At 28.8% G+C, this 72,089-nt stretch overlaps 2 protein-coding genes across 2 annotated transcripts; one reads left to right on the forward strand and one right to left on the reverse strand.

Annotated features, from left to right (window-relative positions):
- The first annotated feature begins 510 nt into the window (after positions 1–510).
- LOC149958924 (methylosome protein WDR77-like) lies at positions 511–2,150 on the forward strand. The gene is made up of 7 exons (XM_090165091.1): positions 511–664; positions 806–1,133; positions 1,202–1,254; positions 1,326–1,463; positions 1,531–1,744; positions 1,821–1,901; positions 1,968–2,150. The coding sequence occupies exons 1-7, from the start codon at positions 607–609 to the stop codon at positions 2,113–2,115; spliced, it is 1,020 nt and encodes a 339-aa protein (XP_090021217.1). The 5' UTR covers positions 511–606; the 3' UTR covers positions 2,116–2,150.
- Positions 2,151–6,500: 4,350 nt separating this feature from the next.
- Positions 6,501–30,129, reverse strand: LOC149958925 (uncharacterized). Its single transcript, XM_090165092.1, has 4 exons — positions 29,748–30,129; positions 27,567–28,430; positions 15,502–15,650; positions 6,501–7,288 (listed from the first exon to the last, which is right to left on the reverse strand). The coding sequence occupies exons 2-4, from the start codon at positions 28,307–28,309 to the stop codon at positions 7,116–7,118; spliced, it is 1,065 nt and encodes a 354-aa protein (XP_090021218.1). The 5' UTR covers positions 28,310–28,430; positions 29,748–30,129; the 3' UTR covers positions 6,501–7,115.
- Positions 30,130–72,089: the final 41,960 nt, after the last annotated feature.

Raw genomic sequence — 72,089 nt, forward strand, 5'->3', positions numbered from 1 at the left:
GTCAAAATTTTGAGAAGTGACAATTATCACTATCAACGGAAGAATTCTTAGAGTTTTGACGCAGACATGGCCTAAAGCTTGTTTTCCACTGGCGCGCGCAACGACGCGTTTCTCAGCTTTGAAACGTTTAAACGTTTTTACGCGCGTAAAGAAAATAACATTATGACGCGCGCTAGTGGAAAACAAGCTTTAGACGAAAATAAATAAAATCGTCGTTTCTACTGTGGTTTAAGCTGTTCCTTTTTAAATTGTTGTAATGCTCAAGGGAAATTAAATGAATTTACATCTTTTTTTCAACTACCTGAAAGATCAGCAACAGTCAGTAAATATATAAATATAAATAAAATATGAAATTTTAAATTTCCCGGGTTGAATGATTGTACCTTATGAAGGCAGGTGGCTCAGAAAAATCTTGGCCCGGCGGAGAATCACATAATCGCGTTCAGATGGCGCCATCGCATCGTTTGGTGAAAAATGAAAATTAATAGTCGTCCGCTCTACCCTCTACAGTAAGCTTTCACGTGTTTATCTAAATATCAAAGAAATATAGAAGTCATTTTAATAAATATAGTAACTAGTAGAACTAATTTTAAAGACAAATTTAAAATGGCTGGAATTCCCAAGTGCGACGAAAAATTTTTCGATTCCATGACAATGTGGAAAGGTAACTGTTTTTCTAATTCCTATTTTCTGAAAACTACACGCCAAGGCTAATTGTAATACTGGAGAAATGCATGCAAAATTAGGCCGAAGTAATTCAAAATTGTTTTATTCACTAACTAATTAAGCTTTGAATATGATACAGATGGAACGTTAATCCTATGCGCCTCAAATTTGTGTGGACGTTATTGGAGTGGTTCAGTTTGGTGCTTTAAAAGTGTCGCCGATGTTCCTTTGATTGAAAAATGTATTACGGGAGTTGAAACTGATTCTGGTCCGTGTGATGTGGTGTCTCTAGGACAGGGTAAAATTCTTATCGGGCTGGACACTGGTGCTGTTGAAATCTTAATGCTAGAAGGTGACCCACTGATATTGAATTCAAAATTTTACGCTGCTGAACACGATGACTTTGTATCAAGTGTTGATATTTTAGGAGATAATACCAAAGCTATTAGTGGAAGCTACGATTTTGGGTAGATATTCTATCTTGTCGACCTATTTGAGTACCACAAATGTTTTAACCAATTAATTTTTTGGATAGTATTAAAATTTGGGATTTAGAAGCAAATTGTTCCATTGCCACTTATAAACCTGGTAATTATACATTTTTAAATTGAATATTGAGTATTACTTACATTTAACTAAACTTACTTTTACTATTGTAGCTCATGCTAACGTTGTCCATCAAATTGCTTCCTGCAAAACACATCCAAATTTATTTTTATCTTGTGGTCAAGACTTTAAAGTTAAACTGTGGGACTCCAGAGCAGGCTACAAAGGTTGTATTGGAAATTGTCTAATAAGTAGGTATTTTTTTGTGTTTCATTTAAGATTGCCACTGGTTTTCACTGACTTTTTGCCCTTTTACAGCCCATAATTCTCGTCCGATGGCTCCCACCGCTGTCGCATGGCAGCCTGACACTTTAGTCTACGCGGCTGGCACTGAAGACGGCCAAATATTATTCGGTGACCTTAGGTACATTCCACTTGAAGGCGAGACAAACGGAATAAAACTTAACCCTGATCTTAAGAGACTAGACACCCATTCACACAAGGTCAAACGCATATCATTCAACCCAAACAAGTCTGTAATTTTCTAACCACAAAATAGTTGACTTATAAACTTTTGAATACGTTGACAAATGGTTTTTATTAATTAGATCAAAATGGGTCGCCTCGTGTGCCGATAGCTGTGATATTGCTGTTACTGATATCAGTGACATAGAATCGCCCATTCAATTGTGAGTATTCAGCTGGTTTCATAATTTTAATTAACACTATTTTTAACCAATCTATTATCTTTCAAGTTTCAACGATTCTTCCCACAATCATTGTGTTCGCGATCTTCTATGGGACATATCCAAAGAGGATCATTTGATTTCATGCAGCTGGGATACTACTGTTCGTTCCCACGAAATAAAAAGAGATCCAGCCATGGACACCAACGGATTTTAATTGTAAATTTTGGTGTCAATTATAATTTTTATATAGTTGTGTCTATTTATTTGACTGATCTAAATGTGATTATAATATTGAATGGTTGCAAGAACCTATTTACGTAAGTAAATTTGTTCTTGACGTTTGCCCGAGCTCAGGGAATGTAAAAATCAGCATAAAAATGGCAGGGAATTTTAAAAACTACCATTTAATAAAAAATCAGACAATTTAATTTTAGAGGGAAAATTAATTTGAATTCACTAAATATTGTAAAAAATGCCTTTTTTTTTAGAACAATTTTATGGTGTGGGCACCAAAAAAAATTGCCTTATTTTGGCCAAGGGAAATCTGGAAAATTAAAAAGAAAAATTGAATCTGAAAACATTTTTGCAATAAGCAAGTTTCAATCATTGAGTTGGGAATACCAATCAAATCTGCTCCCCGCGAAACAAGTTTTTGAAAAATACGAATGTGCTGTCTGCTCTAAAATGACGAGCAAACGTTATCATATGACCCGTGGCGCCATCCATTATTTGGAAGAAAAAAAATCTTTTTGCTTGAAAACGCGTCTTATTTGAACGAATCATTGAGAGATAGACGGCACCACGGGTAGAATGATAACGTTTTCTCGTCATTTGGGACGCCGATGGGAGCAGACGACAGTATTCTTATTTTTAAAAACTTGTTTCGCGAAATACTGAAATCCGACGTTTCGATTGGACCTCTAGATTAATATTCCCAACTCTATGGTTTCAATAACCGCCCGCTATCTATTGGCTTTAAAAATAACTATTACTTCTCACAACAAAGGGAAGCCTAAGCTGACGTCATAGGTCACCAAAGTATGACATCTAAGTACCACCCTTGTCTGCATGTTCGTCCAACTGCGCATGTGCCAGATATCATTGAGACTAGCTGCATATTCGACTAAAGGAATAATTTTATGTTCGCCATAGCGCAAGCTATAGTCAGTTGCAGGCTAAGAAAGACAAAATATATAGTACAGTCAGCGCAAGGATACCTCAGACCATTTCCGGCCAGTCGACCGCGCGTAATTTAAATTTGACCACTTTACGGTCAATTTCAAATTTCGTGAGTTTCATCGTTTTTTCGCGCCATCTAGGAACCGAAATAGGAATCTATTTTTTAATTTCATGTTGTCATGAGTTTCATTACTGAATGCAGCTAAAGAAGGTTCGATAATTGAAGCTCCAAATATTTTAAATAGCCCAAGAGGTTTCTATAAAAAGCATGATAAAGGTTTATTGTTAACAGGTAAAGATAAAAATATAATTTTAAACGTCTATAGCTCATTAAGACAACGTTACCCCTAAGAAAGCGTGGTAACTATTTTAAAAGAAACTGCCGATTTAACTGGTAAGACGTAGAAATAAATTTACAAAATTAAATAATTATACATACTATTTTAAATTTAAGAATGATAGGAATGCCTTATCTTTTAAATTTGCTCGCCACCACAATTATGAAATTAAAAAATAAAGATTCCAATTTCGGTCTCTAGATGGCGCTAAAAGACGACCAAAAGAGCGAAATTCGAATTTGACCGTAAAATGGCCAAATTCAAATTTCGCGCGGTGGAATGACCGGAAACGATCTGAGGCATCCTTGCGCCGATTGTACTATATATTTTGTCTTTCTTAGCCTGCAACTCACTATAGAATAGTTTCTTTAAATCACGTTAGATGGCGATGCCATCTCGAGGGGTACACTGCCGTACCTTTGACAGTGCTAAATGGAACTCGCGAACTCTTGAAAATATGTACCTTTAACAGTGCTAAATTCACGAACTCGGTGTACAGATTATCTGAGACTGTCTTACCCCTCGTGTCATCTCTAAAGCATTAGCAACAACAACTTTAGCATTTTTTAATAATTATCAGTTAGGCTAATATCCAAGGCAATAGCTTAGGCACAAATTATCTAGCGACCTTTAATGCCATTAATTCGGATGGCCGGGTTACAATGCGTAGGAGCTTGGATAAATTATAATAATTTATCCAAGGTAGGAGGGTGGTGGCAAGCTCTTCATGGTACGCGAGCCAACCGTCCTTATACATATATTTATATCTATCCACTTTTTCTAACCTGTACAAGTTTTTATGGAATGGGGAAACTCGGGCAGCGTTGCCAAAATCAAATTATCGTTCCAAAGACCAGAAATTATAGATTTTTAGTTCAAATTATAGTAACCAAAAACATTAGACGGGAAATTCAAATTTTAATCCCAAAACGGAAACTATACGTCAAGTCGACTCGTGTGACGAGAAATTATATCGTAGAAGTGTCTGCATGTTTGCCGGAACCATGGATAGTAGATTTTAGAGGATCGGTAAAAAGCCTGGTTTTTAGCCCCCGTAAACCAATCACACTAAGGGAGTCGTCCAAGGTTATTTGTAAAAAACAAGTATCGCTAAGAGTGGACGATACTGTTCGAAAAAAGAAAAAAGATAAACACGAAGTACATTTTTACGCCAAAAGGTATTTTTTCACGTTTTTATAGATTAAATATGATATACTAAATATCAGTTGATAGTTTTTATTGAATTAAAAAACCAAAATTAAAAATTACTAAAATATAAAGCGCAAAAAATTACGTAACAATATCAACCGCATAAGATTGCCATTTTGAAATTTTAAGATCACGTGAAACAAACGACCTTGCAAGACTCCCTCGGAGTGTCTCGAGCTGATTGATACCAGGGGCGTAGGAACCGTGAGGGGCAGGGGGGGCAATGCCCCTCCCTAGAATTTTGCTGGGAGGGGCAACTAATGTTATTGCCCCCTCCAACCTTTGGTCAGTTGCAATCTTCAAAAGGCTCAAATTATCATTTTAAAAGCATATACAGTTTATACAAAGAATATAAAGCCCCAGGAATGGAAGGTGTAGCTCTGTCTAGTGGAACTTTTGCGCCTCTCGTTATTAAAGAGAGACCGGGTTGCGTTAACCGTTTCCGGTTACTCTGATTTGCTTTTCCGGAAGTTTCTACCGCAACCAAAACACGCGGCCAATAATATCAATCCTTCCATTCCTGGGGTTTATATTCTTTGGTTTATAGAACCTCAACTGTGTTTAAATTTCAGTCTTTTCCCGCCAATTTACATAGTAGTAACAAATACACATGCATTTGGAGAAGCTACACTCCATTAAAAATTAAAAACCATTCTCCAGACCCCTTTTCGTTTATCTTTGCCCCCTCCAACTTCTAGGACGTTCCTACGCCCCTGATTAATACGCGGGGAGAAATCAAATGCACTGTGGAAGGGTATCGAAAACCTGTCCTCTTAATTTACTATCCATGCCGGAACGAAGGAATTCTGCATTTGGTTCCTTGCCGCATTTTTTTTAAAGAAATAAGCGTTAAAAACTTTCAATTTATAGTACGCGCCAATAATGAATTATAGAATTTATAGTATGCCAATAATGAGTTATCGAATTTATAGTCCGCCAATAATAAATTATCGAAAAAAGGTAATATATAGTACGCGCTTAAAATTACAGTAGGACCCAAAAAATTCCCTCGAAATTATCGTAGTGTCTTATAATTATAGGAAGTCTGGCAACGGTTAATTTTGGCGATAACCCCTTCAAGTTCAAGCAGTGGGGAGATCTTAGAAATCGATTCGCAGAGAAACGTTAGCACTGCAACTTCTAATACAGAATACGCTCCTAAGGCGCGTAATTTCAGATTCTCAAATAATTGATATAGTGAAAATAAACATAACAGAAGTGTGAAATACGCCCTTGGCGCCCACCAGTGGTAAACTAAGAGACATTTACATTAAAGGGAGTATAACCTTTTCAGGAATTTGAGGCAATATATAATTCCCTCCCCTCATTTTTCTAAACACTTGTTATACGTAGTGTTAAATACAAAGGTTTTTGAAGAATTATCCCACTAAAAGTATCCCCGCTTTGGTAGTGCTTTAATTTGTCATATCTACTAGAACGCCTTTCGTGAATCTAAAACCACGTACCTCATTATTAAGAAATTACATTTGAATAAATATCCAAACTATAATTAAAATAATTAAGTTATGGCTCGGATATTGTTGTTTAAATGTTAATTAAGGGTGCATTTAAAATATAAACACTAAATATGAAACAAGAAAGGTTTCAAGTGAGAAAACCTCTTCAGGTCGGGCACGCTTCCTCTAATAGAAGAATTGGGTGTTTCTAGTATCGTTCTAGACTAGCGCCATGAGCGAGAAAAGAGAGAAGCTGTGGCGCACCCTACCAGACAAGGGGGGTTCTTCTCCCTTTAAAACAAGACGGCCTTGATAAAAAGGCCTATTATAAATATAAATTTCAGGAAAATGAAAACCAAATTATTCCAATAATTTAATATTTTTAATCATTGTCACATAAGATAAGATTGTGGAGAAGGAAATGAGGGTTGGGGAATATTCGAAATAATTTCATATAATAATTCAATTAATATACATAATAAAACTCAAATATATAAAGAGATTCAGAAACACTATACAAACAATGGTGCTAATAATATATATATATATATATATAAGTAAACAGTTTTCACTTAATATCGTAAATCTATATCTATAATAAAATACTGTTGCATTTTTCATTGGCACTAAAACGTAATCACCCAATCAGAATCCATTGTAGTAATTTGGCGCGCAATTCTCGACCAATCACGTCGTATTTTTTATAATTTAAAACGGAAGAAATTTCTGCATTTCATTTACACCCGATTGGACTTAAAATGTTCTGTTTTTTTATATTTTTCATTTAAATTATCAAGGTCGTGTTCATTTTAAGTAACTGGCCGAATTTAAATGTAAACATTTTTTTCAGTCTTTAAAATTGTCCTTTTCCGGCGTGGTCACTTTACATTTCTTGAAACCTCTTTCAGTTCCTTCAACTTAATACTTTGTAAATAGTTTGTAATAACCAAAGAAAAAGAAACACAAAACGAAACGTAGTTCGTATATTTTGCTTTTCTTGGAAATAAAATCGTAGTGACCACTGGTCATTTTTAGTGGTTAATTTGCCCGTCTATCTCGGCCAAAACCTCAGACGTTAGTGCCACGTTGTCGGTCAAGTGAACTCCTCTTAATTTGTCAGGAACTTCGCAAGTCCCTTCCAAATTCGACGGTTTCTGAATTACTAACATCCAGGTTAAGTTTTTATCGCATCGCAAAGGGTTATCTACAAAATAGAAATAAGATTAATTAGCCAAAATTTGCAAAATATTCGCGACCGAAAACAATCGCTACGCCCCATATGATTTGCCATTAAACCTAAATAGTCCTAGTCGATAGCTACGCCGCAAAATTTTTGTTTTGAAAACGAAAACATTTGAGAAAGTTGGCCGTTTTCGGTCTATCGAAATCTGGCAGCCTTGCCTGCCTTCCGGCCTGTATATCCATACCGAAAATGGTCGACGATTACGCCGGCGAAAATATTTTACTAAACTGATCGGCGGCGATTTTGACCGTTATTTTGAATTATCGACTAAGACTATAGGTAGCGGCTAAAGCAGACGCTATTAGTTTTTCCTCCTAGTTATTGGTAAATTTGACTATAAATAATGAAACGTGCATTATAATATAACTTTTACATCTTTTGATAAGTTTTTTTAAAAAACGTTTTTATATGACTTTTTAATTTGTCTGTAGCAGACACTAGATCATAGTCGCTACCTCGGAGAAGCTAGCGACGTTACGATATCCAGACTCTTTTCGGTCGTGATAAGTGTTTTGTAATTTGGGGTCAGTTATTTAATATCGAATCCCCATTTCGCACTCTGCCAAATTTGCATTGTATGATAGGAGTTCTTGCTTAGTATGTTAGGAGTTTTCCAAAGTTTACGCAGTGGGTTTTCCAGTAGTATTATGAATCTACTAACTCGATGATCTCGATCACGGCCAACTTTGATCTCTCGCGCTCTCTCGCGCTACAGCGGCCATCTCATTCGTTGACGTTTCTGTGTTAACCTATGAGCAAAAGATGTGTATGACGTCAGCGCCCCTAGCGGATTATTATTTTTAGAATAGTTTTTACATTGTAGCCAATATAAAAACCGAGCTTGGCGCTGAACTCCTACACGTTATAGTACAGTTATAGGGGGAAAATCCTTGCTCGCGGAATTTCGACGAATGTGTTGGCCGCTGTAGCGCGAACAGCGCGTGATCAAAGTTGGCCGGGACTCGATCCACGAAACGTTTCCGGGGTGGCGCGTTTTAACCCGCCAAGAAAATTATTGATAATTCTTTGAAAAATAATAATAATAATAATAATAATCAGCTAGGCTAATACCCAAGGCACTACCTTAGGCCTAAGTCATCAAGCGACTTTTTGAAGCCATTAATTCAAGTGGCCGGGTTACAATGCGTAGGAGGGTGGTGACAAGCCCTGCATGCCACGCGTTCGAGCCAACAGCTCCCTATACTAACTATTACCGTTATACTACTACAAAAACTGTTGAAAATCGTAAATAAAGTTATTTGCTGTTAATATTGGCACCTATTTTCGTCCAATACTAAAGATGCGTATTAAAATTAACGATATAAATTTCGCCCCTAAGCCTTGGTCATAAAACTAGCCAAGTTTCAAAACGTTGCCCAGCAAAACAAGTTTTTGACCGACTTCATAATAAAGAAGCTCCTCCATCATGGATATATTTGATATAAAAAAAACTATTTGAGAAAACAAGTTTTAGATTTTCCACTAAAATTAAATCAATAATAATCAAATAATACAAATATATTAAAAAATAGCTAAACAGTATTAAAGCGATAAAAATTACATAACAGATTAGTTCTGAAGCTAAAATGTATGTAAAGGGTGTATCTCTATGGTGGATCACCTAATTTCATATTTTGGGCACTACGTTTAACAAAGGCTAAGGGTAAAGTCAATTCGGGATTACCTCTGCAAAAAACCACTAAACGGCGCCGAAAATGTAAAAAGCTATATGAGGGAGTGGTCAATAGTGTGTATTCACGAGGCGGGGCTTAGTCCCAATGTCGAATTTCCCACGTAAAGACCAAACCACCATCTCGGATCGGAACGGTTTTAAAAAACGTCGGGCGGCCATATTGTCTGTGATATCTCCTAGTCGCTAATCGTGATGCTATTAATGTTAAAATTAATTTAAATAACGAGAAGGATAAATTTTGTGCTGGATATGCCGAAAGCATTTCTGGGAGTGATAAAATTAGGTATATGCGAAAAATATTTCTATTACCACAGCCTTGTATTGCACATTTAGACATTTTCACCAGTTATCTGCCAAGGCTAAACTTCCAAAATTGTGTTAGACAAAATGGCCACCGGCCCAACTCGCGATAAAAAAATTCGGTCGTTCATCGTCATCAAACGTCATGCGTATAAGGCGAGGCTTAGACTAATACGTCACAAGAATACACACTATATTGGAAGCATTTGGCGGGAAGTGACAGAAGTACAAGAGGTTATGTTCCCTTTAAGAAGTTACCCTTACAAATGTTTTATTTTTCTCGCGGGTACCTTAGCACTCAAAATGCTATCTCAAATAAGCTTATTGAAAGAGATTATTAAGCTATCAAATTTTTGGAGGCCCGCCTGGATGACTCGTTTGCTATTAATAGCCCCAAATTTTATATCCTTAATTTACTCTACATTTTATCGATAAAAGCATTTGATTTGGCGCCACCCTTAATTACGTATGTTTAAAACTCCTGATTAGACTGATTTCACCATATCAATATTAAAACTTAAGGGGCGTACAGACTACCCAACTTTTAAAGACCAATTAGTTTGGCCACCAAACTTGTCGAATTAATTGGAACTTTGGCAGTTAATTAATCATTGTAAACATCAAACGTTGGTACACAGTACGGCTAAATACACATTAAGCCTAAAAAAGGCGATATTCTAAATCGTGCGACAAATAGGTATTTCTATAAAATAAAACAATAAAAATTATAAGCATAAAATGTTTTTATACGCGTCACGAGCGCCAGTTATTTAAGTGCTTCACTTGCACGCGGATTTCAGATTCAAAAGGGTCTCGCGACTGCAGCGCGTGCTCTCTAGCTTCAACTTCAACAGCTACAGCTAAGTGACGTAGACAAAACATTGTCACATGACCTCCCGTATTTTATAGAAGCACCTATTCCCGGAATATCACGTGAACGGTAGTTGGGTTCGATAAATATAGTAAAAATTTTCCTAGTGTTATACTTAGATGTATTATGTTACTTATGGTATTATTAATAATAATAATAATAATCAGCTAGGCTCATACCCAAGTCATCTAGCGACTTTTATACGCTTTAATTTGAGAGTCTCAAGAAAGTTAGTTGTAACTATTAGATTGGTAATGCTAGGATCGTACGTTACAGGCTTTCCATTGACATGTTTAAGGATTATTAAGATTTATTTCCGGTCGTTTAAGGGAATGTTAGCCGGGTTACCAATAATCCACTTTGTTTGTTCAGGTACACGACCCAAAGGATTGATCCGTATTAGTTGGGTAACCGATTGTCCTTAGATAATCAAACAAACTAGTAAGGATCAGGGACGTGGTTGGCAAAAAAAACGACTTTTCCTAGTGTAAATGTATTTAACAGACAACACAGCAAAATTACCATATATTTAAACCTAAAGGTTAAGCTATATTACTGGTTATATATTTAACTGGTGATGTTTTTCATATTTAATTAATACTTTTAAGCATTAATTTTTTTAGTGGTTAAAACCGTTCTGATCGACTGGTTCTTAACAACCAAATGGACGTAACTTAAAAAAGTTTTATACTGGAACCATAGAAATCTCATAGGTAACTAGAATGCTGCCGTGTAACTGGCAAATGGGCCAAACGCCGTGGCAGACGATAGCCAGATCTCAGCCAATCAGAGCTCAAAGAGTGGTTCTGCCAAGAATTTAATGTCACCAGAGAGAATGACGTCACCTATCTCCCGCTATAGTAGCGGATCCAAGGAGGATTATTATCCTCCTTGGCGGAACCACTCTACGGCCTCTCATTGGCTGAAGGTTCAAGGCGAACTGGCGTCAAGCTCGGCCGTAGGCGGCAGCATTCTAGTTACCTATGAGATTTCTATGACTGGAACCTAAATTATCAATATCTGTTTCCATAAAGTTAAGTAAAATAAAAGTTTAAAAGGTTTTTTCTGCGTCACGAGCTTAAGCTTTTAAGTACTTTATGGGCACGCGCGTTTCGCACGTGGTCCTCAAATTCCAAAATCTTGGTCGACTCGAGCCCGTGCTCTCTATCTTGAATACCTATAGCTAGTGACATAAAAAAAAATTACACGTGACCTCCCGTATTTTATAGAAACACCTATTAAAGGCATTAGAAGTCGTTTGATTAGTGATTACTTGGGCCTAGGGTGGTGCCTTGGGTATTAGCCTAGCTTATTATATTATTATTATTAAAATAAAACTCGCTCTATGCTTTTCCATATGACACCAAAAGGTCCCAGTCAAATATCGCCCCCTATCGTTACAACTACGCGAAATATTTTAATTTTGTCACTCGAATTATAACTCTTTAAAGCAAGTGGCGGCTCGACGTGAAGTAGCTCTTTTGTCAACAGATGTCGCTAGCGTCGAAATCCAAACAAGATGCTTAAACTACATTTTGACCCAAAAGGCGGGGTATAAAAGTACCCGTCGCGTTGATTGGCTCGTTTGTAAATATGTCAATAACCTAAATTATAGTAATTTTTAACAATATATTTTATATGGGATATATAATTTAGGTTAAAGTCTACTAAGTAGAATAAAATTTGTCTAATTATAATAATTATAAATGGTTATTTGACGACGTTATTGTTTCGCTATTTTGAGTCTTAGCTTCTTTTGCCATTAATAGATGGCACCACGTTCTCCAGTAAAGTCGTTCTTTTCGAAGAATCGGCTATATTCATTGCCATATCTAACAACAAGGGCCTTATCATAATACAGTGTGTCAGAATTTATAGCCCGGTGTACGTAGTAACAGAGACCATGCCACCGGAGGCCTATCATCATAGTGCCCTACGCCAGCGTCCACAGCCCGGACAGGTGACAAATCCAGCATGGGTAGCAGAACCCTACTACTGATGGTCGCACCTTTGACGCAAGCCACTCAACCCAGCAGAAGGTGCAGCAATGGGTGGACCAATCCCCACTTCACACACAGCAGTGGGATCAAGAATGGATGCTGTAGCAACTCCAGCCGACACCCCACCTATGGAGGCAGTGAGTCAAGCCCTTTGGAGAGAGCTCCTAATACAGGTGGCAATGATAGAGCCAACAGTTGCTTTAAAAAATACTTAAAGCAAGGGTCAGCTCTATCATTGCCACCTGTATTTTGATAAGGCCCTTGTTATTAGAGATGGCGATGAATCTACGAAAAAACGATTTTACTGGAGAACATGGTGCCATCTATTAAGGGCGAAGGAAGCTAAAATTAAAATTAGTGAAACATTAACGTCGTCAGAGAAACTTTGTAGAGTATTATAATTAGACCTAAATTATACATCCTATAAAAAATATATTGTTAAAAATTACAATAATTTAAGTTATTGTAACATTTACAAACGAGCCAATCAACGCGAAGGGTATTTTTATGTCCCGCCTTTTGGGTCAAAATGTAGCTTAACCACCTTTTTTTTTATTTCGACGCTAGCGAGATCTGTTGAAAAAAGAGCTATATCACGTCGAGCCGAAACTTGCTTTAATCTATAACCTCGGTTTGATGAACTTAATATTTTAGTTTTTTCTTTGTTCAGTTTAAAAGACGTTTATTATAATTGCGATTAAAATTTAATGCTAAGTCCCGGTTATGACTCATGAGATGTGGTACGTGTTCAATTCTAGAGACTAGGTCACTTGGGCCCCGTTGCAAATATTTATTTAGTCGCCGTTCGTAAGCCTTGGTCATGTCTAGATCCGTCGAGAAAAATACACTATTGAACCAATCGGACCTAGACTACCATAGAGATACTACACTAAAGCCACCCATTGTTTAGGACGCCGTTATTGCAAAGAAGCGATAATGCCCCCTAGTATTGTGTAGCACCGTCTTCAGTACGGTAAGAGTAAAAACCCTTGAAATGTATGCTGTGAAGACCCCGTTTGCCACAGGCATTTTGAAAAAATAAAATCGAAATCAAAAAAGGAAATTGTGAACAGTACCATTTTAATAATAATTTTAAATAATTTAGATAACTCTAAGCAGCCGAAAACCGTGCTGTAAGCAGACGAATAACGTGCTGAAGAGGAACGACCGCTGGGGGTCGCTATCGAGTACAGAAATGTTATTAGATGACAATGTAGAAATGAATTCGGTGATAAAATCCCGCTTAGTAACAACTAATCCCTCTTGAAATCTCAGTTATGATTTTTTATAACTATTGATAATGTATTTTAATCGTCAGATTTATCTAATCGGAATAATCGTTAATTGTTTAATACCTTGAATTGGTCTGTTATCGTAGCTTGTTTTTAGAAAAAAGGTTCCTCGAATTTAAACATTTATTAATTTTGAGGTCAAAACAATGGTCGTATCAGTCGATGGTGGCCAACCTTGTTTACGAACCATTTTTTTTTAGTATAACTACAATTATATCGTTCGGAATTTATTATTGAACAGATTCCGAGAGTTTGGTGTTATTTTTTTGGAGACAAGAGATTAACTCACATTGAATTATTTTTAAATCATCAATGATTTGTCCTATTTTGGTCTTATATTGGATTAAGCCTGGTTCTATTTTGGTCTTATACTGGAAAAAACGTGGTCCTATTTCGGTCGTTTACTGAGGTAAACGTGGTCCTATTTCGGTCTTGTACTAGACTAAACCCGGTCCTATTTTGGTCTTGTACTGGACTAAACCTGGTCCTATTTTGTTCTTGTACTGGACTAAACCTTGTCCTATTTTGGTCTTGTACTGGACTAAACCTGGTCCTATTTTGGTCTTGTACTGGACTAAACGTGGTCCTATTTTTGTCTTATTCTGGAATAAAACCGACCCGGGACTGTCCTTACACTATCCTTATACTGGACTAAACGTGGTCCTATTTTGGTCTTATTCTCGAATAAAACCGACCCTGGACTGTCCTTACACTATCCTTATACTGGACTACGGCCAACCCTGAATTGGCTCCAATCTGGTCTTAAACTAACTTAATCTAATCTGACCTTAAAGTAAACTGAACTAAAGCCGATCTTAATCTGGTCCTAAACTGAGCTAAAGCCGATCTTAATTGGTCCTAAACTGATTCTAGACTGATTGAAATAAAACCTATCTTGAACTGGTTCTAGACTAAGCGCGATCCTGAACTGTGTATAAACTGCTCTCATATACTGACTTTGACCTGTCCTTAATTGCCCTTTAACCCGCTCCTAGACTAGTTTTACATTGAATTAAGTCCAGTTCGGAACTAATCTTAGACTGGTCTTAGTCTAACGATAATAGTGAGTGTAGGGAATTGTTGGCTAGCGTGGAATGAAGGGCTTGCCACCACCTTCCTACGCATTGTAACCCGGCCACCTCTTTAAAGGCATTAGAAGTCGCTAGATGACATGGGCCTTATTTGATGCCATAGGTATTATTATTTTTTTTATTATAGTCCAATTTTTTAATTAATAACTCAACTGCTATTGAACGTTTTATTTATTAGATATGCATTTTTAAACTTGGGATAATGGCCTCAATGGCGTCAAAAGACGTCAGCTTTAGCTAACCATAGAGATACCAGGCTGATTTTATCTTATTTAGGAGCTTATTTATTGAGCTTACTCTTCGAGCATGAGAGTGATTGAGAGCAGTCGCTCAAAATCGTCTAGACATAGTCATATTTAGGCCGCTAGGAACGTTGTTAATTAGCTTTTAGGATGAAAAATCTATAGTAGCCTCTAGCTGAGGATCCCGTAGTGCAAATTTGTCGAAGTGTTAAATGTGGATTTCAATTGACGACTTTCATAGAAACCAGATGCACGCAAGGCATTATGGGTAGTTGCTTTTGATGAGTGGCTGGTAGCCCAGTTAGAGCAAGGTTTTATAATCGGGCTGTTGGCTGCATCGCAAAGAAGTGAAAATTATGGATCCTCTGTTTGAAATAAGGTATTTATTTTTCACATCTTATATATTTTTAAATTTATCTTGCTTGATTGTTGTGATTAAAAATTTAAGTATCTGTAAAAATGTATATATTTTATTTATCTAATATATTTTATTAAAATTTATATTGCTTGTAATTGAAACCTAAGCCTAATATTTTCATAGGACACAGTTTGACACGCGAGTTGGCCGTCAAAAGTGAATAACCATAATGCCTTGCCTGGCAGTACTGCAAAACACTTATTGAAATACCTCTCCCCCAAATTACTATTTGAAATGATTTCTTTATTTCGTTATATTGTGACTCACCGTAAATCCAGAGGGTGTCTAATTGTCCGAATATCCGTCCCCAGACTGGCTCTCTTAAAGTGTGGATATTGTTATTGTAAAGGAGAACTTTTTTCAAAACGGGCATGTCCGTGAAGAAGTTGTCTGGCAGTCCTGTTAGTGCGTTGTTACTATAAAAATAATAATAATCATCAAATTAGAATTTGAAGAAACCATATCTTGTAATAATAATTATGAAGTCAGATATTGAACAAACTATAACTTTCAATAACAATTACAAACTAACTTCCAATACGTTAGATTTTGAACAAACCATAACTTCCAATAAGTTAGATTTTGAACCAATCATAACTTCCAATAAGTTAGATTTTGAACAAACCATAACTTCCAATAAGTTAGATTTTGAACAAACCATATCTTCCAATAAGTTAGATTTTGAACAAACCATAACTTCCAATATCAATTACGCCGAAACATGTAACGTTAAATTTTAATTTTTAATATTAAAGTTTTTATTGTGTACGGTATAGCGTTTTGTTACTCAATTTTATTATTATATACACTAGTTGAAGTATCTTTTCTAATATAAAACAATTATGAAGTTAGAATTTCAACAAACCATATCTTTCAATAATAGTAATAAAGTTTTATTTTATTTTCAATTGAGTGCTCCTCCCCCCAGAACTAAATCCTGGCTATCGAATATCTTAGCTTTGGATATAGCCGCCATTTTATGGTTAAATGTTTTATATATAGAGACATGCATGGAACCTAGGAGTAACAAACACAAGAAGAACGCAGCTAGTCTTTCAACACGCAAACGCAGTGTTGTGTACAAATTTAATTGGACGAGCCTTTACGCTGTACGTTTTACGGGCGGGGGTAAAGACAATTTCCGTATTTTCCCCTTCCGACGGCAGCAGGCGCTAAGTGGTCTAAACAATGAAAAGTTAAAAGGAACCACCTATGGACTGCATTGTAAAGGATGATAAAATTCGCGAAAAAGTAGATTAGTCCATTATGAAAAGGGATAAAAACGCTAAACCCTAAACAAATTTGAAGATATTTAAAAACTTACAAATAACTCGTACCAATAGGTCTTCGAGCAAACAAAAAGACGCGAAACTCGGACCAAATAGGTCTTCGAGTGAAAAATTAAATGAAATAAAATAGCCATAAATTCCAACGGTAGACCGGTTTCGTCCTATTTGGGACTCGTCAGTGCCGTGCGGGAAATCTTTCTCGAGACTATAACACCGAATAGAGAAACTAAGCCTAAATATTAAAAATTTTAAAACGCGTCGCGTAGCAACGGAAAGCTAAAACTAAATCCTTGTGAGACGAAACGACCGATTGGTCCCAATGAGGACTAATTTCCGCTTTCGGGTTTCAAGAGCTTTTAAACAACGTTGTCTACGTTCTTTACCTTGATCTAATTTTAATGCTGGCACGTACTCTTAAAAGTTTAAATAAAATGTTGCTATTTTATCAAATGTTGATAGAGAGATTAAGACACCCCTCGGGAACGTGAACGGGGGTACTCGTAAGAGAGAGTGTAGACCATTGGACCGAATTCCAATCGACCGAAAACCCGTTTTGCGCGGTTTTCATTCAATATACCGTTAGTGATACATATTTATATATCGTAGGTTACGTGACGATAGTATATCTAATTTGGACTAAACTATGTCTTAAATATTTATTATTTCGTACCGACGTGTATTTGCCTACCATTTCTAACCTAACCCAACCTAACCTAACCTAACCCAACCTAACCCAACCCAACCCAACCTGAACTAACCTAACCTAACCCAACCCAACCTAACTTAACCTAAGTTAAGTTAGAAGAAACCACCTATGGCTTTCCGTTGCTATATGCAACGCGTTTTGAAATTTTTAATGTTTAGGCTTAGTTTCTCCTTTAGATTTGACAGTCGCCAGCCAGATTTCCCGCACGGTACTGATGAGTTCCAAATAGAACGAAACCGGTCTACCGTTGGAATTTCTGGCTATTTAGTTTATTTAATTTTAATTTAGTTTATTACTCGAACATCTATTTGATCCGAGTTTCGCGTTTTTTTAATTTCTTCAAATTTGTTTAGGATTTAGCTATATTATCCCTTTTAATTATGGACTAATCTACTTTTTCGCGTATTTTATCTAACTTAACCTAACCTAACCTAACTAAACCTGAACTAACCTAACCTAACCCAACCTGAACTAACCTACCCGAAGTGAAAACGAAGCAGATTTAAATTTCCCATTCAACTGAATCCCGCCATGTCGGGCTATAAACGAAAATACCTTTCGGTTCAATGGGATTCGGTCAAACGGGATTCGATCCAATAGTATACAACCGTAAGAGATAGTGTAGTTTTCAAGAGGGTGGCTTAACCTCCTTAATATAGATCGTTTTATTGGCCTAGCAAATGTGACTTCGTCCTGACGCCATAACTAACACTAGATGTTTCGAAAAAGGTGCCAGACCTCAGATGTTATTTCTTTCTTTGCTGTACATTCTTTCGTGTGATTTTGTAAAATACTTTTTGAAAACGTAATTAAAATATTTATGTAGAAAAGCAGGTCTTAAAAATATTTGGTTTTTGTACAATATAGAAATTAATAAGTTGAAATATGATAAAATCTTCGTTGTTTCGCTATGATCAAAGTGTCGTTTCTTTCGCAATCAGTTGTTAAACATGGTATCGATTTATGCGAATCGCGGAATAATTTAAGATAAATATGTTGTAATAAATTTTATAAATATTGTAATCAATCTCAAATATATTTAAAAAAACATTGTAATCAATTTCAAATGAATTTTGAAAAATATTGTAATCAATTTCAAATGAATTTTGAAAAATATTCTAATGAATTTTGAAATATATTGTAATGAATTTGGAAAAATATTGTAATGAATTTTGAAAATATTGTAATGAATTTTTAAAAATATTGTAATGAATTTTGAAACATATTGTAATGAATTTTGAAAAATATCGTAATGAATTTTAAAAAATATTGTAATGAATTTTGAAAAATATTGTAATGAATTTTGAAAAATATTGTAATGAATTTTGAAAAATATTTTAATGAATTTTGAAAAATATTGTAATGAATTTTGAAAAATATTGTAATGAATTTTGAAAAATATTGTAATGAATGTTGAAAAATATTGTAATGAATTTTGAAACATATTGTAATGAATTTTGAAAAACATTGTAATGAATTTTGAAAAATATTGTAATGAATTTTGAAACATATTGTAATGAATTTTGAAAAATATTATAATGAATATTGAAAAATATTGTAATGAATTTTGAAAAATATTCTAATGAATTTTGAAAAATATTGTAATGAATTTTGAAAAATATTTTAATGAATTTTGAAAAATATTGTAATGAATTTTGAAAAATATTGTAATGAATTTTGAAAAATATTGTAATGAATTTTGAAAAATATTGTAATGAATGTTGAAAAATATTGTAATGAATTTTGAAACATATTGTAATGAATTTTGAAACATATTGTAATGAATTTTGAAAAATATTGTAATGAATTTTGAAAAATATTGTAATGAATTTTAAAAAATATTCTAATGAATTTTGAAAAATATTGTAATGAATTTTGAAAAATATTTTAATGAATTTTGAAAAATATTGTAATGAATTTTGAAAAATATTGTAATGAATTTTGAAAAATATTGTAATGAATGTTGAAAAATATTGTAATGAATGTTGAAAAATATTGTAATGAATTTTGAAAAATATTGCAATGAATTTTGAAAAATATTGTAATGAATATGAATTAATCTTAAAAATAATAGATTTTAAAAACATTGTAATGACTTGTATTAAATCTGAAAAATATTGTAATGGTTCTTGAAAATATTTTAATGAAATTACAAATATTGTAATTCATTTTTAATATATTGCATAACGGATTTGAAAAACATCGCTATGAATATTGAAAATATTTGTGGATGTTTCGTAGTACAATAACAAATAATTCTAATATAACTCGGATGATATTTCGTTATCTCGGGGAAAATAGATATAATTTTCCTAAAGATAAAATCTGAGACATTTTTGTTTATGCAATTGGGAAGGTTAAAAAAAGCGGCGCCGATTCAGGGTCCATTATTTTTCTGTTTTCGTGAACTCTCGTAATCCGGAGATCCGAGAGATATTTCACCAAGAACGTATTCAATTCATCCATGAATATCGAACTGCATTAGGTAGTCTAGCCTCAGTCGCTAGGATGGGAGGGGCTTAGTTATTATGGCGTTTGGTCACGCGTCGCCGCACAAAAATTGTATCGAAAGGCAACGTTTCGAAACTTGATTAGCTTTCAGTGCCAAGGCTTAGCGCAAAATTTAGTTTCTAAAATTTAATTACTCTTCTTTTTGATTGAACGAAAATAGGTAAGAATATTAATTATAAATTACTTTATTTATAATTTCTCAAGTAATTTTGGTTAAGTACAAGAAATTTTCTGCGCAAATCGCGGAACCGTCCACCAGGGGCGCCCGCAAAACGTTTTCAAAGGGGGGGCAATCTTCATACCTAGTCAAAAGGGGGATGGAAGTTCATACCTTTATTAGTGCATTTATAGCTCATAAAAGGGCGGCATTTGCCCCGTTTACCCCCCCCCCCCTACAATGCGGGCACCCATTGAGTCAACGACAAAGTACAGCTGTCTCCTGATTGGCTCAAGTGATGACGTAAAGCGCAAAAAAGGCACCGGCGATCTTAGCCCCAGATGGTAGAAAAGGTATAGTTCGAGATTCATGGTTGAAATGAATACATTCATGGTTAGACGATCAGTAGCGGCGCTAAGGTACTGGACCCCCTACTGACATTGTATCTGACCTGGAGGGGACAAGTGCATGCCTGGGATATTTCCCTAAATTCCCATAAGCCCCTTTCTTTTCAACTTTCTCTCAATTTCCGCTACGTTCCTCCCGAATCTGTATGGTCTACTACCCTTTTGAGTAAACGAATTGATTTTGAAAGATTTTTTACCAGAGAAACGTTTCTTGGCAATAAAACAAATTTCTAGAGATAAAGAAAATTCATAAATTAAAATATGTGGCCTCTTAATTATAAATATGTGGCCCTTTTAATATATATGTGGCCCCTCTCAGAAATGTAGGGGGGCTAAAGCCCACTTCAGCCCACCCTTAGCGCCGCTACTGTAGACGATCCTTGGATGTCCTGGTCAAGTTTACCTCCCGACACGTACTGATTGTGATTGACACTTAAAGGGGGTAGAACCTTCCTAGTTTGGTTGGGTGCGCCATAGCTTCTCTCTTTTCTCGCTCATGGCGCTAGTCTAGAACGAGAGTAGAAACACCCAATTCTTCTATTAGAGGAAATGCGCCCGCCCTGAAGAGGTTTTCTCACTTGAAACCTTTCTTGTTTCATATTTAGTGTTTATATTTTAAATGCACCCTTAATTAACATATAAACAACCATATCCGAGCTATAAATTAATTATTTTCATTATAGTTTGGATATTTATTCAAATAAAATTTCTTAATGATGAGGTACGTGGTTTTAGATTGACGAAAGACGTTCTAGTAGATATGAGAATTTACAATTTCACATAAACAACTATAATGCACGTTACATCACTTGGTTAGAAAAATGATGGGAGGGAATTATGTATTATCCCAAATTTCTGAAAGGGTTATATTCCCTTTAAGGGGAGTAGCTTACTGTGAGAGTGGATGGCGGGATAAAGTGAGAAAACGTCTCAATTAAGTCGTTATCCCGATGTATAAAATAAATAAAGAGTTTTTGATATGACGCAGTCTAAAATTTCTCCTATTAAAAATTTGGCAAGCGCATCTTTTTCTGTCATTATTTTTTTGCAACGTCGGGAACACACCCCCCCCCCCGTTGACCCTTCCAATGACGTCACGAAAATGATAGACGCCATCTCGGATGACATAAATATTTCAAAGTCAATTTGTTGAACTATTTTTTCCCCTTGGGCTTGGTTCATATTAGGAATGAGAATATATATTCATTGAAAGGGTTTCGTAAGCGGAAATGGTACGGCTATCCAACACCGTAACCTTGATAGTAAAACGTTTATAGTTTAGGCGTCTCATAAGTCTATAATTACGTTCCATAAGTGTGTCAGTTATATACAAAAATATGTAAAAACATCAAAATATCTAAAAAGAACTATTTATATATGTAAAATAAAATATAAAAAAAACAATTATTTAAATATGAAAAATATCAAAAAAATTATTTAAATATGTAAAAAAATAACAAAAACAATTATTTAAATATGTAAAATATAAAAATATAATTATATATTGCTAATTATTTATAATTACATAAATAAAAATTTAGATTTTAGCATAAATTTATTAAATTTTTTCCATAATTTAATAAAATTTGAGATTTTAGCATAAATTTATTAAATTGTTTCCATAATTTAATAAAATTTGAGATTTTAGCATAATTTCATTAAAAATTTAGATTTTCGGAATATTTTTATTCAAAATTTATACTTCTAAAATCAGTTAAAATTTTAAATTTAAATTTGCTTTATCCGCAATTTTTTGTCTTTATTGAAAAATTTATCTGAATTCCTTCGAAAGGGAAAAAGATCAAATAACGAAATCGTTTTTAAGGAGATTGTTTCACATAAAACCGTTAACATTACACTAACGGTGATTTCACATATAGAATAATACTTGAAAATTTATTTAAAAGTTTTAGTCGAAGTTAAGTAAAAATCGATTACAAATTGTACGTCTAGCAAACGAATAGTTGACAACGTGATCTAGCCGCGTTGCAGTTCTTCTTTTGACGTTATAAAAGAAAACTCCTCATTGGCTGATAGAAAGTTTCGCCTACTGTAGCCATTAAGCGCTCACCGCTCCAATATTTCAAATAATATCTGGGGTATATTTTGGCCAAAATCCAGTGGTTCTCAACCTTTTCAAATTAATCGTAGAAGTTTGGTATTTAATTTTTTTTCTGCCGAAACTAATTCTATCATAGCGCAGCTCAAAATCTTGTGGAGCCCCTAGAATTTTAAATGGAGCCCCATTTGAGAATCACAGCCATCTAGGAGCAACAAACACAAGAAGAACGCAGCTAGCCTTTAAACACGCTAACGAAGGGTTGTGTACGAATTTCATTGGACGAGCATCACGAGCCTTTAAGCTGAACGTTTTACGAGCGGGGGGGGGGGGAAGACAATTTCAAAATTTTCCGCTTCTGACGACAGCGGGCGCTAAAGCGTCTAACCAATGAAAATGGTACGCAAGCAAATACACGACTTTTGACGGGTTGCGTTCTCCTTGTGTTTGTTGCTCCTAGCTGTCATAATCGCTTCCAAGAATCGGTCAATATCGGCTGATACCATTATTTAGAACAGTATTTTCAGAAAAACATTTAAAAATGAGAAAATTCTCAATTAACTAACTATTGATAATATTTTATTTGATTGGCCGCGCCACGGACGACAGATTTCAGAAGCTAGATCATTCCTTTTTTAGATATTCGATTTGTGATAAAAAATATGAATCACGTAAAATGAAAAGAAACATATTCGGATATGCTCCTGGAAATTTGTTTCATGAAAAATTAGAATAAAATGCTATAGCAGTATACTGAACCGTCTTTTACAATGATTTTATCATATACGCCACTGTTAAGGTAGATAACTTTGTTAATATCGGCCGATATTAGCGCCGATATATCGGCTGTACCATAAGTAACATAATAACAATAAGTATGACAAATAACGAGATTTACAACCAAACTGATTTTCATAGTTATTGCGTAATCAAGATGTTTTCTCAGCACAGAGCCCTCTAGCGTCTAAAATACGCGAGACTTCCGCTAAGCCGAAATATCTGGTTTCCGATAGAAAGGCGGAATATTGGGCTAAAATGATAAAAATTTAAAAAGTTTTTCCCGGCGCCACGAGCTCATGTTTTTTTTTTATCACGCGTGATTCGCACGCGGGCTTCAAAAAAAAAGCCAAAGCCCGTCGCGACTCCAGAACGTGCTCTCCGATATTAGGCTTAAATTTTTATCAAAACGTAGTCATCCAAAACGGTAATTCGCGAGTCCAAGTCACAGCTTGAAGAGAGTATCAGTGCCGAAAAAAGGTTCGGTTAGAAAGTTAGCATTAAAGCAGTAGGAAGTGTCATACTTTTTTGTTGTTATATTACTTATGGCTGTACCCATATCGGTGCATCCCTATTTCAAAGTTGCTTGATGAATTAGGCCTAAGGTGGTGCCTGGGTATTAGCCCAGCTGATGATTATTATTATTATTATATTTCTACGAACTTCTAGTTATCACAAAATTTTTTGTTAATTTAGTAATTTTCGAAATAAAGTAAATTTTGTGGATTTTACGCCTTAAATAGATGGCGCCACGTCTCCATAAATTGGTGTTTGGGGAAATGTCGAATGGGAATTGAGAAGAGAGTTTGTACCAATGAGAAACCGAGATGATTTTATTTTGCTCTAGTATTTTAATAAACTGTAATATTAATATTAATGTATTAATAATATTACAAACTGGAATAATTATATTATTATATACTTAAATATTCATAATATTAATATACTAATAATATTACAAACTGGAATATTAATATACTAATAATATTACAAACTGGAATATTAACATACTAATAATATTACAAACTGGAATATTAATATACTAATAATATTACAAACTGGAATATTAACATACTAATAATATTACAAACTGGAATATTAACATACTAATAATATTACAAACTGGAATATTAACATACTAATAATATTACAAACTGGAATATTAATATACTAATAATATTACAAACTGGAATATTAATATACTAATAATATTACAAACTGGAATATTAATATACTAATAATATTACAAACTGGAATATTAATATACTAATAATATTACAAACTGGAATATTAATATACTAATAATATTACAAACTGGAATATTAATATACTAATAATATTACAAACTGGAATATTAATAATATTACAAACTGGAATATTAATAATATTACAAACTGGAATATTAATAATATTACAAACTGGAATATTAATAATATTACAAACTGGAATATTAATAATATTACAAACTGGAATATTAATAATATTACAAACTGGAATATTAATAATATTACAAACTGGAATATATATTTGAGCCCGGATAAGCGTATTGGTTTAGCTTAATGATCGAATAGAAAGTGGATCCCGGGCTAAATCCTTGGCAGCAATGAAGTAAGAAAATAATTTGGAAAGGCTCCCGGAATGTGGTCCAATACGCCGAACATCTTTTCTATCTCTTAAAAAGATCTCGAATTCCGGCAGCGCTGTTTGATAAATGAAGAAGTATGCAAATTTGGCATGTCTTTTGTTGTCAGAGTATCACAGACGCGCAGACTGTACCGCGTGTCCTCGGAAAAAGAAATCATTAAGGGGATTGGCTACACACGTAAGGCGATCGGAGTTACGCGATAAAGCCACGTGGATCACCTCGCGCCTGTTTTTTTACTCCGGCGCCTCATAGATAGCGCCTGATTTATACCCTGATAAAGGAAGAAACTTTATGAATTTCGTTTAGTTGGACACTCTTGCCAAAGGTAGAGCGATTCTTGGATAATTGCAAAATGACTTCCAGGGGTCATTGTCTGCTCTAGGAATTTGGAGCCCTCCATCTTGTGAGGCTGGAGGTTCTTTTAAAATTACATTAAGATTAAGAATAAAATGAAAATTAATTTAAAATGAAGAATAAAATTAAAATTTACTTAAAGTTAAGAGTAAAATTAAAATTAGGAATAAAATTAAGAGTAAAATTAAAATTAATTTAAAATTAGGAATAAAATTAAGAGTAAAATTAAAATTAATTTAAAATTAGGAATAAAATTAAGAGTAAAATTAAAATTAATTTAAAATTAGGAATAAAATTAAAATTAATTTAAAATAAAGAGTTTAATTAATATTAATTTAAAATAAAGAATTAAATTAACATTTAATCAAAATTAAGAATTAAATTAATATATATTTAATAATTAAATTAAGCCCAAAATTTATGTATATTTAATAATTAAATTAAGCCCAAAATTTATGTATATTTAATAATTAAATTAAGCCAAAAATTTATACATATTTAATAATTAAATTAAACATAAAATTTATAAATTTAATAATGAAATTAATCATAAATGTTTATATTTAATAATGAAATTAATCATAAATTTTTATATTTAATAATGAAATTAATCATAAAATTTTATATTTAATAATGAAATTAATCATAAATTTTTATATTTAATAATGAAATTAATCATAAATGTTTATATTTAATAATGAAATTAATCATAAATTTTTATATTTAATAATGAAATTAATCATAAATTTTTATATTTAATAATGAAATTAATCATAAATTTTTATATTTAATAATGAAATTAATCATAAATTTTTATATTTAATAATGAAATTAATCATAAATTTTTATATTTAATAATGAAATAATCATAAATTTTATATTTAATAATGAAATTAATCATAAATTTTTATATTTAATAATGAAATTAATCATAAATTTTTATATTTAATAATGAAATTAATCAAAAAAATTACATTTAATAATGAAATTAATCATAAATTTTTATATTTAATAATTAAATTAAGCCCAAAATTTATGTATATTTAATAATTAAATTAAGCCCAAAATTTATATATATTTAATAATGAAATTAATCATAAATTTTTATATTTAATAATTAAATTAAGCCCAAAATTTATGTATATTTAATAATTAAATTAAGCCCAAAATTTATATATATTTAATAATTAAATTAAGCCCAAAATTTATACATATTTAATAATTAAATTAAACATAAAATTTATAAATTTAATAATGAAATTAATCATAAATGTTTATATTTAATAATGAAATTAATCATAAATTTTTATATTTAATAATGAAATTAATCATAAAATTTTATATTTAATAATGAAATTAATCATAAATTTTTATATTTAATAATGAAATTAATCATAAATGTTTATATTTAATAATGAAATTAATCATAAATTTTTATATTTAATAATGAAATTAATCATAAATTTTTATATTTAATAATGAAATTAATCATAAATTTTTATATTTAATAATGAAATTAATCATAAATTTTTATATTTAATAATGAAATTAATCATAAATTTTTATATTTAATAATGAAATAATCATAAATTTTATATTTAATAATGAAATTAATCATAAAATTTTATATTTAATAATGAAATTAATCATAAATTTTTATATTTAATAATGAAATTAATCAAAAAAATTACATTTAATAATGAAATTAATCATAAATTTTTATATTTAATAATGAAATTAATCATAAATTTATATATTTTATATTTAAATTAGGTATATATTAAAATATCATAACTGAGCTTTTCTCGCCCATGTAGATGACTACTTAAGTGCCGGACTGTATTCCGCCTTTTGGCAACTTGTTGTAACCCGTTCCAGAGAAATATCCCGCTCTGTATCCCGCGATCATCAGGCGCGCGCGAATATTTATAACTATGACGTGGTTGACCCTTAAAGGCTTTAAAACCGGTCAAATATTTTAATCAATTTTGAAATTACTGATAGCTTTGTGGGACGTAACGTGAAATTGGTCATTCCAGAACAATTTGATCATGGGTTTCAATGAGTTTATGGAGAAAAAGTGTAACAGAAAAATTTTGATAGAAAATCTATAAAAAATGTTTGTGAAGGATTTCAAAAATTGTGGTTCATTTACTTCAGGCCGAGAACAGAGAGAGAAAAGTGGTAATGGAAAATCAATAGTAAACTGTTTGATAGAAAATCAATAGAAAAATGTTTGATAGATAATGCATAGAAAAATGTTTGATAGATAATCAATAGAAAAATGTTTGATAGATAATCAATAGAAAGTTTTTGATAGAAAATCAATAGAAAAATGTTTGATAAAAAATCAATAGAAATTTTTTTATAGAAAATTAAAATTAACTTAAAGATTGAATAGCTGGTCAAAAAAGTGGTCATATTCACCTTAAATCGATGGTAGTCAGTTGGTTGGCTTCCTTGGGCAGGGCGTCTCTCCTGATGTTGTTGATGGAGTTCTTGGCCAGCGACAAGACTGCCAGGTTGCTGAGGGAAGCGAAGGCTTCGTGTTCCAGTTCGCGGATGCAACTATCCTCCAGACGAACAACCCGAATGTTGATGTGGTCAGCCGAATAGCCGTTCCCGACAAACCAACTCTTCTTGACCATTCCTAAGAGTTCTTGATGGACGTTGACGTCAGTCAGTTGCGGCAAACGACCCAAGCCCAAGTAATTGAAGCCTTCCGTCCCGACTTGGCAGTTGGTGATGTCGATACGCTTCAATGTGGAGTTCAACCCGTCCAAGATGTAACTGCTGACGTCCTGAGGGTTAACGACGTCCGGTATCTTGCAAGACACGAGACGCAAGATGACCACCTTCAGACCCTGAAACATCAGGCCACACCTGTCCCTGGGTGGCAAATCGATTTCTTGCAGAAGCAAGGTCCCTACTTGGTAACCTTGCAGAGTCTTGAAGATGCGTTCCAAGGGCGCGAGGTCGACTCGCAGGCAAACGACGTGCATTCCGTAGATGGTCATCCTGCAGGAACAGGGGTAGATGAACTCGGGACTCGGACACGAGCCCCGGCTGTTGTAGCCCATCATGACGCGGCTCTCGGACACCGACGTCCAGCTGACCACCAGTAAAGCGGCCAATGTCCATTTCAATATCGCGTTGGTTGGAACGGCCATTACTTAAACGTGCTGGCCTTTCTTAAGTTCAGTTCAAATCTTCTTTTATTTTATATCACCCTTTTTTCGGGGTGTTGAATGATTTGTTTGCTGGTTGAAGTTATAATCCTTCGGTGAAAATCTACAAAATTAAATTAGTTTTAGAAAAAAATTTAAATTCAGATGTATTATAATAATAATTATTATTAAAACGTTAATTTTTAACATGATTAAACGCGTAAAAAAAATAATTTCAGATGTAGCTTGTCATTAAACGTTAGTTTTTAACCCCAAATTGAAGTACACAATTTTAAATTCAGATGTAGCTAGTCATTCAACGTTAGTTTTTAACCCCAAATTGAAGTACACAATTTTAAATTCAGATGTAGCTAGTCATTCAACGTTGGTTTTTAACACGTTAAATTGAGGTAAAACTTTTAAATTCAGATTTTAATTGTAATTCCACGTTAGTTTTTAACCCAAAATTGAGGTACGTAATTTTAAATTCAGATGTAGCTAGTCATTCAACGTTAGTTTTTAACACGTTATATTGGGGTACAAGATTTTAAATTCAGATTTAGATTGTCATTCAACGTTGGATTTTCTTTAACACGTTAAATTGAGGCAAAAAGTTTAAATTCAGATGTAGCTTGTCATGCAATGTTAGTTTTTAACACGTTAAATTGGGGTAAAACATTTTATTTCTTTTTTATTGAAAATTTAGCTTATTCACTCTGATAGCTTAATTGATTGAAAATATTATTTAAGAGAAGTTTTAGCTCATGTTTAAATAAATTTCGCTTTAATTTATCTAAGTGATAATTTTATCTCATCATCATATTATTAAAAATATTTAAAATCATTTAAAAAAACATTTATGCCTATGATATTAGAAATAATTTGATATAATAAAATAACGGTATAAAATTACCGAGTTCTAAATTAAACTTGAATTCAAATAAACATTAATTTAATAGAACTGTAACTAATTTCAAATGATCAAAATATTTAATTCAGTATCAGTTTTGAACTTGAACGTTTAAAAAAGGGTCTAATTCAATTATCATTAAAATTATTAAAATAATTAATATAGTTACAATTTTGATGTTAAATTTTCAAAAAAATTAAATCAAGTCTATAAATAGCTAAAACTTTATTTTGGTTAAATGCCAGAAAATATTAAATAGCTTACCATGGTACTATAATTTAAAGACATATTATTATGAAAAACCAATTAAATCGAGTTCGTAAATTGCTAAAACTTACATTTTAAATTGCCAGAAATTAATTAATAACTAGGCAATGTTTTATAACTTAAACAAATATAATTATCAAACACATTTAAAACAAGTCGGTAAAAATTTAAAACTTCAATTCTCAATAAAATAAAGAAGTTAATAAATAACTTGTCATGGTATTATGACTTAAACAAATGAAAAAAAAAAACCCAAGTACTTACAAGTATTCCTGATATCACCAAAACAGCGAACAATTTTACAACCTTAAGAAAATGTGGCACCTCAATAAATCAAAACCAGGCTCTTCGAAACCGAAACGAAAAAAACCAAAACAAAATTCCGTTTTCTATTTATCTTTTTTTTAACGATGCGAACCAAAAAAAAAAACCACGCAGAAATGAAACTTTGTTCAAGAAACAGAAATTTTTTTTAATCGCTCTAGCACGCTCTCCCGCTGGTTGCAGATCTTCCCAACAGCGCCTCTTTATAAATCCCGAACCAGTGCCTCCGCCGCGAGCATATAGCTCGGTTTCACCCCCATTCTGCCCCCCCTTTCCGCTGAACTAATCAAAAGGACACGCCCCCTGCTGAGCGCCCTTTTCACAACAAAAAAAGATTCTCTTTGCGTGTTTCCGGAGGAGAAATTCAACTCACGGTTGGCTTCGTAATGATACTCGGTAATGTTGTCGTCCGTTATATTATAGTCTATAGCTCTTATTCAAATCCTTTCTTTGTATTCTTTTAATTTAAATCGCGGGCTTTCTGATGGGGCTTCGTGTTAATTGTTATCATACCGTTAGTTAAATGGTGTCAACGGGTTGCGACAGACATTAATGAGGAAATTAATAAAATTATATTATCTATTGTAATGCTTTTTTCAATAATCCTAAATAAAATAAATTTAATAAAATTATATTATCTATTGTAATGCTTTTTTCAATAATCCTAAATAAAATAAATTTAATAAAATTATATTATCTATTGTAATGCTTTATTCAATAATCCGAAATAAAGTAAATTTCATAAAATTATATTATCTAATGTAATGCTTTTTTCAATAATCCGAAATAAAATAAATTTAATAAAATTATATTATCTATTGTAATGCTTTATTCAATAATATAAAAGTAAAATAAATTTTATAAAATTATATTATCTAATGTAATGCTTTTTTCAATAATCCGAAATAAAATAAATTTCATAAAATTATATTATCTATTGCAATGCTTTTTTCAATAATCCAAAATAAAATAAATTTCATTAAATTATATTATCTATTGTAATGCTTTTTTCAATAATCCAAAGTAAAATAAATTTTATAAAATTATATTATCTAATGTAATGCTTTTTTCAATAATCCAAAATAAAATAAATTTCACATAATAAATTATCTATTGTAATGCTTTTTTCAATAATCCAAAATTAAATAAATTTCATAAAATTATATTAACTATTGTAATGCTTTTTTCAATAATCCGAAATAAAATAAATTTCATAAAATTATATTATCTATTGTAATGCTTTTTTCAATAATCCAAAATAAAATAAATTTCATAAAATTATATTATCTATTGTAACGCTTTTTTTCAATAATCCAAAATTAAATAAATTTCATAAAATTATATTATCTATTGTAATCCTTTTTTCAATAATCCAAAATAAAATAAATTTCATAAAATTATATTATCTATTGTAACGCTTTTTTTCAATAATCCAAAATTAAATAAATTTCATAAAATTATATTATCTATTGTAATGCTTTTTTCAATAATCCAAAATAAAATAAATTTCACATAATATATAATCAGTTGTAATGCTTTTTTCAATAATCCAAAATAAAATAAATTTCACATAATATATTATCATTTGTAATGCTTTTTTCAATAGTCCAAAATAAATTAAATTTCATAAAATTATATTATCTAATGTATTGCTTTTTTCAATAATCCAAAATAAAATAAATTTCATAAAATTATATTATCTAATGTATTGCTTTTTTCAATAATCCAAAATAAAATAAATTTCATAAAATTATATTATCTATTGTAATGCTTTTTTCAATAATCCAAAATAAAATAAATTTCACATAATATATTATCAATTGTAATGCTTTTTTCAATAATCCAAAAATAAAATAAATTTCACATAATATATTATCATTTGTAATGCTTTTTTCAATAATTCAAAATAAATTAAATTTCATAAAATTATATTATCTAATGTAATGCTTTTTTCAATAATCCAAAATAAAATAAATTTCATAAAATTATATTATCTATTGTAATGCTTTTTTCAATAATTCAAAATAAAATAAATTTAATAAATTAGCTCTGATATTTATAAATTAAAAAAAGTCACTAGATCTATGGCCTTATGCAAAATTATCAAAAATTCAAAAATACAACTTTTTTCGAATATTGTGCATACCGCTGGTAAATAATGGTAAATAGTGGTATATATTGTTTTATATTGTAAAATAATATGTGCAATTAAGAAAATCCTTCAAAAAAGGAATAAATCAACTTTAGAAAATCTGAAAATTTATTTTCATTACTGTACAAGTCTGTTCTAAAACTTAAAGGTTTTATCTCCATAAATGTAGGTTTCAGTTTTAAATACTGTAAATAATTCATATAAATATATTATTTACAATTATTTACCATTTTTCCCATTTTATACTATGACGTTATTTACCATTATTTAACACCTGTTAAATAGCACTTCGGAACCCTAGAAATGATTGCGTAAGTATAAATTTATTTATTTAAAAACAATTTGTCCAGTAGTTTCGGCATTGTTATTGTGGTCATCAAGACTAATTAACTAATTAACAAGGCCAAAACTAGTGGACAAATTTTCATATGGTTTTTAAATATATAAATTTTTAATTGTTTTTAATAAATAAATATATTCTTACGCAACAATTTAAATCTTATGTAAACCGCGACCCAGTTCTCTAATTTTAATGCTTATTTCAATATGTAAATTATGAGTTTCTTTATTTTACAGTTTTTACGCACAATCCTAAAGGATTTGTGTGTGCTGGGCCCACGTATAGTGTAGCCGATACCGCTGATGGCGCCGTGTTACATAACTATCCAAGATTTAGGTTTAGAAGGGCCAGGAATATCATAATCGGAAGGAAATATCAGGCTCTCAGTATCCCGTTATAAATTTTTGTTAATTAGTTAATCATTTTCCATTTAAGTGGTTTTTCGCGATTTTCGACTTTAAGTCTACATACTTTTTGATAATTATATTTTTAGATACTACTGATCATTTATGAACTACGTTTTCAGTTTCATTAAGAAATTTTAATTTTTAGTGACATTTCTGGCCAATTCGCAGGACCTCAGAGCTCGCGTACGCACTATTGTGATATTTGAATTTCGTCCCATTTGATACAGGCGCCATCTAACTCCATAAAACATGGTAACCTTATAGCCAAAACCAGGTAACTCGGAAAATTCGGTTTGCCTAAAAATTATAATTATTGAAAATTGGTTCAAATTTAAATTTAATGTTTAAAATATATTTAATACATCGATGGATTGTATAAATAGGAAAAAGCATGGGTGACGTCGTGTGATGTAGCACTGCCATTACTCTATTCTGGTGGTTTTATAGCATTAATTTAATTTAAACAATTATCACCCATAAAAAATAAAATTAAAAACACACCCATCTAATAATATAAAAAAATTAACTGAAAAAATATTCGACAAAATTCAAGTTACTTTATAATTACTAAGAACGTTACAAAAAACCGCTGCATTACGTGCTATTCCTCTCGTAGGCAAACTCCCTTTCTTATGAAAAAGATTCATCTCAAACTGTCAGGTTTTGTAGGAGAAAAAAATTTCTGCGAAAGTTCGTGAGCCGATATCTCGAAAGCGGGGGGAGGGGGAACGGAGAATAGAAAAGCCTGCGTTTTGATTGACGTGAGTCGTAATATTTCTTACGCTTTCGATTTTTACGATTTCATTGATGAAAGAGAAACGGGAGAACCGAAAGGAAGTGAAAATGAAGAGGGGACGCCTCGCGCAATCCGACCTCGCGCCTTCCCGCTTCACTCCCCCTTTCACTGTCGGCCCCCTTCCCTTTTGGCGAGCGCGCCCCGCCGAAAAAGTAAATAAATAAAAGTAAATTTTCTTTTATGGGAGCGGTTTCAAGATGGCCGCTGACCAGCAATAGTATAAAAATTAATAATACATTTAATAATACATGAATATAATAAGTAATACATGTATTGAAATGTATAATTAATAAAATGAAATATAATATAATATATAATACATAAAATTTATATAATACAGAAAATATAATGTAATATAATATATTATGAAATACACGAACTATAGTATACTATGAAATACATGAACTATAGTATAATATAAAATACATGAACTATAGTAAAATGAAATTTAAAATATAAAATAATAGAAAACACGTGAAATAGAAAATAATATAAAATACGTGAAATAGAAAATAATGGAAAATACGTGAAATAGAAAATAATATAAAATACGTTAAATAGAAAATAATAGAAAATACGTTAAATAGAAAATAATAGAAAATACGTTAAATAGAAAATAATAGAAAATACGTTAAATAGAAAATAATAGAAAATACGTTAAATAGAAAATAATAGAAAATACGTTAAATAGAAAATAATAGAAAATACGTGAAATAGAAAATAATAGAAAATACGTTAAATAGAAAATAATAGAAAATACGTTAAATAGAAAATAATAGAAAATACGTGAAATAGAAAATAATAGTAAATACATCAAATAAAAAGTAATATAAAATACATTAAATAGAAAATAATATAAAATACATGAAATATAAAGTACATAAAATATAAAATACATAAAATATAAAATACTTGAAATAGAAAATAATATAAAATACATGAAATATAAAATGCCTGTAATAGAAAATAATATAAAATACATTAAATATAAAATACTTGAAATAGAAAATAATATAAAATACTTGAAATAGAAAATAATATAAAATACTTGAAATAGAAAATAATATAAAATACTTGAAATAGAAAATAATATAAAATACTTGAAATAGAAAATAATATAAAATACTTGAAATAGAAAATAATATAAAATACTTGAAATAGAAAATAATATAAAATACTTGAAATAGAAAATAATATAAAATACTTGAAATAGAAAATAATATAAAATACTTGAAATAGAAAATAATATAAAATACTTGAAATAGAAAATAATATAAAATACTTGAAATAGAAAATAATATAAAATACTTGAAATAGAAAATAATATAAAATACTTGAAATAGAAAATAATATAAAATACTTGAAATAGAAAATAATATAAAATACATTAATTATAAAATACTTGAAATAGAAAATAATATAAAATACATGGAACTATTTTTATAACAGGCTTAAACTAAATTTTTAATAACCTTAACAAATTTAGCGACGTTGGAAACTACCGCTAATAAGATTGGAAACAATATGGCGGTGTCCATTATAAATCGAATGCAATTGCTCTATTAGAAATGGAAAATTGGGGAGCATGGTACTTCTATCAACAGCCGTATGAAATAAACTGAACAAGTTCGTCGCGGGAACAAAATTGATAGTTTCACCTCGTTGATGGCGAATGGCAAATTCTAATCAATTTTATTCACTGAGCTGTGGAACTACGAGAGGGCTGATTTTAATTATTCACTAATTCTAAATTATAACCAACGTCAGATTTCTGCAAAAAGTAGTGGTAATGCCATGAGGATTTCGTAGCCAAAAATATTTTTGGGGCCCTTTTGAAGGATTTTGAAAGTGAAATATGTTGTTAATGCAGAGCAAAAATAAAACAACTCTAGACATGAGCTGATTTGAGAGAACAGATTTATTGGTAAAAACGTTGAACTATATATACACAATAAATATGATTTAAAAAACAATAACAACGTTAATAAAAAGATTGACATAACCCAAAGGTCAAAATCTTCAACAATCCCCTTCAACCTTTTATGGCGGTGATGTTGTAATGAAATTTGATATGGGACTGATACCCATAGCATTTCTACAGTAGTCTTGCTTTGGTGCGAAGAGTCCTTTGGACATAATATCTGCTGGCATGTACTCGGTACTCTAATACTTTATCTTGATAGACCCTTCATTGTAAGCGTCTCGCACGAAATGGTGACGAATGTCAATGTGTTTAGTGCGCGCGTGGAAAACTGGATTCTTCACGAGTTGTTGGGCGCCTTGATTGTCGTTGTGGAGCGTCACTGACACAGCGTATTCGGGAAAAATCGGTGTCATAAATTAGTGCAGAGCAAAAATAAAACGACTCTAAAACATGAGCTGATTTGAGAGAACAGATTTTTGGTAAAAACGTTGAATTATATATACACAATAAATATGATTTAAAAAACCATAACAACGTTAATAAAAAGGTTGACATAACCCAAAGGTCAAAATCTTCAACAAAATATGGTATAAAATATGGTTTTGTTGTAATTCTGTAACGTATTTTTTGAAAAAAAAAAACATTTAAAAAAACATTTATGTGTCGATACAGACACCTCTAAAATGTTACGTTTTTTTACGAAAAATTTCGTATAAAATATAGTTCTTATGATATTTGGCTAGGATCAAAGTGTAGTAACTCTTCGCGTCAACTGTTAAACACATCTTGTCACGTCTACCAATAATATTCAGTCGATCTATAAGTTCGCCCATTCAACTAAAGCCTAGTTTAGGCTAGTTACATAATGAAATTAGACGCATTGTTGTCGTAGCGCTGGTGACTACGGCGACGACGACAGCCGTTTAAATTGCATAACCTTCGCTAGGCTCTAAATGTCAACAACCGCGTTCTTTATCTTTTTGAAGCGATTCTTATTGCTCCCCATAAAAAAATGGTTGACAGTAGCGAAGTAGTAAATCTACTTTATCTTTAAAGGAAAAACAAACGTTAAGGGGCGACTTTCGGAATATTCACAAAAAATATTTTATTTATTTTACGGCTTTTATAGAGAACCGGAAGAGAGTTTTACGTCAACAAAAACCATTTGAAGGACATTTTAGTTTTTATTTTTGTGTGGAAGCTAGTCACGCCCGTGTGCGACCAAGGGATGATTGACCCTGCTCGAAGGACACTCCGCCGCAGGGGACATTCACAAATTTCGTTTTTTTTTGACTTCCTAACCATAATAATTAAAATTATTAAATAACTTTCCAAATTAAGTAAATTTTTTGTCTTACGTGTATGTATATATTAATGACGAACCACTCAGGGATCTAATGAGATACATCGCTGATTTGATTTTATTATACTACACTACAAGGTTCTTGGTGGCTTAAACACGTTCTTGATACGAGTAGTTCCGCTTGGAAATACGAAATATTTTCTACCGCATTTATCGAATATTCGACTATTTGATCAGGATAAACGAATATTCGCTAACATTTTCAATGCATATTCGATTTGGTCGTTTGATAAATCGAATATATGATTCGCTATTCGATCGAATGTTGATGCCTTTGAAAACGTCCACTTTTACAAACAATTTGAAGTATGAAATATTTTCTACTGGTGACTTTATCGAATATTCGACTATTTGATAAGGAAAATTGACTATTTGATAAGGCAAATCGAATATTCGTTAAAATTTCCCAGTCTTATTCGACTCGACAAATCGAGTATTCAACTAATTGATCAGGATAAATGAATATTCACTTACATTTGCAATGCCTGTTCGATTAGACAAATTGAATATTTGATTTGCTATTCGATCGAATGATGATGCCTTTGAAAACGATCACTTTTGCAAACAATTAGAAATACGAAATTTTTCTACCACTTTATTGAATATTCGACTATTTGATCAGGATAAACGAATATTCGCTTACATTTTCAATGTCTGTTCGATTAGACAAATCGAATATTTGTTTTGCTATTCGATCGAATGTTGATGCCTTTGAAAACGACCACTTTTGCAAAATATTTTAAATACGAAATATTTTTGTATTTATTGTTTATTCGACTATTTGATAATGAAAATTTACTATTTGTTAAGGAAAATCGAATATTCGTTAACATTTCCCAAGTATAGTCGATTCGACAAATCAAATATTAAATTTGGTATTCGTTCTAGTTCGAGTGACGCAATTTGCGAGTGACCCCTTAATTCCTCCTAAAATAGCCGCGGATTTACGCGGCGCTGGACAATGTCCGGTTGATGTCTTTTCGCGTTGGCGGAAACAGGGCGCAATAGTCAATTAAAGGCTCCGCTGAATTATGGGCGTCAATAAACAGCGCTGAGTTAATTAACGAGGTTCTTATCCCGGCGCTGGTCATCCGTGTCCGAACTGAAACGAGACGCCCACGCCCCCGTGCGGCGTAGGACCATTTTAATTTCCTGGGTTCACGCTATTTCTTTTCTTAATTGAAGCATTTTATTCGCCGGGAGCTTATAAGGTTTCAGCCTTCGGCGATTTCTTCGAACCAGATTTGGACATTCGATGTTGTCAAAACCAATAGTGATGTTTCCCCTTATTAAATCCATAAACGGCTGCACCTTAATTCCAAAAACCAGGTATCTTGCAAAAGGAAATTAGATTAAAAAAATTATTTAAATATTGTTAAATAATATTATTTATTATTAATAGTAAAAAATTTATAAAAATTATCGAAAAAAGTCGAAATTTGTAAAAATCCCGAAAAAGAAGGAAATTAGATTAAAAAATTATTTAAATATTGGAAAATAATATTATTTATTATTAATAGTAAATAATTTATAAAAATTATCGAAAAACAGTCGAAATTTGTAAAAATCTGGAAAAAACTCTAGAGAAAAATGATTTAAGTAATTTGGAAAATCCCAAAATCTCGGCGAAAATTTATTCCAAAATCTTTAAATTAGCTTAAAAATACTACAAATACACACGAAAATTGTGCTTTGGAATCTCAAAACCATTCTCTAATTTCTGAAATAACTTGGAAATTAAAAATTCCGTACCCAAAATTTGCAAATGTCGGACCCCTCGTGGATAGGCCTTTCTATAAAATAAGCTACGCTTGTTGAACTTGTTTTTATGTAGCTCATTCGTTACGAAATACCTAGAAGTGCAGTTCAGTTTATGCTTCAAAACAGGGTGCCTCGTCGAAATTACTCATATGCCCAGGGCTTTTCGTAGTAAAACGTCATCAATATTATTTCAAAATCATTTTGTGATTGTAGGAGGTGATTTGGGATAATTCCACCCATGTTTCTACCGTCCTCCTATAGCGGTTTCTGCTAGTGTTATCTACTTTTTTTTAAAGTAGCGCGAAAGTTTGTAAATATTTTAAATACGAGTGTAAATCCTTTCTTATTTATCGATTAGATTTTTAACACAAACTTTTGTTTACAATGCAATACCGATATCTCAATGTTGCGTCAATATTCCATTTATAATATTCTTATATTTTGAAAAACACTCTGTTCACATAGGTCACTGCAGCTATATACGAAGAACCGACGGTAACTAGAAGCAATGAAAGGTATCATTTAATTCATTTTGATTAATCAACGGTAGTCATAGTTTGTTCAAAATCGTAAGGAATTCAATTAAAATACACTAAAACAAAAAATTACCACTAACAATTCTAAGAAGTTACCCTTACAAAATGCTATCTCAAATAAGCTTATTGAAAGAGATTATTAGGCTATCAAATTTTTGTAGGCCCGTTTTGATGACGCGCTTACTATTAATAGCCCGAAATTTTATATTGTTAATTTACTCTGCATTTTAGCGATAAAATCATTTTCTTTGCCGCCACGCTTTATTACGTATTTTTAACTCCTGATTAGGCTGATTTCACCATATCAATCTTAAAACTTAAGGGGTGTTCACACTACCCAACTTTTAAAGACCAATTAGTTTGGCCACCAAACTTGTCGAACTAATTGGCACTTCGACAGTGAAATAAGCAGTGTGAACAGTAAACTTTGGTACATTTTTCGAGTAGGTGACCAATTTGCGTGTGTAAAATCTGTTTGAGTGACACATTTATTCGAAATTCCACCAATGAAATTAAGCTATTCCGTAACGTCACTGACGGGGCAGCTTCGAAACCTTTGAAACTAGTCGTCTGCTAACTAAATAATTTTGACAGGCTAAACCTAATTTCAAAATTTCAAATGGGAAACATTATGGTAGATGAAAATAAAAAATACGAATAATCAAATAGGCGAAACTATAAAGTAACTTTGGTCTTAACCAACTTGTTAAAATGGAAAAACAAAATCACGTGACTACCATTTCACAGCCAACTTCGATTCGGTAACTCATGTTCATAGTTGGCCGTGCGACGGTAAAGAAAAAATTATTCCTTCCAAATACACTAAATACTGCAGACAACTAAGTAACTTACACCTTTCTTTTACAAAATGGTTTAAATAATAATTATAATTAAGTAATTTAGATGAATCGATCAAAATTTAAACTGCCATTAGCAAAATAAAATGAATAATAGTTCGGATTTCTTAAGATAGATGGCACTGCAGTTCTCCACAACGTCACGTGACTACCATCTTTTCAGCCCCCCTGGACTTTATAGTTTCGCCTAATAGGGAAGGAAGTAAAATCATTAGAACCCGTGTCGTGCTATTGACACCCGCACAAATTGAATATACACGCATTGTTTGGTGGTAAAGTGTGACCAATTGATTGGTACATCAGATATGAACCACTAATTTGGCTCCAATAAAATAGCATAGTTTGAACGAATCTGTTCCATTGCGCCGAATCCCATTCGACCGAACCCAATCCTATTCGACCGAAAAAGCCGCACTTTGGCGGATTTAGGATTCGGTTTTATTCGTTTCAGCATCTGTCAGAACAGCATGCAGTGTTACCTTACCTTACATAATCTAACCTAACCTGACCTAACCTAACCTAACCTACAAGGAGTAGAAAGAAAAACTATTTTTTTTTGCGGTCGCTCAATTGTGAATATTGCGTCGGTCGATTAGGAAAATACAAAACCTGCCTTTGGGCTAATTTCATCAAAAACATTGGCGCAATTCGGTCTAATGGGAATTCGATCGAATGGGAAGATACCGTTTGAACGATATTTAAGACGTAATCAGCAAGAAACAAAATGCCTTAAAAGTAAAGTTTCAAGAACAAATATTGAAACCACTTAAAAGCCTCTTTTATTGTCACATGCCGTTTGAAGACTAATATGGTAACCAATTGCACGTGTTCCCAAAATAACCCTTTGGACTATCCTACTTTATTAATTAAGAACATTTGTCTAAAAGCAAATGTCGCCTCGACGTGAAGTAGCTCTTTCTTCAACAGATGTCGCTAGCGTCGAAATCAAAACAAGATGCTTAAGCTACATTTTGATCCAAAAGGCGGGACATAAACTTATCCCTCGCGTTGATTGGCTTGTTTGTAATATGTCAATAACCCAAATTATAGTAATTTTTAGCAATATATTTTATATGGGATTTATAAATTAGGTAAAATTCCTCTAAGTAGAGTATAAGTTGTCTAATTATAATAATTATAAATGGTTCTCTGACGACGTTATGGTTTCGCTATTTTGAGCTTTAGCTTCTTTTGCCATTAATAGATGGCACCACGTTCTCCAAGTCGTTCTTTTCGAAGAATCAGATAGATTCATTGCCATGTCTAATAACGAGGGCCTTATCAAAATACCGGTGGAAATGATAGAGCCGGCTGTTTCTTTAAGAATAGAAGCTCTATGGCAGTCTGAACGCCTAAAGCGTGACAGACAGACAGACAGATTCAATATTTCGGAAATATTTAGTAGAAACATATTTGTATAATCTATTGATGACCGCCATTTAAAATATTTTAGCATAATATTTTTAATAATCAATAATAATAATATTTACCAGCTCGGCTAATACCCTTGGCACAACCCTATACCCAAGTCATCTAGCGACTTTTTTTGCCTTTAATTCAGGTGGCCAGGTTTAATTGCGTAGGAGGGTGGTGGAAAGCCCTTCATGCCACCCGACACAACAGCTCCTAACACTTACTATTACCTTTAACCTCTAAGTTTATTTTTCGTGTGCCTTAGATCCAAGTGTAGTATATTTTGGCATCTGAGTAATTACGTTATAGGTGGTTACTGCTAAGCGACGGGGAGCTCACTCCAATGATTAAATCATGATTATTTTAGATTTAATGAAATCTGTAGCTTGGGTGGTACCGAGTGCGAGTGACAGATCACTTTGTTACAGGGTGTCCTAATAATAATTTTGATTAAAAATTTAATCACGATTTAATCATTTTTAACCTTTGTACAATCAAATTTACATATTTAATTTTAATCTAATGTAATCATGATTTAATCATACGAGGGTGTCCTAATAATCATTGGAGTGAATTGCCGTTCTGGTTGTACAAAGATTAAAAATGATTAAATCATGATTAAATTTTTAATGATGATTAACAAAGTAATCTACCCCTCGGTTGTAATGAAATTTCTTTGGAAAAAACGTTAAAATGAAAAGGGTTTGGATATAAATAGAGTCATTTGTGAATTTTTTTGTGTGTTTCTCTAACACGTCTTCGAGCGCAGACTGAATTCTGGGAGTTTTAGGAAAACGAAGTCGAACAGTCTTTCCTTTTAATTTTCCGCCGAATTAAACATCATCAAGCACTAAGTCTCTCAACCAAGTGGCAAAGAACACTCAAATTCCAAACGCAAATGTTTTTCTACGGAATAATTTCGGCAGCCCTTCTAGTAGTTTTACTGAAACTCTCTTTGACTGCCACTTCTCTCCACGATTAAAACTATTAATATTCTAATGAACTGAACTGCGCGCTGTTGCTTCTGGATGGATTTCGACATTCAATTTTCACGCTACCAATTTTCAACGCTTTAAAAGTGGACGATTTGTCAGAGAGAAGTTATAATGATATGTCAAATTCATTTGGCTGCTACTGGGGTCAACAACTTTACTACTTAACTTTTCAAATCAATTATCGAAGATTATTTACTAAGACGAATATTTATTCCATTTCAATTATTATTAGGCAAAATATTTTCTCTTTTCAAAGGTTTCTTAATAAGCCGAATATTTAAGATTCAATATTTATTCCAGCTCAAAGAGTATTTATAATTTATTACGCCCAATAATTATTATATTTCAGAGATTATTAATTAAGCCGAATATTTCTTCCAGCTCAAAGAGTATTTATAATTTATTACGTCCAATAATTATTATATTTCAGAGATTATTAATTAAGCCGAATATTTCTTCCAGCTCAAAGAGTATTTATAATTTATTACGCCCAATAATTATTATATTTCAGAGATGATTAATTAAGCCGAATATTTCTTCCAGCTCAAAGAGTATTTATAATTTATTACGTCCAATAATTATTATATTTCAGAGATTATTAATTAAGCCGAATATTTCTTCCAGCTCAAAGAGTATTTATAATTTATTACGCCCAATAATTATTTTATTTCAGAGATTATTAATTAAGCCGAACATTTATTCCAGCTCAAAGAGTATTTATAATTTATTACGCCCAATAATTATTATATTTCAGAGATTATAAATTAAGCCAAATATTTCTTCCAGCTCCAAGAGTATTTATTAAACCTGATATTAATTCAAGCTCAAAGAGTATTTGTAAAACCCAAAATTAAAGCCATTTAAGAGATAATTCATTAATCACCATATTAATTTCATTTAAAAAAATAATAATTACACTCCATATTAATTCCATTTCAAAAAATGACTAAACCCAACATCAATTCCATTTCAAAAAAATTACTAAGCCCAATATTAATTCCATTTCAATAAATATTTATTAAGCCCAATATTTATTCCATTTCAAAGATTATTCAATAAACCCAATATTAATTTAATTTCAAAAAATATTTATTGATCCCAACATTAATTCCATTTCAATTTTTTTTAATTAAACCCAATATTTATTCAATTTCAAAGATTATTCATTAAAGCCAATATTTATTCAATTTCAAAGATAATTAATTAAACCCAATATTTATTCCATTTCCAAGATTATTCATTAAACCCAATATTTATTCAAATTCAAAAATATTTACTAAACCCAATATTTATTGAATTTCAAAAAGTATTTACTAAACCCAATATTTATTCAAATTCAAAGATTATTCATTAAACCCAATATATATTCAAATTCAAAGATAATTAATTAAACCCAATATTAATTCCATTTCAAAAAAATAATAATTAAACGCAATATTAATTCCATTTCAAAAAATATTAATTAAACGCAATATTAATTCCATTTCAATAAATATTAATTAAACGCAATATTAATTCCATTTCAAAAAATATTAATTAAACGCAATATTAATTCCATTTCAATAAATATTAATTAAACGCAATATTAATTCCATTTCAAAAAATATTAATTAAACGCAATATTAATTCCATTTCAATAAATATTAATTAAGCAAAATATTATATCCATTTCAAATGCTAACCTTCGATAGTATTTATATTTGAGTATAGAAAATTAGAATACCTAAATTGTTTTAATATACATTCCGATAAATTAATGGCTGATAATTGTTTTGTTTATAATTTAAATTGAATTATTTAAATTAACGAACTAAATAGAAATAATGAAACGAAAGAAATGAATTGAACAACTTGATATTAAAGGTGAGTTTCGAAATGTAAGTTATTTTTATCCCAGATTTTAGTCTTTAGCCTAGATAACTGTGAAATATTATCCAAATGCCTTGCTCCAATTGTCGTCTAAGCAGACTGAGATTCAAGGCTCGTTGCATTCTTTTTAATGAAACTATCCGTGAATTATTTGAATAAAAATAACTATTAATAATTAATTACTTTAATCAAATAATGTGATTAAAATATGATCAAAATAATACTCGATCAAATAATATGTGATCAAAACATGATGCAAATATTACTCGATCAAATAATATGTGATCAAAACATGATCCAAATATTACTCGATCAAATAATATGTGATCAAAACATGATCCAAATATTTATCGATCAAATAATATGTGATCAATTTATTATCCAAATGTTACTTAAACCAATAATATTTCATCAACTTATTATCCAAATGTTACTTAAACCAATAATATTTCATCAACTTATTATCCAAATATTACTTAAACAAATAATATTTGATCAACTTATTATCCAAATATTACCCGAACAAATAATATGTGTTCAAAATTTGATCCAAATATTACTTACAAAAATAAAATTTGATCAACTTATTAACCAAATATTAATTAAACAAATAATATTTGATGAACTTATTATCCAAATATTACTTGAACAATTAGTATGTGTAACAACGTATGATCCAAATATTACATAAAAATAATGTGATCAAAATATGATCAAAATATTACTCGGTCAAATAATATTTGATCAAAATATGATCAAAATATTACTCGGTCAAATAATATTTGATCAAAATATGATCAAAATATTACTCGGTCAAATAATATTTGATCAAAATATGATCAAAATATTACTCGGTCAAATAATATTTGATCAAAATATGATCAAAATATTACTCGGTCAAATAATATTTGATCAAAATATGATCAAAATATTACTCGGTCAAATAATATTTGATCAAAATATGATCAAAATATTACTCGGTCAAATAATATTTGATCAAAATATGATCAAAATATTACTCGGTCAAATAATATTTGATCAAAATATGATCAAAATATTACTCGGTCAAATAATATTTGATCAAAATATGATCAAAATATTACTCGGTCAAATAATATTTGATCAAAATATGATCAAAATATTACTCGGTCAAATAATATTTGATCAAAATATGATCAAAATATTACTCGGTCAAATAATATTTGATCAAAATATGATCAAAATATTACTCGGTCAAATAATATTTGATCAAAATATGATCAAAATATTACTCGGTCAAATAATATTTGATCAAAATATGATCAAAATATTACTCGGTCAAATAATATTTGATCAATATATGATCAAAATATTACTCGGTCAAATAATATTTGATCAAAATATGATCAAAATATTACTCGGTAAAATAATATTTGATCAAAATATGATCAAAATATTACTCGGTCAAATAATATTTGATCAAAATATGATCAAAATATTACTCGGTCAAATAATATTTGATCAAAATATGATCAAAATATTACTCGGTCAAATAATATTTGATCAAAATATGATCAAAATATTACTCGGTCAAATAATATTTGATCAAAATATGATCCAAATATTACTCGGTCAAATAATATTTGATCAAAATATGATCAAAATATTACTCGGTCAAATAATATTTGATCAAAATATGATCAAAATATTACTCGGTCAAATAATATTTGATCAAAATATGATCAAAATATTACTCGGTCAAATAATATTTGATCAAAATATGATCAAAATATTACTCGGTCAAATAATATTTGATCAAAATATGATCAAAATATTACTCGGTCAAATAATATTTGATCAATATATGATCAAAATATTACTCGGTCAAATAATATTTGATCAAAATATGATCAAAATATTACTCGGTCAAATAATATTTGATCAAAATATGATCAAAATATTACTCGGTCAAATAATATTTGATCAAAATATGATCAAAATATTACTCGGTCAAATAATATTTGATCAAAATATGATCAAAATATTACTCGGTCAAATAATATTTGATCAAAATATGATCAAAATATTACTCGGTCAAATAATATTTGATCAAAATATGATCAAAATATTACTCGGTCAAATAATATTTGATCAAAATATGATCAAAATATTACTCGGTCAAATAATATTTGATCAATATATGATCAAAATATTACTCGGTCAAATAATATTTGATCAAAATATGATCAAAATATTACTCGGTCAAATAATATTTGATCAAAATATGATCAAAATATTACTCGGTCAAATAATATTTGATTAAAATATGATCCAAATATTACTCGGTCAAATAATATTTGATCAAAATATGATCAAAATATTACTCGGTCAAATAATATTTGATCAAAATATGATCCAAATATTACTCGGTCAAATAATATTTGATCAAAATATGATCAAAATATTACTCGGTCAAATAATATTTGATCAAAATATGATCAAAATATTACTCGGTCAAATAATATTTGATCAAAATATGATCAAAATATTACTCGGTCAAATAATATTTGATCAAAATATGATCAAAATATTACTCGGTCAAATAATATTTGATCAAAATATGATCAAAATATTACTCGGTCAAATAATATTTGATCAAAATATGATCAAAATATTACTCGGTCAAATAATATTTGATCAATATATGATCAAAATATTACTCGGTCAAATAATATTTGATCAAAATATGATCAAAATATTACTCGGTCAAATAATATTTGATCAAAATATGATCAAAATATTACTCGGTCAAATAATATTTGATCAAAATATGATCAAAATATTACTCGGTCAAATAATATTTGATCAAAATATGATCAAAATATTACTCGGTCAAATAATATTTGATCAAAATATGATCAAAATATTACTCGGTCAAATAATATTTGATCAAAATATGATCAAAATATTACTCGGTCAAATAATATTTGATCAAAATATGATCAAAATATTACTCGGTCAAATAATATTTGATCAAAATATGATCAAAATATTACTCGGTCAAATAATATTTGATCAAAATATGATCAAAATATTACTCGGTCAAATAATATTTGATCAAAATATGATCAAAATATTACTCGGTCAAATAATATTTGATCAATATATGATCAAAATATTACTCGGTCAAATAATATTTGATCAAAATATGATCAAAATATTACTCGGTCAAATAATATTTGATCAAAATATTACTCGGTCAAATAATATTTGATCAAAATATGATCAAAATATTACTCGGTCAAATAATATTTGATCAAAATATGATCAAAATATTACTCGGTCAAATAATATTTGATCAAAATATTACTCGGTCAAATAATATTTGATCAAAATATGATCAAAATATTACTCGGTCAAATAATATTTGATCAAAATATGATCAAAATATTACTCGGTCAAATAATATTTGATCAAAATATGATCAAAATATTACTCGGTCAAATAATATTTGATCAATATATGATCAAAATATTACTCGGTCAAATAATATTTGATCAAAATATGATCAAAATATTACTCGGTCAAATAATATTTGATCAAAATATGATCAAAATATTACTCGGTCAAATAATATTTGATCAAAATATGATCAAAATATTACTCGGTCAAATAATATTTGATCAAAATATGATCAAAATATTACTCGGTCAAATAATATTTGATCAAAATATGATCAAAATATTACTCGGTCAAATAATATTTGATCAAAATATGATCAAAATATTACTCGGTCAAATAATATTTGATCAATATATGATCAAAATATTACTCGGTCAAATAATATTTGATCAATATATGATAAAAATATTACTCGGTCAAATAATATTTGATCAAAATATGATCAAAATATTACTCGGTCAAATAATATTTGATCAAAATATGATCAAAATATTACTCGGTCAAATAATATTTGATCAAAATATGATCAAAATATTACTCGGTCAAATAATATTTGATCAAAATATGATCAAAATATTACTCGGTCAAATAATATTTGATCAAAATATGATCAAAATATTACTCGGTCAAATAATATTTGATCAATATATGATCAAAATATTACTCGGTCAAATAATATTTGATCAAAATATGATCAAAATATTACTCGGTCAAATAATATTTGATCAAAATATGATCAAAATATTACTCGGTCAAATAATATTTGATCAAAATATGATCAAAATATTACTCGGTCAAATAATATTTGATCAAAATATGATCAAAATATTACTCGGTCAAATAATATTTGATCAAAATATGATCAAAATATTACTCGGTCAAATAATATTTGATCAAAATATGATCAAAATATTACTCGGTCAAATAATATTTGATCAATATATGATCAAAATATTACTCGGTCAAATAATATTTGATCAATATATGATAAAAATATTACTCGGTCAAATAATATTTGATCAAAATATGATCAAAATATTACTCGGTCAAATAATATTTGATCAAAATATGATCAAAATATTACTCGGTCAAATAATATTTGATCAATATATGATCAAAATATTACTCGGTCAAATAATATTTGATCAAAATATGATCAAAATATTACTCGGTCAAATAATATTTGATCAATATATGATCAAAATATTACTCGGTCAAATAATATTTGATCAAAATATGATCAAAATATTACTCGGTCAAATAATATTTGATCAAAATATGATCAAAATATTACTCGGTCAAATAATATTTGATCAAAATATGATCAAAATATTACTCGGTCAAATAATATTTGATCAAAATATGATCAAAATATTACTCGGTCAAATAATATTTGATCAAAATATGATCAAAATATTACTCGGTCAAATAATATTTGATCAAAATATGATCAAAATATTACTCGGTCAAATAATATTTGATCAAAATATGATCAAAATATTACTCGGTCAAATAATATTTGATCAAAATATGATCAAAATATTACTCGGTCAAATAATATTTGATCAATATATGATCAAAATATTACTCGGTCAAATAATATTTGATCAATATATGATAAAAATATTACTCGGTCAAATAATATTTGATCAAAATATGATCAAAATATTACTCGGTCAAATAATATTTGATCAAAATATGATCAAAATATTACTCGGTCAAATAATATTTGATCAATATATGATCAAAATATTACTCGGTCAAATAATATTTGATCAAAATATGATCAAAATATTACTCGGTCAAATAATATTTGATCAAAATATGATCAAAATATTACTCGGTCAAATAATATTTGATCAATATATGATCAAAATATTACTCGGTCAAATAATATTTGATCAATATATGATAAAAATATTACTCGGTCAAATAATATTTGATCAAAATATGATCAAAATATTACTCGGTCAAATAATATTTGATCAAAATATGATCAAAATATTACTCGGTCAAATAATATTTGATCAATATATGATCAAAATATTACTCGGTCAAATAATATTTGATCAAAATATGATCAAAATATTACTCGGTCAAATAATATTTGATCAATATATGATCAAAATATTACTCGGTCAAATAATATTTGATCAAAATATGATCAAAATATTACTCGGTCAAATAATATTTGATCAAAATATGATCAAAATATTACTCGGTCAAATAATATTTGATCAAAATATGATCAAAATATTACTCGGTCAAATAATATTTGATCAAAATATGATCAAAATATTACTCGGTCAAATAATATTTGATCAAAATATGATCAAAATATTACTCGGTCAAATAATATTTGATCAAAATATGATCAAAATATTACTCGGTCAAATAATATTTGATCAAAATATGATCAAAATATTACTCGGTCAAATAATATTTGATCAAAATATGATCAAAATATTACTCGGTCAAATAATATTTGATCAAAATATGATCAAAATATTACTCGGTCAAATAATATTTGATCAAAATATGATCAAAATATTACTCGGTCAAATAATATTTGATCAAAATATGATCAAAATATTACTCGGTCAAATAATATTTGATCAAAATATGATCAAAATATTACTCGGTCAAATAATATTTGATCAATATATGATCAAAATATTACTCGGTCAAATAATATTTGATCAATATATGATAAAAATATTACTCGGTCAAATAATATTTGATCAAAATATGATCAAAATATTACTCGGTCAAATAATATTTGATCAAAATATGATCAAAATATTACTCGGTCAAATAATATTTGATCAATATATGATCAAAATATTACTCGGTCAAATAATATTTGATCAAAATATGATCAAAATATTACTCGGTCAAATAATATTTGATCAAAATATGATCAAAATATTACTCGGTCAAATAATATTTGATCAATATATGATCAAAATATTACTCGGTCAAATAATATTTGATCAATATATGATAAAAATATTACTCGGTCAAATAATATTTGATCAAAATATGATCAAAATATTACTCGGTCAAATAATATTTGATCAAAATATGATCAAAATATTACTCGGTCAAATAATATTTGATCAATATATGATCAAAATATTACTCGGTCAAATAATATTTGATCAAAATATGATCAAAATATTACTCGGTCAAATAATATTTGATCAATATATGATCAAAATATTACTCGGTCAAATAATATTTGATCAAAATATGATCAAAATATTACTCGGTCAAATAATATTTGATCAAAATATGATCAAAATATTACTCGGTCAAATAATATTTGATCAAAATATGATCAAAATATTACTCGGTCAAATAATATTTGATCAAAATATGATCAAAATATTACTCGGTCAAATAATATTTGATCAAAATATGATCAAAATATTACTCGGTCAAATAATAATTGATCAACGTATGATCCAAATATTGCTTGAACAAAACATTTGATCAACGTATGATTAAATTTTGATCGCGGTTGAATAGGTCAGTAAAAATAATTTTTATTAACAATAAAAATTTGACGTAAGCGATCTTCCATTTGCTCATATTGGAATTTACGATCGTAAGGTTATTCGCTGTGTACTATTCTAGATAACTGTGAAATCTCAACAAAATGCCTTGCTCCAATTCTCGCCTTAGCAGACGATTCAGGGTCGTCTGCGCGACAAATTATTTTCGTTTTGTGGTTTTCTATCTAGCCGTGCGATATTGTTATAAATAGCGTGAACAGAGAGAGAGTGTATGACACGGTGCTGGCAGCAATTGTGGAAACACCCCCTTCCAAACGCTTATAGTCAAACAGATAAAAAAACCAATTTAATCTCGTTAATCTCGTGGCTGTCGGTTGAAGGCAGTGCCTTTGGCGAACGTGCAGGTCTTACTATGATTTCGTTTGAAGCGGCTGTGGATTAAGAAACCAATATACAGGGTTTTTCAAAAGGTTATGCAAAAATTTTAAGGAGTTGTGGGGGGTGAGTTTAGAAGTATGCCTGTTTTTTGCCCATTTTCCTACGATGAGTTAAAAGAGTGCCAGAGAGCTTCAAAGTGTGGCCTTCTAGCCCCTGGAAGTAGGCTGCCACAAGCGCAAAACCAAGCAGATGCAGGGACTTTAAATACTGTTTAAGTTTACTTTTTTACGCTGGCTACCTCGCTTTGTTTACAAATTCCTTTTTTACCTATCACACGATCCCAAACCTTAAGGTTCACATTTCCCTGCTGCTTGGTTTGGCGCTCGTTGCAGCCTACTTCCAGGGGCTAGTAGGCCACACTTTGAAGCTCTCTGGCGCTCTTTTAACTCATCGTAGGAAAAGGGGGAAAAACCGGCATACTTAATAATAATAATAATAATAATCAGCTAGGCTAATACCCAAGGCACCACCTTAGGCCTAAGTCATCAAGCGACTTTCCCCCCTACAACTCATCCCCTACAACTCCTTCAAATTTTTCATAAACTTTTGAAACATCGTGTATATGGGAGACGATTACAGGCTGACGTTATCAATTTTATCTATCAATTCCTGGTGATAATACCGTGCTGTTCATTATATAAAAAGCCAATTGGGGGCCTCGTTGATTTCGCAAAACGTGAATTTACCATAATCCGAACACGCAACTCGTTTTCTCTCGTCTCGTGAATTGAATCTACGCATTGTTATTCAATTATACAATTTTAATATTAGTCATACGAGGTTTGTAGATACTTTTCTTTTCCGTCTTATAACCATCTTTCTCGTTTCAATTTAGCCGCCATTCGCTATTTTGTTTCTAAAAATAGTTTTTGGTTCTAACTCCCAAAATAAGTTTCAGATTTATCACAGGAAAAGTCAGAAAATTTTAAAAATCTTAAAAGGTCAGGGAAAAAGTAAAAACTTGTAGGAACTGTTTGAAATGTCATGGAAAAAGTCAGGGAATTTGAAAATGGGCCTTAAATGTCAGAGAATATAAAGAACCGATTGAAATGCTATAGAAAAAACCAGGGAATTTCAAAAATGGTTTGGAAGGTTAGGGAATTGTAAAAACAGATAAAAATGTCATGGGTAAAAGCGGGTAATTTGAAAATGGACTTAAAAGGTTAGGGATTTGTAAGAACTGGTAAAAATGTCATGGAAAAAACCAGGGAATTTGAAAATGGCTTAGAAGGTTAACGAATTGTAACAACTGGTTAAAATGTAACCCGACCACCGGTTTAAAAGCATTAAAAAGTCGCTAGATGACTTGGGCCTAATGTGGTGACTTGGGTATTAGCCTAGCTGATTATTATTTTTTATTATTTAAAATCTGAGAAAATTGTTCGGGAAATTTTTGAAAATTCCCCTAAAATTAGGGAATTATAAGAATTGGTGAAACATAAAGGAAAAGTAACGGCATTTGAAACTAGGTCTAAAAGGCTAAGAAATTTACATATATTATAAGGAGGTTCATTCTATTCAGTATATGCAACGATTGAAGGAAGTAGAATTTTCTGACGAAACATTGAACAAATATTACGCTTGTGTTTCTCGCTAATTATTAATGTCTTGAAAAAACCCACGACCACCATCAATTAGTTTAACCTAACAAGCGAGGATATGAAATAAAGCTTATTAAAGAATACGAAATGACGACACTTGTACCACGTGTAATGCCGTCGTCATTTTAATATTTCATTCGCTTCAAAGACGGTTAACACGGTCATTGAAGCGCGAATGTTTTTTACTCTTTTTACTTGAGTGTTACAATTATCCCGGGAAGCGTATGCAATAATGATTACATTGTAGGATCTGTATTTGTCGAATACTCCTTAAAGTACTTACAATTTAAATTCTATAGAAATTCTATAGAACTGTAATCGAATTCATAAAGAAAAATCAAGTGTTCAAAGAAATTAAATAAATACGTTCTGGATTCCGTGTTAACATTTTTCCTAAGTATTAAATAAATACTTCTTGATCCCGTGTTAACATTATCCCTAAGTATGCAATAAATACGTTCTTTATCCCGTGTTAACATTATCCCTAAGTATTAAAAAAATACGTTCCTTATCTCGTGTTAACATTCTCCCTAAGTATGAAATAAATACGTTCTTGATCTCGTGTTAACATTCTCCCTACGTATGAAATAAATACGTTCTTTATCCCGTGTTAACCTTTTCCCTAAGTATGAAATAAATACGTTCTTTATCCCGTGTTAACCTTTTCCCTAAGTATGAAATAAATACGTTCTTGATCTCGTGTTAATATTCTCCCTAATTATGAAATAAATACGTTCTTGATCTCGTGTTAACATTCTCCCTAAGTATTAAATAAATACGTTCTTGATCTCGTGTTAACCTTTTCCCTAAGTATGAAATAAATACGTTCCTTATCTCGTGTTAACATTCTCCCTAAGTATGAAATAAATACGTTATTTATCCCGTGTTAACCGTTTCCCTAAGTATTAAACAAATACGTTCCTTATCTCGTGTTCACATTCTCCCTAAGTATGAAATAAATACGTTATTTATCCCGTGTTAACCGTTTCCCTAAGTATTAAACAAATACGTTCCTTATCTCGTGTTAACATTCTCCCTAAGTATGAAATAAATACGTTATTTATCCCGTGTTAACCGTTTCCCTAAGTATTAAACAAATACGTTCCTTATCTCGTGTTAAAATTATCCCTAATTATGAAATAAATACGTTCTTGATATCGTGTTAACATTATCCCTAAGTATGAAATAAATACGTTCTTTATCCCGTGTTAACCTTTTCCCTAAGTATTAAATAAATACGCTCTTGATCCCGTGTTAACATTCTCCCTAATTATGAAATAAATACGTTCTTGATCTCGTGTTAACATTTTCCCTAAGTATGAAATAAATACGTTCTTTATCCCGTGTTAACCTTTTCCCTAAGTATGAAATAAATACGTTCTTTATCCCGTGTTAACCTTTTCCCTAAGTATGAAATAAATACGTTCTTGATCTAGTGTTAACATTTTCCCTAAGTATTAAATAAATACGCTCTTGATCCCGTGTTAATATTCTCCCTAATTATGAAATAAATACGTTCTTGATCTCGTGTTAATATTCTCTCTAAGTATTAAATAAATACGTTCTTGATCTCGTGTTAACATTTTCCCTAAGTATGAAATAAATACGTTCTTTATCCCGTGTTAACCTTTTCCCTAAGTATGAAATAAATACGTTCTTTATCCCGTGTTAACCTTTTCCCTAAGTATTAAATAAATACGCTCTTGATCCCGTGTTAACATTCTCCCTAATTATGAAATAAATACGTTCTTGATCTCGTGTTAATATTCTCCCTAATTATGAAATAAATACGTTCTTGATCTCGTGTTAATATTCTCCCTAAGTATTAAATAAATACGTTCTTGATCTCGTGTTAACATTTTCCCTAAGTATGAAATAAATACGTTCTTTATCCCGTGTTAACCTTTTCCCTAAGTATGAAATAAATACGTTCTTTATCCCGTGTTAACCTTTTCCCTAAGTATTAAATAAATACGCTCTTGATCCCGTGTTAACATTCTCCCTAATTATGAAATAAATACGTTCTTGATCTCGTGTTAACATTCTCCCTAAGTATTAAATAAATACGTTCTTGATCTCGTGTTAACATTTTCCCTAAGTATGAAATAAATACGTTCTTTATCTCGTGTTAACATTTTCCCTAAGTATGAAATAAATACGTTCTTGATATCGTGTTAACATTCTCCCTAAATATGAAATAAATAAATTTCTGATCTCGTGTAAGCATATATTGCTTGGCAAAGTTTTGACTTTAAAAACGTGTCGGTAACCTTAGCAACCGCTTTAGTTTTATCTTTTAGTTTCTCTTTTTGGTCGAAGTGTCACTTCAGAATCCTAGACTGTTTGACGCTGTTCTTCCTATACATCCCGTTTGAATGTGAGTCTGCCAAAAGTGAATCAGCTGACTTGTGACGTCAAAAGGTGGCGTTATCTACGTTTTTAATCCGGCGCAACGTAGAAGGTACCGGAATTATTCACTGATAAAAGGACAAATTTCATAAATTTCGATTAAGCTGGCACCATTGCGAAAGGTAGAGGATCCCTTGAATAGCTGAAAAGCAAGGCTCTTTGCTTCTCTTCGTCGTTGTCTCTTCTAGGAATATTGAGCCCTCTATATCTAGTTTGGCTGGATAGGGTAATTTCCGAATGAAATTAATACTAAATAAATGGCATTAGACTAATTAAAGTAATATTTAAAAAAAACTAATTAAAGCAATAAATAAATAAATTACATTAAACTAATTAAATTAATATTAATAAAATGACATGAAACTAATTAAAGTAATATTAAATAAATGACATTAAATTAATTAAATTAATATTAAAGAAATGACTTTAAACTAATTAAAGTAATATTAAATAAATGACATTAAATTAATTAAAGTAATATTAAATTAATTACTTTAAATTAATTAAATCAATATTAAAAATATTGACATCAAACTAATTAATTAAAAATTAAAAAAACTACTTTAATTACACAGTACAAAATGTTCAATAGAAAAATAAAAAATACAATTTTTGATAGTCGCTACAGAGGACGACGACTAGTTTGGCCGTCTATTACAGTCAGTGGCATCATCAGGTCTGATTTTACAATAAGTAAAAAAAAAATGCAATTTGTAAAACCAGACCTGGGGCCCGTCAAAATTCTGAGAAGAAATTCTTCTCTTGAGAAAAGTTCTTCGTGAGAATTTTTCTCCCCGTCAGAAGTTCAGAACTCGCTAAAAAACGTCAAATGTAAAAAGATTCTTCTAAAGATGGCGGCTTACGTGAATCCCACGAACATTGTAATCTAAGCCTTTGACAATAAATATTACTTTTACACGATTTCACGACAATATATGAAGGAAGAAAACATTTTATTAATGATTTAAAGGAAATATTTCATCGGAAATTAACTTACCATTCCGTATTCTCTGAAATACATTTTCGTCCACGAAAATATCATTATGTTTATTTTCTTCAGCAAAAAGTAAACTGATTAGAATATTATCTGCCATTTTTATTTATAATATTATCTGCCATTTTTATTTATAATATCACCATTTTTGACCAAGTGAGAATGCTAGGAGGCATTCTCACTCTTCTCAAAAGAACTCGTGAGAAGAGATGACGTCACCTCGTGGGAGAAGGACCGACAAAAGTTTAAGAAGTGAGAATTCTCACTATCAGTGGAAGAATTCTTAGAATTTTGATGCGCCCCAGATTATGTCTCTGTATATTCAATTAATTTAATATAAAAAAATTCCATTCATATGAAATTAATATTAAAAAAAATCATATCATATGAAATTAATATTAAAAAAATCAATTCATATGAAATTAATATTAAAAAAATCAATTCATATGAAATTGATATTAAAAAAAACCAATTCATATGAAATTAATATTAAAAAAAACCAATTCATATGAAATTAATATTAAAAAAATCAATTCATATGAAATTAATATTAAAAAAAACCAATTCATATGAAATTAATATTAAAAAAATCAATTCATATGAAATTGATATTAAAAAAATCAATTCGTATGAAATTAATAATAAAAAATCAATTCGTATGAAATTAATATTAAAAAATTCAATTTGTATGAAATTAATATTAAAAAAATCAATTCGTGTGAAATTAATATTAAAAAATTCAATTCATATGATTTTAATTAAATTAAAATTAAATAAATATTAAAAAATTAATTCATATGATTTTAATGAAATTAAAATTATATGAAAGTATATAAATATTAAAAAAATCAATTCATATGATTTTAATGAAATTAAAATTAAATAAATATTAAAAAATCAATTCATATGATTTTAATGAAATTAAAATTAAATAAATATTAAAAAATCAATTCATATGATTTTAATGAAATTAAAATTAAATAAATATTAAAAAAATCAATTCATATGATTTTAATGAAATTAAAATTAAATAAATATTAAAAAAATCAATTCATATGAAATTAATATTAAAACATCAATTCATATGAAATTAATATTAAAAAAATTATTCATATGAAATTAATATTAAAAAAATCAATTCATATGAAATTGATATTAAAAAAATCAATTCATATGAAATTAATATTAAAAAAAACAATTCGTATGAAATTAATATTAAAAAATTCAATTTGTATGAAATTAATATTAAAAAAATCAATTCGTGTGAAATTAATATTAAAAAAATCAATTCGTGTGAAATTAATATTAAAAAATTCAATTCATATGGTTTTAATGAAATTAAAATTAAATAAATATTAAAAAATTAATTCATATGATTTTAATGAAATTAAAATTATATGAAAGTATATAAATATTAAAAAAATCAATTCATATGATTTTAATGAAATTAAAATTATATGAAAGTATATTAATATTAAAAAAATCAATTCATATGATTTTAATGAAATTAAAATTAAATAAATATTAAAAAATCAATTCATATGATTTTAATGAAATTAAAATTAAATAAATATTAAAAAAATCAATTCATATGAAATTAATATTAAAAAATCAATTCATATGAAATTAATATTAAAAAAAATCAATTCATATGAAATTAATATTAAAAAAATCAATTCGTATGAAATTAATATTTAAAAATTCAATTCATATGAAATTAATATGAAAAAATTCAATTCGTGTGAAATTAATATTAAAAAATTCAATTCATATGATTTTAATGAAATTAAAATTAAATAAATATTAAAAAATCAATTCATATGATTTTAATGAAATTAAAATTAAATAAATATTAAAAAACTCAATTCATATGATTTTAATGAAATTAAAATTAAATAAATATTAAAAAATCAATTCATATGATTTTAATGAAATTAAAATTAAATAAATATTAAAAAAATCAATTCATATGATTTTAATGAAATTAAAATTAAATAAATATTAAAAAAATCAATTCATATGATTTTAATGAAATTAAAATTAAATAAATATTAAAAAAATCAATTCATATGATTTTAATGAAATTAAAATTAAATAAATATTAAAAAAATCAATTCATATGATTTTAATGAAATTAAAATTAAATAAATATTAAAAAAATCAATTCATATGATTTTAATGAAATTAAAATTAAATAAATATTAAAAAAATCAATTCATATGATTTTAATGAAATTAAAATTAAATAAATTGCATTTAATTAAAGTCATATGAAATTAATAAATTTTCTACGAAATTAATAAATTTTCTACGAAATTAATAAATTTTCTACGAAATTAATAAATTTTCTACGAAATTAATAAATTTTCTACGAAATTAATAAATTTTCTACGAAATTAATAAATTTTCTTCGAACTTATATAATTTTCTACGAAATTAATTAAATTCCTACGATATTTATTATTTATATGCTTTTCTCTTAAAATATTTGGTGAAACACATCTAGATCGCGTCTGAAGCACCGAACTGTCTCTAGGTTTTTGGCAACTTGTTGCGATCCCTTTTTGCCAGCTGGTCCGCGGCGAAGGTGGGCTTCGCCAAACCGCATTTCCCTTCATTTATTTTTCCCGGGAAATTCACCTGCGCTGTTTAATTTTAAACTAACATTGTAACTCGGGCGAGACCCGAATGGAATTCCCCGAGCCATGTCTCTCAACTTCTCATTCGCCCGCTGTCTCGCTGTGCCGCTACTTGCAAGGTTAGCCGGCAAAGTGAAACAACCTTTAAGTAGTCCATGGCAGCTCACGTTTCAGTCTCCATCGTTAATGAGGACTCTTGAGACCTTTGAGCCCCAGAGGCTCGGATCAAGTGCTCAGCTTTGGAACTTTGGCTGTTCCAATACTCGCTATTAAATGGCTATACATTTATTTTAGTTTTAAATCAGCATTAATTTATTTAATCACTCTTAATTATTTAATCACTCTTAATTATTTATATCAGGATAAATTATTTAATCACTCTAAATTATTTATATCAGGATAAATTATTTAATCACTCTTAATTATTTATATCAGGATAAATTATTTAATCACTCTTAATTATTTATATCAGGATAAATTATTTAATCACTCTTAATTATTTATATCAGTATAAATTATTTAATCACTCTTAATTATTTAATCACTTAATTATTTAAATCAGGATAAATTATTTAATCACTCTTAAATCTTTAAATCAGGATTAAATTATTTAATCACTCTTAAATCTTTAAATCACGATTAAATTATATAATAATTCTTAAATCTTTAAATCGTGATTAAATTATATAATAATTCTGAAATCTTTAAACCGGTATCAAATGGTTTTATAATGATTATATCTTTAAATCTGGCTTAATTAATATAACCATGCTTAAATGTTTAAGTCATGATTACATGATATTATAATGATATATTTTTAAACAAGGATAAATTTATTTAATAATGATAAAATGATTGAATAATGATAAAATGATTGAATAATGATAAAATGATTGAATAATGATAAAATGATTTAATAATGCTAAAATTATTTAATAATGATAAAATGATTTAATAATGATAAAATGATTTAATAATGATAAAATGATTTAATAATGATAAAATGATTTAATAATGATAAAATTATTTAATAATGATAAAATTATTTAATAATGATAAAATTATTTAATAATGATAAAATTATTTAATAATGATAAAATTGTTTAATAATGATAAAATTGTTTAATAATGATAAAATTATTTAATAATGATAAAATTATTTAATAATGATAAAATGATTTAATAATGATAAAATTATTTAATAATGATAAAATTATTTAATAATGATAAAATGATTTAATAATGATAAAATGATTTAATAATGATAACATTATTTAATAATGATAAAATTATTTTATAATGATAAAATTATTTAATAATGATAAAATTATTTAATAATGATAAAATTATTTAATAATGATAAAATTATTTAATAATGATAAAATTATTTAATAATGATAAAATTATTTAATAATGATAAAATTATTTAATAATGATAAAATTATTTAATAATGATAAAATTATTTAATAATGATAAAATTATTTAATAATGATAAAATTATTTAATAATGATAAAATTATTTAATAATGATAAAATTATTTAATAATGATAAAATTATTTAATAATGATAAAATTATTTAATAATGATAAAATTATTTAATAATGATAAAATTATTTAATAATGCAAAATTTTTAAATAAGGATTAATTATTTAATAATGCAAAATTTTTAAATAAGGATTAATTATTTAATAATGCAAAATTTTTAAATAAGGATTAATTATTTAATAATGAAAAAAATTTGAAATAAGGATTAATTATTTAATAATGAAAAAAATTTGAAATAAGGATTAATTATTTAATAATGATAAAATTATTTAATAATGATAAAATTATTTAATAATGATAGAATTATTTAATAATTAAATTTTTTTAAATAAGGATTAATTATTTAATAATGAAAAAATTTGAAATAAGGATTAATTATTTAATAATGCAATTTTTTTAAATAATGATTAATTATTTAATAATGCAATTTTTTTAAATAAGGATTAATTATTTAATAATGAAAAAATTTGAAATAAGGATTAATTATTTAATAATGAAATTTTTTAAATAAGGATTAATTATTTAATAATGAAAATATTTGAAATAAGGATTAATTATTTAATAATGCAATTTTTTTAAATAAGGATTAATTATTTAATAATGAAAAAATTTGAAATAAGGATTAATTATTTAATAATGAAATTTTTTAAATAAGGATTAATTATTTAATAATGAATTTTTTTAAATAAGGATTAATTATTTAATAATTAAAACATTTAAAAAAAGGATTAAATTATTTTAAATTTTTTTTAATAATGATCATTTGATTTAAACATAACAACGATTAAATGATTTATATTTACCTAAACCTTGAAATTACCGAGTAAATGATTAAAAATTGTTTAAATCTTTAAATCGAGATTAAACTATTCAAACATGGTTAAATATTTTCAATATAAAATTAGGTTAGAAATATTTAAATAATGAGTTAACAATTTTTATATTGACCGCTTATAGATATAGCTTTCACGATTTAAATATTTTAATGATGATTTAATCATTTAAAAAAATACTTTTAATAATGGTTTAATCCTTTTAATCACAATTAACGCCTTTTAATTATAATTAAATCTTTTCAACCATGATTTTATTGTTACAGTAAATATTTTAATAATTTTAAATAATAATTTAATCACTTAAACTCGGTTTAGTTACTTTTTTCATTGTAATCACGATTTAATCATTGCAATAACAATTTAATCATTGTAATAACAATTAAATCATTGAAATAACATTTTAATCATTGTAATAACATTTTAATCATTGTAATAACAATTTAGTCATTGTAATAACAATTTAATCATTGTAATAACAATTTAATCATTGTTATAACAATTTAATCATTGTAATAACAATTTAATCATTGTAATAACAATTTAGTCATTGTAATAACAATTTAATCATTGTAATAACAATTAAATAATTGAAATAACAATTTAGTCATTGTAATAACAATTTAATCATTGTAATAACAATTAAATCGTTGAAATAACAATTTAGTCATTGTAATAACAATTTAATCATTGTAATAACAATTAAATCATTGAAATAACATTTTAATCATTGTAATAACAATTTAATCATATAATAACAATTAAATCATTGTAATAACAATTAAATCATTGAAATAACATTTTAATCATTGTAATAACAATTAAATCATTGAAATAACATTTTAATCATTGTAATAACAATTAAATCATTGTAATAACAATTTAATCATTGTAATAAAAATTTAATCATTGTAATAACAATTTAATCATTGTAATAACAATTTAATCATTGTAACCACGTATTAATCCTTGTAATAACAATTTAATCCTTGTAATAACAATTTAATCATTGTAACCACGTATTAATCCTTGTAATAACAATTTAATCATTGTAACCACGTATTAATCCTTGTAATAACAATTTAATCATTGTAACCACGTATTAATCCTTGTAATAACAATTTAATCATTGTAACCACGTATTAATCCTTGTAATAACAATTTAATCATTGTAACCACGTATTAATCCTTGTAATAACAATATAATCATTGTAACCACGTATTAATCCTTGTAATAATAATATAATCATATTAGCTATGATTAAATCATTTTAACTGAAACTTCGTACAAAATGTTATTAAAAAACGTCAGATATTTCTTATTAAAGGAATTTGCTATTGAATAAGCATATTCTATAAAATGAGTTAGGTATTATTTATAGAAAATCTCTAGAATGATTTTCTATAAATCATTTTCCTTTCATTTAGAATACGCATACTATTTAGAATGACAAGAATTATCCATAGAAAACCTTTAGAATGACAATAAATATATTAAAGAAAACCTTTAGAATGTCAATAGTTATCCATAGAAAACCTTTAGAATGACAATAATTTCTAAAGAAAATCTTTAGAATGACAATAATTTCTAAAGAAAATCTTTAGAATGACAATAATTTCTAAAGAAAATCTTTAGAATGACAATAATTTAAAAAAAATCTTTAGAATAACAATAATTATCTATAGAAAACCTTTAGAATGACAATAATTACCTATATAAAACCTTTAGAATGGGATATATTATCTATAGGAAACCTTTAGAATGAGATAATTTTCCGGGAAATTACCGTGGTCTTTTTTTCCGGAACAGAAAAAAGGTTTTCATTCCATGATTAGCCTAATACGGTTCACAAATTTAAAATTCACGGCATTTTAGCCTCATTTTTTCGAATCCAAAAGTAAAATAAACCACTAGACTAGTCTAGAACAGGAGTTCATACCTCTACTTGGAATGCTTATCGCTGAAGATTTTCGTCTCGATATGGCTGACGGTGTTTTATTGACGTAACTATGTTAACTTAACAAACAACAACGTGAGAGGGGAGCGCACGCAGAGGGGATTTTTTTTTCCTCGTAGGCGGGGCCAAAGCCGTCAGAGTGATCTTACCATACGCGATACGGCAGGATTAAGAATTCCAAGTAGAGGTATGGATTCCTGTCTAGAACAAAAACCCTTGAAACGTGGTGTATGTTTATAATTTTAATTTTTCCGATTTGCGGAGGTTTTTCCACATTTAATTAAAATCTAAAAGTTTGTGCCATTTAGGAGCCACAAACACAAGGAGAACGCAGCTAACCTTTAAACACGCTAACGCAGTGTCTTACGGTCAGGGGTTAAGACAATTTTCCCCTTCCGACGGCAGCAGGCCCTAAAACGTCTAACCAATGAAAACTGTACGCAAGAAAATGCACGATTTTTGACGTATTGCGTTCTCCTTGTGTGGGGTGCTGTGTTTGTTGCTCCTAGGTGCCATTGCCGACATATTGGCTACAATTCTAGCGAAAATGGTCTATTTCCCAATATTCAATTATTTATCAAATGTGTAGACGGTGTGAATTGGCGTTCCCTTTAATCTGTTATGGGCATCGATCCTTCGTTTATCTCGAAAAGAATTCCCGGTCTGTGTTCACGATTATCGGTGCTGTTCAAAAGTATTGTTAATTAGCTAATTAGTTTCTTTTGTTTCATTAATTTCGTAATACTAAGGTTATCTACGATATCGAATTTTGATAGAAATTTTCCTTAATTCCTTTTTTATCGATATATTTTGCAGTATTATTCATTTACTCTTAAGTAACTTAACATTTATAAGTATGAAAATTACCGTAAGCTGCTTCCAATTAAAGAAAATGAAATTGGTTGGCCACAAAGTCATATGAAATTATTTCTTCTTTTTAAACCTGAATTACATTTTGACCAAAAGTAAATTTAATCTAGGTTTTTATAAGTTACTATCAATAAATTTAGTAAAGAAATCATTTTTCTAGAGGTACTCTATAAAAATATCTTTAGAATATTCTAAATAATAATTGAGGCCGTAATAAATGTTTATCTAAATAATTCTATAGAATTTCTAGGTTTTTGTAAGATTATATCAATAAATTTAGTATATAGGTCATTTTTCTATAGGTTTTCCATAAAATTATCTATATAATATTTTAAATAATAAAGGTCTAATAAGTCTTATAGAATTCTAATCAATGGCTACATAAATTATTTTTCTAGAAGTTTTCCGTAAAAGAATCTTTAAAACATTCTAAATGGTAAAGAGACCTATTAAGTCTCTATATAGAACTCTCAAGAGTTCTAATGAATGTGTACGGAATGTGTTTACAGCCTAACACCGGTCAAAGTCTAGCTATAAAAATAGCTTAAATATATAAACCCTTTTTTAAAAAGTTTTTTAAAGAAATATCTATAGAGCACTCTAATTTACCATAAAGACCCATTTAGTGTCTATAGAGCTCTAAATAATTCTATATAATTTCTATAGAAAGTTTGTTAACAATATAAACTCTTTTTCTAAAGGTTTTCTTAAAAAATCTATAAATACCCATTTAGTCTCTAACGAGCTGTAAAGAATTTAAAATAATTTCTATAGAATTTTTTTTAACAATAGAAACCCTTTTTATAAATGTTATTCTCAAGATATTTCTATAAAACACTCTGAAATACCCATTATGACCCAATAAATCACTAAAGACCTCTAAAGAATTTATTAGAATTTCTATGTAATGTTTTTTAACAATAGAAACTCTTTTTCTAAGGGTTTTTCTTAAAAAATCTATTAACCACTCTGAAATGACCGAAATACCCTTTTAGTTTCTATAGACGAATTTCTATAAAATGTTTTTTTACAATAGATAGTCTTTTTCTAAAGGTGTTGTTTATTTTCCGGAAAAATAAAATGCGGAAACTTTTTCCAGAAAATTTTCCGCAAAGCGGAAAAATAAAAAATTGAAACATAAATTACTTTTAAGGGTTTTTATTTTTTATAACTTTTTATCGATATAAAATGTCTAATAATAGTAAACATACTACAAAACATTAATAGTGTTACAATGTTAATCATATTAAAGCTAGTGTAGAGGTTTAGTTTTACTTTTAGATTCGAAAAAATGAGGCAAAAATGCCGCTTTATTTAAATTTGCAAACAATATTAGACTAATTATGGAATGAAAACTTTTTTATTATCTTCGGAAAAATACGGAAAATTTTCCAGAAAAAAAGGCCTCGGTCATTTTCCGCAAAATTTTTCGAGCGGAAATTTTCCGACTTACAACACTACTTTAAACCATTCCAAAATGACATAACGACCCATTAAGTCTCTATAGAGTTCTAAAGAATTATATAGAATTCTATAGAATCTTTTTGCGTGTACATATAGCACCTGCAAAATCATGTTTTTTTTTAAATTGTACTTCATTACGTCTGGAAACACGAATGTAAATTATGCGAAAAGTCTTTTAAAATATTTGCCACTCTAAATTCGCTGTTAATTTCCTTTAATTTAAGTTTTATCCGTCGCGTGAACCCACGCTTTCTGTCCCCAATGAGTAGTTTCGAAGACCGAAGCCCTTGTTCCAATTACGAAAAATTTAAATTAAAGTCTTTTCCTGTCATTTTTCTCAGACAAGGCAGTCTATTGAAGCACGGCGAAATTTTCTTCTCGGACGCGTCTGACGTAACATTTCGCGAAGATTGCGCTTGCAATTCTCGTTAATTATTAATCTCTCGAATAAGAAACCCACGAACGTAATCAATTAGTTTAACTTAATTAGCGACGATGTAAAACGACGCTAGTTAAAGAAAACAAACTGACGACACTTGTACCACGTGGTTTGCCGAAAGGTTTTGTTTAAAGCGTTGTCATGGTGACATTTCTTTGGCTGGAATGACAGCGTCCAATACTGTCTTATAATCACGAATGCCATTTACTTTACGCTGAATGTTGCTATTATACCCGGAAGGTTATGCAATAATTATTAAGCTGTAGTGTTTAAAATTTTCGATCGTAATATTAAATGAAATAATATTAAAATGTTTACTATTAAAACTGTAATCTAAACGTAAACGTAAGGTAAGGTATTTAATGTAATATAATGTAAAATAATGAAATATAATGTAATATAATGAAATATAATGTAATATAATGTAATGTAATGTAACGTAACGTAATGTAATTTAATGTAATTTAGTATAATATAATGTAATGTAGAATAATATAATATAATGTAATATATTGTATATATTGTAATATAATGTAATAAATTGAAATATAATGTAATATAATGAAATATAAAGTAATATATTGAAATATAATGTAATATAATGAAATATAAAGTAATATATTGAAATATAATGAAATATAATACCTGTAGTATGTTGTAAAGTAATATAATATATATAAAATAATATAATATAATGTAATATAATATATATAAAATAATATTATATAATGTAATATAATATAAATAAAATAATATAATATAATATAATGTAATATAATATATATAAAATAATACAATATAATGTAATATAATATATATAAAATAATATAATATAATGTAATATATTGTAATATAATATAATATAATATAATATAATGTAATGTAATATATTGTAATATAATATAATATAATGTAATATATTGTAATATAATATAATGTAATGTAATATATTGTAATATAATATAATATAATGTAATGTAATATATTGAAATATAATAAATTATAATACATGTAATATATTTAAATATAATAAATTATAATACATGCAATATATTGAAATATAATAAATTATAATACATGTAATATATTTAAATATAATAAATTATAATACATGTAATATATTGTAATATAATATAATGTAATGTAATATATTGAAATATAATAAATTATAATACATGTAATATATTTAAATATAATAAATTATAATACATGTAATATATTTAAATATAATAAATTATAATACATGTAATATATTGAAATATAATAAATAATAATACATGTAATATATTGAAATATAATAAATTATAATACATGTAATATATTTAAATATAATAATTTATAATACATGTAATATATTGTAATATAATATAATGTAATGTAATATATTGAAATATAATAAATTATAATACATGTAATATATTTAAATATATTAAATTATAATACATGTAATATATTTAAATATAATAAATTATAATACATGTAATATATTTAAATATAATAAATTATAATACATGTAATATATTTAAATATAATAAATTATAATACATGTAATATATTGTAATATAATGAAATATAATGTAAAAATCATTCAACTGAAATTCCCGCCATGACACTACCGCCATCTGTAGATTCGTTGCTGAAGTACTATTTATCAGACGGCAATTTCCAGAATCAAAGGTATTTTCATAATTTATAGTTTAGTATTTGATCTAGAGATGGCTCTAGTCGCCATGACAGGGACTGAGATCGCCTTAATGGCGCTGTAGGCGTTTAACAATTGCAGAGGGTGGGCAAACTCCCCAGGGCCCGGCGAAAAAGGGGCCCTGAAGGGTCTTTTGTAGGGCCCTGGTACAATAGGGAAATCTCAACTGTAAGGGCCAACGGTGATGTAATTTAAATTTTCAATAAGCCTTGGCCTCAAGCAAAACATTATCTAGCGAAGAAGATTTCTAGTCGCCGCTACCTGTAAGCTACGCGCAGCGCCAAGTTCGTTTGCGGCGTATGCGTGAATTAAGTAATGAGTTCGATCTTTTGTGGGACGTTTAATTGAAACTCACCTCTTCAAAATCTCCAAACCGGCTGCGATGAATTATCGACAATGTTTTTCTATGCAAAGGTTGTCAATGGAAGATTAAAATTCCAAGAAATCTGGCGTAGAAAAGGATGACCTTTGGATATCTGTTGGGCTCGTTTTAGAGCCTAGAATGCTCTTTAATTATCGGACTCAATCTTTTCTAAGAAAAGAACTTTTATATTTATTTTTCGATAGACAGATAAATGCTTTCACTCTATTCACATAAATAACGTAGCAGCCATAAGTAATTGACTGAATAGGTTTCCTATAGACACATATTTCGAAATAGCTGTGTAATAGACGATAATTTTAACATGGGTGAAATTACTGTTATTTTGTCTTTAAGTAAGCGTTATTTTTACTTTTGAATAATGATTATTTTGACTTTAAGTAAGCGTTAATTTTATTTTTGAATAAGAATTATTTTACCTTAAAGTAAGGGTTGTTTTTACCTTTGAAAAATAATTATTTTGTCTTTAAGTAAGCGTTAATTTTATTTTTGAATAATGATTATTTTGTCTCTAAGTAAGCGTTATTTTTAATTTTGAATAAGGATTATTTTGCCTTTAAGTAAGCGTTATTTTTAATTTTGAATAATGATTATTTTGTCTCTAAGTAAGCGGTATTTTTACTTTTGAATAAGGATTATTTTGTCTCTAAGTAAGGGTTATTTTTACTTTTGAATAAGGATTATTTGGCCTTTAAGTAAAGGTTATTTTTATTTTTGAATAATGATTATTTTGCCTTTAAGTAAAGGTTATTTTTATTTTTGAATAAGGATTATTTTGCCTTTAAGTAAGGGTTATTTTTACTTTTGAATAAGGATTATTTGGCCTTTAAGTAAAGGTTATTTTTACTTTTGAATAAGGATTATTTTGGCTTTAAGAAAAGGTTATTTTTATTTTTGAATAATGATTATTTTGCCTTTAACTAAGGGATATTTTTACTTTTGAATAAGGATTATTTGGCCTTAAAGTAAGGGTTATTTTTACTTTTGAATAAGGATTATTTGGCCTTTAAGTAAAGGTTATTTTTACTTTTGAATAAGGATTATTTTGGCTTTAAGAAAAGGTTATTTTTATTTTTGAATAATGATTATTTTGCCTTTAAGTAAGGGTTATTTTTACTTTTGAATAAGGACTATTTTGCCTTTAACTAAGGGTTGTTTTTACTTTTGAATAAGGATTATTTTGTCTTTAAGTAAGGGTTATTTTTACTTTTGAATAAGGATTATTTGGCCTTTAAGTAAGGGTTATTTTTACTTTTGAATAAGGACTATTTTGCCTTTAAGTAAGGGTTATTTTTACTTTTGAATAAGGATTATTTTGCCTTTAAGTAAGGGTTATTTTTACTTTTGAATAAGGATTATTTTGGCTTTAAGAAAAGGTTATTTTTATTTTTGAATAAGGATTATTTTGCCTTTAACTAAGGGTTGTTTTTACTTTTGAATAAGGATTATTTTGTCTTTAAGTAAGGGTTATTTTTACTTTTGAATAAGGATTATTTTGCCTTTAAGTAAGAGTTATTTTTACTTTTGAATAAGGACTATTTTGCCTTTAAGTAAGGGTTATTTTTACTTTTGAATAAGGATTATTTTGCCTTTAAGTAAGGGTTATTTTTACTTTTGAATAAGGATTATTTGGCCTTTAAGTAAGGGTTATTTTTATTTTTGAATAATGATTATTTTGCCTTTAACTAAGGGATATTTTTACTTTTGAATAAGGATTATTTGGCCTTTAAGTAAGGGTTATTTTTACTTTTGAATAAGGATTATTTTGCCTTTAAGTAAGGGTTATTTTTACTTTTGAATAAGGATTATTTGGCCTTTAAGTAAGAGTTATTTTTACTTTTGAATAAGGATTAGTTTGCCTTTAAGTAAGGGTTATTTTTACTTTTGAATAAGGACTATTTTGCCTTTAAGTAAGGGTTATTTTTACTTTTGAATAAGGATTATTTGGCCTTTAAGTAAAGGTTATTTTTACTTTTGAATAAGGATTATTTTGGCTTTAAGAAAAGGTTATTTTTATTTTTGAATAATGATTATTTTGCCTTTAACTAAGGGATATTTTTACTTTTGAATAAGGATTATTTGGCCTTTAAGTAAGGGTTATTTTTACTTTTGAATAAGGATTATTTTGCCTTTAAGTAAGGGTTATTTTTACTTTTGAATAAGGATTATTTGGCCTTTAAGTAAGAGTTATTTTTACTTTTGAATAAGGATTAGTTTGCCTTTAAGTAAGGGTTATTTTTACTTTTGAATAAGGACTATTTTGCCTTTAAGTAAGGGTTATTTTTACTTTTGAATAAGGATTATTTGGCCTTTAAGTAAAGGTTATTTTTACTTTTGAATAAGGATTATTTTGGCTTTAAGAAAAGGTTATTTTTATTTTTGAATAATGATTATTTTGCCTTTAACTAAGGGATATTTTTACTTTTGAATAAGGATTATTTGGCCTTTAAGTAAGGGTTATTTTTACTTTTGAATAAGGATTATTTTGCCTTTAAGTAAGGGTTATTTTTACTTTTGAATAAGGATTATTTGGCCTTTAAGTAAGAGTTATTTTTACTTTTGAATAAGGATTAGTTTGCCTTTAAGTAAGGGTTATTTTTACTTTTGAATAAGGACTATTTTGCCTTTAAGTAAGGGTTATTTTTACTTTTGAATAAGGATTATTTTGCCTTTAACTAAGGGTTGTTTTTACTTTTGAATAAGGATTATTTGGCCTTTAAGTAAGGGTTATTTTTATTTTTGAATAATGATTATTTTGCCTTTAACTAAGGGATATTTTTACTTTTGAATAAGGATTATTTGGCCTTTAAGTAAGGGTTATTTTTACTTTTGAATAAGGATTATTTTGCCTTTAAGTAAGGGTTATTTTTACTTTTGAATAAGGATTATTTGGCCTTTAAGTAAGAGTTATTTTTACTTTTGAATAAGGATTAGTTTGCCTTTAAGTAAGGGTTATTTTTACTTTTGAATAAGGACTATTTTGCCTTTAAGTAAGGGTTATTTTTACTTTTGAATAAGGATTATTTGGCCTTTAAGTAAAGGTTATTTTTACTTTTGAATAAGGATTATTTTGGCTTTAAGAAAAGGTTATTTTTATTTTTGAATAATGATTATTTTGCCTTTAACTAAGGGATATTTTTACTTTTGAATAAGGATTATTTGGCCTTTAAGTAAGGGTTATTTTTACTTTTGAATAAGGATTATTTTGCCTTTAAGTAAGGGTTATTTTTACTTTTGAATAAGGATTATTTGGCCTTTAAGTAAGAGTTATTTTTACTTTTGAATAAGGATTAGTTTGCCTTTAAGTAAGGGTTATTTTTACTTTTGAATAAGGACTATTTTGCCTTTAAGTAAGGGTTATTTTTACTTTTGAATAAGGATTATTTTGCCTTTAACTAAGGGTTGTTTTTACTTTTGAATAAGGATTATTTGGCCTTTAAGTAAGGGTTATTTTTATTTTTGAATAATGATTATTTTGCCTTTAACTAAGGGATATTTTTACTTTTGAATAAGGATTATTTGGCCTTTAAGTAAGGGTTATTTTTACTTTTGAATAAGGATTATTTTGCCTTTAAGTAAGGGTTATTTTTACTTTTGAATAAGGATTATTTGGCCTTTAAGTAAGAGTTATTTT

This window comes from Leiobunum rupestre, chromosome 2 (genome assembly GCF_980474605.1).
Source record: "Leiobunum rupestre chromosome 2, qqLeiRupe1.1.hap1, whole genome shotgun sequence".
In the NCBI taxonomy this organism is placed as follows: domain Eukaryota; kingdom Metazoa; phylum Arthropoda; class Arachnida; order Opiliones; family Sclerosomatidae; genus Leiobunum; species Leiobunum rupestre.

What these genes read in the sequence shown, in the direction of transcription:
- LOC149958924 (XM_090165091.1), top strand. Translation starts at nt 607, where the DNA reads ATGGCTGGAATTCCCAAGTGCGACGAAAAATTTTTCGATTCCATGACA. An exon ending in AGTGGAAGCTACGATTTTGG is followed by an intron (nt 1,134 to 1,201) that starts GTAGATATTCTA and finishes TTTTTTGGATAG; the next exon opens with TATTAAAATTTGGGATTTAG. An exon ending in TATTGGAAATTGTCTAATAA is followed by an intron (nt 1,464 to 1,530) that starts GTAGGTATTTTT and finishes GCCCTTTTACAG; the next exon opens with CCCATAATTCTCGTCCGATG.
- LOC149958925 (XM_090165092.1), bottom strand. Translation starts at nt 28,309, where the DNA reads ATGGCCGTTCCAACCAACGCGATATTGAAATGGACATTGGCCGCTTTA. An exon ending in CTGACTACCATCGATTTAAG is followed by an intron (nt 15,651 to 27,566) that starts GTGAATATGACC and finishes TTATTTTTATAG; the next exon opens with TAACAACGCACTAACAGGAC. An exon ending in AGACACCCTCTGGATTTACG is followed by an intron (nt 7,289 to 15,501) that starts GTGAGTCACAAT and finishes TCTATTTTGTAG; the next exon opens with ATAACCCTTTGCGATGCGAT.